The 71,486-nt window shown below is 48.7% G+C and overlaps 1 protein-coding gene across 2 annotated transcripts; it reads left to right on the forward strand.

The window, feature by feature from the left end:
* The first annotated feature begins 22,178 nt into the window (after nucleotides 1–22,178).
* Nucleotides 22,179–56,768, forward strand: mpped2a (metallophosphoesterase domain containing 2a). 2 transcript variants are annotated; one of them, XM_029845981.1, is made up of 8 exons: nucleotides 22,179–22,697; nucleotides 23,767–23,901; nucleotides 24,605–24,878; nucleotides 35,308–35,489; nucleotides 39,825–40,050; nucleotides 54,966–55,081; nucleotides 55,183–55,296; nucleotides 55,474–56,768. In XM_029845981.1, the coding sequence occupies exons 3-8, from the start codon at nucleotides 24,766–24,768 to the stop codon at nucleotides 55,590–55,592; spliced, it is 870 nt and encodes a 289-aa protein (XP_029701841.1). In that variant the 5' UTR covers nucleotides 22,179–22,697; nucleotides 23,767–23,901; nucleotides 24,605–24,765; the 3' UTR covers nucleotides 55,593–56,768. The 2 variants fall into 2 exon arrangements, with proteins under 2 accessions (XP_029701841.1, XP_003969817.1); XM_003969768.3 differs by lacking the exon at nucleotides 23,767–23,901.
* The last annotated feature ends 14,718 nt before the right edge of the window (nucleotides 56,769–71,486 follow it).

The following is a 71,486-nucleotide window of genomic DNA, read 5'->3' on the forward strand; positions in this document are numbered from 1 at the left end:
CCGGTTGCAGGAACGTGTGTGTGTGTGTGTGTGTGTGTGTGTGTGTGTGTGTGTGTGTGTGTGTGTGGGGAGCGCCGGCTTCCCTCGCTTCAGATTTGCAAGGGTCTAATTAATATGGATGGGGCATTAAGCCTTTTGGACGCCGGCGCCTCTCATTTCATGACTATTAATGATTTTAATGAACTGGGCTAATAAGGCCGTTTTTCTCCGATGAGCTCTGGAAGGGCCGCCTGATACACGCCCGGGTCAGGAGGATGGGCCCCCCCGCCGGTTTCCACATGGGAAATTAAACCAGCACTCACAAACCCATTAACACGACACCGATCAGAGGCTCAAACAGCCAAAACGCCGCACTGTAAAACGCACCTAAAGAAAAACTCGGACAAACAAAAAGGTTCCGTGAGGACTTAAAAAGCTGTTATTCTGTTCAGCAGCCGCGATGGCGACCAGGCTAAGCTAATGAAGGCAGGTCCGTTTGACCACAGCACTGGATTGATTGAGCCGTCCGATCAGATTGATGGAGGCTCTGGAGGAAATCAATTTACATTGAACAGATGGATTTTTCCACAACGGCACCCAGTAATTGAGGCGTAGGTTTGTTGTTGTGCACCAATTTAGGAATAAACAGGGTTGGGGGGGGGTTTACATTTAGGGCCATATGGGATTAATGATAGCTGCTGAAAATTAGTGGCTCACAGAATTCCCTACACCTGTGTCCAGGTACACGTGATCCAAACCAGTTCTGGACCGTGGGTCGATTCAGACTGGGCCCAACAGAAAGCACATACCTTTTTAAAATGCTACATATTATTTTCTTGTATTTATTTTTGCAGTCCGGCAGGTGTTTTATCTCATTTTTGGGTCTGTAGAGTTATTTTAATTCACGGTTAAATCAAGCTCACAGGCTACAACTTGCATTATTTTAGCTCAAATATATGATTTTGTGAGAACGAAACAAAGTATTTGGCAAAACTTCCTGTTTTTTTCCACTTTTATGTGGAAAAACTGCTAACTTAGGTGCTAACATGGGTTAGCTAGGTTAGAGGGGGATAAAGCGGCTGTGTTTCTCCTGACCTTTGCCGCCGTTCCACGCTGCACATTATCCCTGACCGCCGCCCCAGCGCCACTTTCCTCCCAGCCCGTCTGAGCTCCGATGGGCAGCCATTGATTATCGCTTTGCTGCAGCAACAAATGACGCTGCGGAGAGACGCCGCGCGCCTCCTCCATCTCCTCTGCTCCCATCCCGGGTCAGGTCGTGGCGGACTCGCCGGCCTTGCGCGGGAGAATTTACAGCCTGATGCAACCATCCGTTATGTCGCGCAGGCGTGACGTTGGAGCTCCTTCACCTTCTGGAACGAACCGCTTCGCGTTATAAATGTGCTATTAGCATTCATGAAGGTATTTACATGCATTCACAAACCACGCTGACGGTACTTCTATCACAGGCTGTACACAGCAGCAGTAAAGCCGCAGCTTTAGGTTAGAGAGCTAACGCAGGAAATAACCTTAAAGTGTTAAAGTTTCAAATTAATTAGATTTGTTCACGTTAGTAACAGATATTCCAAGGTCTTCCAGGCATGCCAGGGAGGGATGGCAGACGTGCACAGAACAACCTCCCTGGGGAGGCGTTTAGTATTCTTCTTCTGCGTGTTTACCCTCCTCATCTCCAGGCTGCACACTGTTGGATAGGGAAAATGAAGCAAACATCCCGATTTGGTTCTTTGTTTGTTAAAAAGACAACAACGGGCCGGAGTGGTTGATTTTACTCGTGGCATTAGCTGCGGGCCACCTGATTCTCATTTTCCACTTTAGAAGCGGAGGCTCCAGAGGACCCGGGGTCAAACGCTGCACCGCCCCCTAAGAAAACGCTCGGCACTTAACAATATTAGCGGCCGACACTGTTTAACCCTCAGCTGTGTACACCGCTGCATAATAACAGCCGAGAAAGATGTCGGCTGTGTCGTCCCGGCGCCTCCGCGGCGGCGGCTGATATCCCGATGCTAATACAGCTTTTACGGCCACATCTATTCCAGTCAGTAACTATCTCATTTGTCCTTCTGACCAAACAACAATGGCAGCCACGGTCGGGCTGGTCGATAGATGGAGAGCCGGTGAACTATCAGCGTACAGTAAGTATTTCACCGCGTCGTTAGCGAGTCCCTCATCGACGCAGTCATTATTTTTTGTCACCATTAAAGGCTTATTGCCTCTTTTTTTTTAATTAAGCAAGTTTCTTAATTAGATGTGCAGAGTTCCGGCGTGTCGAGGTAATGAAGTAAAGTTTATTGAGAGAGCGGATGAACAATGTGTTGGCGTGCACGTTCCGGCGTGGGCGCGCACGCGCGCGTGTGTAGGTGGGTGACGGGTCTCCGTTGTAAAGACTGATGGTGTTATTGTGCTCTGCGTGATGAATGCCTTTTTCAAAAAGAGAGGAAAAGAAAAAAGGAGGAGCTCCGCCACGAGGCGAACGGTTTCTTCATATTAGTCACCATTGACATCCTATTTTCGGGCAGCTTGATCTCGTTAGCGCTGCGGCGCTGAGACGTTTGGCTGCCAAGCATTAGCCTCATCTCTGCGAGACATCACACGCCGCCCATGGACGAGGACGTGCCCTGAACAGCAACCAGAAACGTTCTGTTTCAGCGAGGCGCTTCTGTGCGCCTGCATCCTCCAGCAGGCTAATTCGCCCCGCGCGCGCATCAATGCATCATAGGCCCGCCTAATTCCAGTTTAAAACCCAAAGAGAAGGGCAAACAAGACGGACACAGAAATCAATCTCGCTCCCGATAACGTGCCGCCGCTGCCAGGATTGACGGGGACTCGGCAGAATCTGTCTATCTGCTTGTGATGTCCTCTGAGAACAATCGTCCGTGACGCTCGGTACACGAGGCATGAGGTGGGCTCAGATAAGGCTATTTAGCCCTCGCCTAGATTGAAGAGCGCCGTACTTGGAGAGAGTGAATGAAGGCAGGACGATCGCTGCAGACGTCTGGGAATGTGGCGCGGAAACGCAGAACGTGAAAAGTGCTGCGGACGGCACTTTTATTTTAATCTCTTAAAGCCGTTAGAACTCATGTTTAGCGGAGGAGCTCCGGGGGAACCGGCCAGCTCCGCTCCGCCTCCGTCTGTTGTCGAGAGAGCAGAGTGGCAATCTGTCTGTCGCTGCTGTGCAGACTCCAGATCAGCTCTGCCTCCGAGCGAATATCGATCTGAGGCACATTAGTTCTGCACGGTGGGACTAAACAAGGTGCACCGGCCTCCACCACAATCACACACGGGGCTAAAGACGCCACGCTGGCCTCCGTCCTGAGAGAAATTTGCCTCCGACCAGATTCATTTCATCTTTTATGGACATGCTTGCCAGTCTGAGCCTCCATGATGAACTGGGGAGGGGGAAATGTCAAGGGAAATGTCCCGATCACCAGCACCCCGATGGACAACACCGCCGCAGCCTCATATGGCGTTTTGAGGAATCAGTTACACCGTAAACGAGGCGAGGAAAGGTTTTCCTGGCCGTGCCTGGTGTTACTGCAGCTGTCCGTAGGCTCACAGTGAGGCCGGAGGCCTGGAGCAGGAGCCATGCAGGGAAAATCAGAGGGATGATGGCGCGCTCCCCGAGGTGTCTTGGGACAAACCCCCCCATCCTTCCCGGCCACTGACAGTCCGCCAAATGTAGACATCCATGGAGCCTCTCCAGAGATTGGCTCGCAAATGTTGCCATTCCCAGCCCGTGTGCCTCCATCTGATGTGAATTAGGCAGGAGAGGGTTCCAGATGAGAGAGGATGGGGGGGGGGGGGGGGGGGGGGTGTCGGTGAGACAATGATGCGCTGGAGGAGAGGCAGGCAATCTCTGCCTGTTCTTTGAAGCTTGTCTTATGGCTTTTCTCTGTCAGGTTTCTCTCCAGGGACGCTCGGAGAAGGCATCGGCGCTCTCCCGAACCCGTGACATTCAGGCTTCCAGAGGCACTGACATGACAGGACACGGAAGCATCCGTGTACACGCGGAAAAACAGAAATTCTTTTTTTTCAGGAGCGCTGGTAAGATCTATGTCTACAACCCGCCGCAGCATTAATAACCCCCATCCCGAGGCCACCGCTCCAGAATCTTCTTCATGGGATTGAACTGTGCACTCCTGCATTAAGGGAAAAAAAGATACGATAAAAAAGTGTTTGTTGTGGTTTCTTTAAAGAAATGTTGGGAGTTTTTACTTCCGATACAAGCCTGATGGTTTTCTTTACACCAAAACCCAGGGATGGATGCAAATTCCCCGAAGTCTCTGCCCAGAGAGATACTTTCCACTTCCTTTCATCCACAACTCCCGCCCTCACTTTTCTACATTTCGTGTTTGTCACATCAAGTCATCAGCGCAGTTGCAGAAAAGGGCTCTTACGGCGTGTTTTCCTCCCTCGGCCTCATTCCCGCTCCCCGCAATCATCGTTTGCCGCCTTTCTGGGGATGATCAGAGGAGCGGAGAGGATCTGGTGAGGGGAGAAGAGGCCGATGCCAAAACGCTGTATTTGATGTCCCTGGCAGCCGCTCTGTGCCCCCCACACGTTCCTCTCTGAGGATGAGCCCAGCCAGAAAGGAGACCCTGGCCGGGGTTTGCTCCACGCTCTCCCACTCAAAGGGAAATTTTCATGAGGGCTTCCTCTGAAGTGGGGGAGGCAGACTGTGAAGAGAAGGATAGGAAATGGAGTTCGTGTTCATTTGCCCGCGCAACCCCCCCCCCCCTCCCCAAACGTGATGAGACGACGTCAGGGCCAATAAAAAAAACCAAATTGAGGAGGAGCGGCACCTTCAGGGAGCTGCCGAAGGGTGGACGTCCCACTCCTGGAGCCTGAAAATCAAGTTCTAATCAAGAAACGCGCCAATGTCACCGCCAGATTCCACCGAATTCCACGTTCTTTCACCGCTTTGGCTGCTTTTCACAAGCTAATTGCGACAAATGCCTGAACTGATGGGATTTCTGCGTCTTTAAAACCCTAAACAGCAGCGGCTGGACAAATAAACACATTAATCGATCCCGACGAACAGATCCGAGAGTCCAAGGACGCTCTGTCACGTCGGCCTCCTTCCTTTGTTGCAGAGAACCACCTTGGAAAGAAAGAAAGAGTTGACGACGTGATTGATCTCTGCGCCGCTGACAGCGTCGTGGGCGGATTGTCACAGTCGCCAGCTTCGGGGGCGTGGTGGGGGTCAAAGGGGGGGGGGGGGGGGGGGGACGTCAAAACGTCACAATATCGCAAAAAGTTGTGATGAAAAAGACAAGCGGGCGACTTCTGGGATCGTCCGTCCTACCCTCCCCCATCCAGCACCACCTCCATCGATACGTTTACAGCGACGGCCGTCAGCCTCAGCGCCCCGAGCTCCTCCGCAATCTCCCCCCCGCATCCTCCTAAATCCCATCCGCATCATCCTTCAATCTTCATCCCCCTACTCCTTCGACTTATTGATTTTCTATTTTCCCCTCCCTCCCCCTCTCCTCCTCCTCCGTCCTCCATCTTCTCAAGCGCGTTTCCAGCCGCTCAGCACGTCTCTCTGAGGTCTCCCTCTCTCCCTCGGCCCGGTCAGAGTTTCTCCTCTTTGACAAGGTCGGAGCCGCGGCCGCGCTTGGAGCCGCTTAAGCTTCGTAAATGGAGGCGTAATGTAATAGAAGCGGCCCGGTAATAGAATCCACGGGTCAGCTGGGCCTGATCTCGTTAGGAGGCCGGTCTGGAGAAGCTCCAAACGTGTTCTGGGACGCCAGAAAAGCGAAGTGCTCGTCACCATCTTCCTGCCTTTATTTCCTGATCCGTGCTACACTTTCAGAGCTTTAGCAAGAGTTCGAGGGGTGAGAGAGGGGATTAATTCCAATAGGTTTTCTAACCTTTGCGTGCAGGCCTCATCGGGCTGTCGGGACGCTAAAGGCTGGTCCGGTGCGGCAGAAAAACTTCTCAAGGCTGTTTCAACGCCACCGTCCGTCTCCTCTCATTGTTCTTTTCTCTCGTTAAAACTGCACGCGTCCCCGGCAACGATGGATCGCCGCTCCTTCCAGCGTCCCATCAGTGGTGACCTTCAGCAGGACTCTGATGCAGTGGGGCATCACCCGGCACCAGACAGGAAACCTCTACGGCAAGGACGCCGCCGCCGCCGCCGCTGCGGATTCATCAAGCAAACAAACGGCTGCTTCCTGGTGCGACGGCGTGAGAATACATCAAATCTGGACACAACAGCAGGTCACAACCGCGGGTGTCCTGAATCCATCCGCAGATAATCGGACATTTTAAGTAAAACCCAAGATAAACCTGTAAAAACGCTCCCACTGTTATACTGTTTGTTTTAATTTGATAGATGAAGATTTTGGGGGGGGTAACCAGGAAAGAACATTCCAAAATGACGCTTTATGGCTTCTTTTATGCGTGTTTATTGGCCACATCTGCTGCAGCCGGTGTGGTTTTTTTGGCCGACCTGGATGGATCCACCGGGCCGCGTCGCTCGTCTCGCCGCCTTTATCATCCGCTTCTTATTTGACAAGTCTAAACTCTCGGGCAGCGTTTGATAAACTTCCCCCGACACTGCCGGTGATTAATGGTGGTTAACGTGAATTGAATTAGGGGTTAGGAGAGACTGGCGTTGGCAGGAGGGGGCGGTTGGAGGGGAGGGAGGGGGCAGCGCTGGCTTGAAGGTAGCAAGTGTGGTAAATAACTTCTTTAGAGGAAATATACAGCGGCCCCTCCCTTGCGCCCTCGCTGCCATGCCAAGTAATTACTTGCCCCGGTCTCCTGTAATAATTCCTATTACAAGCAGAACGGAAGAGTCGGTAACTCAGCACGCAGGACAAGGTGAAGGCAAGGCCACGGAGCGCCGGATCAATATTTCATTTACTCACCCCGCTTCACCATCCCGGGCCCCGATCAAATTCACCAACTGTGGAAAAGAGGGGGGGCGAAGGGAGGAGAGAAAGGTGGAATAAGTAAAGAAAAGGAACAAGGTCCATTGAAAAGAACGACACACGGACTCTAATTTCCTCTGGGTTTTGGGTGGGTGGGGGGGGGTGCTCTGGAGTTGGTGCTGGTGGAGGTCAGGTGGTTTTGTGTGCGTGTCAGTGTGCAGAGATGCTCCGGCAAGGTCGTCAATCAGGCGCGATCGTTGCAGAAAAGACAGAAGGAAGCGGTGTTGTTGACAGAGGAAGCACACTTTGTTCCTCGTCCTTGAATTTCCTTTTATTTACTTCTGCTTTTAATGACAAAAGACTGGAAAATTTTAAAGTATTTCAAATCTTGCAGCACTTTTTCTTTTCTGTTTTTCTTTTTTTTCTCCATCTTTGGAAACAGTAAAGAGGGAGGTTGAACAAAAACATTGTTGGAGCTATAGATTTCTTTCTTCCTTGCCTGAGTCGACTTCAGCCTGTCCCATTCATGGCTGCATTGATTATTCCTGCGCGAGGGTTCACTGAACGCATCAGCAGATTATTCTGTCAGATTAACCTGCGATTTAAGGCCAGATCCACTTCTGACAGGCTGGACGGTCCTCAAAAACCACCTCAGCGGCTTTAGAATGCAGCCAGAACAGAGTATATTTCATTATCATTGTTGAGAAAGTGTCCCTTTTTAAAATGATCTCTAATATTTAATCTTTAATGGCAAAAAATGTGCCCATATGGAGTTATGTCTTTAAAGGAGGAAATGCTGAAAGTGTAGGTGCAGTAAATGTAGCTTTGATGTGGGGTTGAAGTCATGCCTGACCTTCGTGCCCTGCAGCTTGACCCCACAGCATGACCCCCCCCCCCCCAGCGTGACTGCAGACTGATCCACTTCCCCACCAAAAACCAAAGCAGTCCGGACCGATCGATGGAGAACGCTCCTGGCTTCATCCCGCCGGCCTCTGGCAATCGTTTGGGTCCTGTCCAGACCACAAAGGTCAGACCACCTGAAGAGAGGCGGCAGCAACGCTCATGCATTAAAGCCGGAGGAGAGTTGGAGTCCGGGAGAGGCGATGAAAGTGTAGGAGTGAATTTAATAAATACCAAATTCCCCTCAGCTCCCCACAGCCATGCTCTGTGTTTAATTGTGCTCTATTGATTTCCCCCCCACCCCGTTCTTTTCTTCTTGGGGTCGGGCAGCGCTCTCATTTTGGAACAATCAGGTTGGCCAAGGTGGAACTCATGGTCAAATGTCATTTATCCCCCCCCCCAACCACCACCACCTTAACCCTTTCCCTTCCTCCGCCTGAACTGTTTGTGTTCCATCCTTTCTGCGGCTCCTCGAGCATCAAGGTTGGTGTCACGGGGACTTTGAACACTTTCCAACCCTTTGGCTCTTTAATGGACGCAGCTTTTCCCCCACAGGTACGCGTGTCCTCGTACCTGTGGAAATGGACAGGGGGGAAGAAACAAGGCGTTTGCAGCAGGATCTTGGGGCAGGAAAGCGTTTGCACAAACCTAATTTAATGGTAGATTCCATGAAATTGTGATAGAGGTTGGATTTTATTGTATTTGGTTAACGCTTGAGCAGCTGCTGACTCATGTCATTTGTCATTTTGTTGGTAAGTTAGCCAACAAAGTTTATATGTAAATAGATTATATTTAAATATCCTAATATGTGCAGTGGAGACTAAAAAAGAGACTTAACGTTATTAATTACATATCTAACGATAATTGAGCTCCAACACTCCGCGTGTTGATTAGCATAATGTCTTTGTCCTTTCCTGTCTTCGCCGTCTTTGCTGGTGTTAATCAAAGTGTCGGGAAGTTTGGGAGATGCTTCAAAGGTGACATGTAAAATCCATCATGAAAAATAATAAAAGTGGGCTGATCTAAGTCGGCGTGTCAGCAGTCGCCACCTTTTTTTCAAATGAGAGCGTGCAAGAAATTCTATGTTCAGAGCTGGCGGGGGCGCGAGTTAAATGCCAGGAACAAAAGTACAGTGTCGCAATCTCTGGTGTGATGAATCAGGTGGAAAATCACGCGTGTCAACAGTGCCGCCGCGTCGCCTCGCCTGTGGACGGAGGTGTGTTTTTTCATCTAAAAGGAAAGCAATTTGCGGGGATCCTCCCAGTTAAAAGCTGTCTTGACATTTCCTGCCATTATGAGCACAATGTGCTCGATTATAGAATGAACAGCAATGGAGTGCGTGTGAAAATGTCAACTGATTTGCGGCTCGCTGAGGTGAACATGTCGATATGTGGCTACAACCCGACGGAGCCACGTCTCCTGATGAGAGGACATATTCATGCCATGAGAGAGAAAGTTTTGTTAAAACTTTTTACCTGCCAGGTCGCTTTGTTTAGCCTAGCAGCACAACTGCACCAGGCGCGTGATGATGGGTCCCTTATTGCCATGAGAGGAGCTTTATTGACTCATCTTACTCCACCAAGGAATGATGGCACACCTGTGCCTCCACCAGAGCAACTGGTTGAAGTGGTTGGACCATTTGGTCAGGATGCTTCCTGAGTGGCTCTTTGAGATCTTTTCTACAGAACTGTCCTGGAGGTCACTTGGTTTTGTGCAAGCTTGCATCATATAGGCTTGCCATTCTCCACCAGAGGGCGCTAAGCCAGTGATTTGATCATTATATGGTGGTCTAAATCAAATAACTTTGCAAAAATAAATAAATCTAAAAACAGTTTAATTCATCCACATAAGATAAAATGTCATTACATGTGTGATATTTATCAAAATAATGTTGAAATACATGTAGATCAATGTTATTTAACTAGTTACAATAAGCCAGTCACACACGCACACATTCACACAGGCTCTCGCTCTCGTGCACATCAGCATTCTTAAAAACAGCTGATGCCTTCATCTCTGCTCTCTTCCCTCATACTAATTCACTAATCATCATTGACAGGTTTCCAATGTGATCTACCTCAGGTCATGCCTCTTTAATTATCCAAACAGGTCAAAGGTCACAGACACTTATCATGTGACGAGGGTTCAGAGGTCAGCCTCGCAGGTCGCAGAGGTCCAGCAGGAGATGCCACTGACGAAACCAGACGTGATTAGTGCCGGCCATCGGGGAGCTGATGGCTGGCTGTGGCCAGAGCTGCAAGGCATGATGGGTAAATCTTTCATAGAAAATGAAACAGATGGTTGGAAGGAAATCCTTTTAATAACAACCATGCAACACAATGTTTAAACATTCACCTTACATATTCAGCAAAAGTCTGAATTTAGATCATCAAGTCAAATCTGCATATGAATAAATGCAGATTCATGAACATTTTTTACTCTGGAGGAACGGAACAGGTTTATATAATTAGATGAGCTGTGACCATTTAGCTGCATCGGGTTCCTCAAGCTGTAGCACCAAAGCAGGAGTGAGATAAGCGGCAGGAGGACAGGTGAAAGCACGGCGGCCAGTCACAGCCCGGCGTCCGTGGGTGACCTTGCTGAGCAGCAGCCGATTGGTCGTGTCAGAGCTGTCAGTCATAACAGAGAGAGAGAGGGAGAGAGAGAGGGAGAGAGAGAGGGAGGGAGAGAGGAAGAGAGAGAGGGAGAGAGAAGAAGAGAGAGAGGAAGAGGGAGAGAGAGAGGAAGAGAGAGAGGAGAGAGAGGAGAGAGAGAGAGGAGAGAGAGGGAGAGAGAGAGAGAGGAGAGAGAGAGGGAGAGAGAGGAAGAGAGAGAGGAGAGAGAGGGAGAGAGAGAGAGAGGGAGAGAGAGGAGGGAGGAGGGGAGAGAGGAAGGAGAGAGAGAGGAGAGGAGAGAGGAGAGGGAGAGAGAGAGGAGAGAGAGAGGAAGAGAGAGGAGAAGAGAGAGGAAGAGAGAGAGGAAGAGAGAGAGGAAGAGAGATCCAAACAATTGGAAATGTAAGCAGAGGATTATTAGTGTGTGTTTCTTTACTCTGAAAGCGATCAGTGAGATTAATCAGCATAATGAGCTGCAAACTGAAGATGGAATCCATCCTCCCCAGAGAGGTGACGCTGCTGTACGAAGGTCAAAACCTACACAGAACTGCAATATCAAACATGCCTGCAGGTCAAATACCATCAACTCTGAGTGTGTGTGTGTGTGTGTGTGTGCGTGCGTGCGTGCGTGTGTGTGTGTGTGTTGTGTGTGTGTGTGTGTGTGTGCGTTGTGTGTGTGTGTGTGCGTGTGTGTGTGTGTGTGTGTGAGTGAGAGAGAGTTATGTTTTCAGCTGGGCTGAAATAGCAAAACTCAGAGAATAGTGGAAGAAGAAAAGCAGGCGACAGTGTCACCGGCACAAAACGGGAGAACCGGAGCGAATGAAGCGCTGGGCGATCTTCATGTTCGCCGAGATCACGTTGAAGCTTCCAGACTTCGTTCGATTAAACTCGGTCACCTGATTGAAACAAATGAGGGTCCAGCTTCTATTGACGCGCTGATATTTGTCTTTCACTTCGGACACGTCATAGGAAGAAAAATCACAGGTGTGAATAATCAATGCCCATAAGGGATGAATTCCCTTTAGTGGTTCCGGGGCCGGAGTCGTCTTTCCTCTTGATGCAGAAGCACACAGCATCCAACATGAAGCATCCAACCACCAGAAGCATCCAACATGAAGCATCCAACCACCAGAAGCATCCAACATGGACCCAAAGTGGATTCAAAGCTTAAAAAGAACTCCAACCGCAGGAGGAGATGCTGAAACTCTGCAACCGTTAGCGTGGACAAAAATCACGAGTTTGAAACTTTTCCCAAATATAAAATTTGTTGTCACGCACGGCGAGCCGGGAGGCCGTTCTTCCGAGGTTCAGCGGCTCCGGCAGCGGCTCTGTCTCTGCCCCGCAGTGCGCTGACATTTCATTAACTGCAACTCAAGACTTGGGCAACTTTTCCTCCGGCCGATAGTGTGACGACCTGGTGACATTTTCTGCATCGTCGTCCTGGAGATGCCAGCTCGGCTGAGTCTCGTGGGCGAAGCCAGACATGAGCGCACATAAAAAATGTGTCAGTGTTTTATTTTGGAGAGTCTTTCTTCTTTTTGGAGACTCTTTTGATGACAAAAGTGGCATAAACATCACAATTAAAACCTCTCGGAAGCTGCGTTATCAGCTAGGTAAGATGGCTTCACCTAATTAATTCCAGGTGTGTTTTTCTGTCACCCACACGCACATTATTACCTGTTTCCTCTGAGGTCAGAGGTCAGAGGTCAGAGGAGCCCGAGTGACTATACGATAACCCACTGCAGCGCTGCTGATGTCATCTGACCTTCTGACCTGGCCGCTGTTTTAAAACTCTAATTAGCAGTTGACCTCTTTTCCTCCCATGTCGACCTTTACACCCAGCGTGACCCCCTCCCTCCGCCTTCAGCGCGGTCACATGACCGTTGACATCGGCACTTGTCTGTCTGCCTCTGTTTTCCCACAGAACCAAACGTGAATGAAAAGAAGCAAATAAATGAGAGGAAAACAAGCGTTATGGTTGAAGTTGCACTATTATTACGTTTTTAATCTCATTTCAAGAATTGGTTATTTGATGTCTCTAACTAATAAATTAAATATGATAAACGCAGGGTATAGTAGGAAGATAAATGAATGTACAGCTGAACGCATCACACACACATACACACACACACACACACACACACACACACACACAAAACCAAACAAGGAATAACAAAAGCCAGTCTGTCTCTTTATCCTCCATGAGTCGTGTTCACATGTAAGACGATCGTTTGGTATTTACAGGGCAGAGATGGACGGATAGGGCGTCCGTCTGCACCCTGGTGGGGATAAGATCAGACTGGGGGGGTCTGTGGATCAGAACAACTCATGGAGGGAGTCTTTAGGAGCTGCGAGGAAGATGAGACACTTTTGCTTTGCTTTTACAGGTGCAACGTCCTCATCATTTTTATGTTTCCCTCTTTGTTTCGAGCACATCAATGTGATCTTCTCCTTCAGGGAGTCGGACAGGAAGTAAAAAGTCAGATGCTGCTTCTGGCTCAGTGTTACTGTGGCGCTCTGGAGCCACATCGAAAACCTGACATCTCAGAAAGGGTCTGAACACTCTGCTGTTTAACTCTTTATTCTTCTCTTAATTGACAAGAGAAAATGAAAATGAATGAGTAACGGCAAATTGGACAGTCAATCTGACATGAATCCACACAAACACACATACTCAAACACACACACACACACACACACACACACACGTGCAAGGACGCAGCTCGCATCCTTGGATGTACATAGTGACCTGAAGTCTGAATAGTGCAGGAGCTTCAAAGCTTGTGTGTGCATGTGTGCATGTGTGCGTGTGTGTGTGTGTGTGTGTGTGTGTGTGCGCGTGTGTGTGTGTGTGTGTGTGTGTGTGTGTGTGTGTGTGTGTGTGTGTGTGTGTGTGTGTGTGTGTGTGTGTGTGTGTGTGCACGTGCAGAAGACCAATGGGTGCTGAGGCACAGTGTCAGGGTCACCTCTGCCGCCCCTCACCAAGCACCCCTGAAAATACGCCACCTTGAGGTGACAATGACTCAATTGTTAGTACAGACAATGGGGAGGGAAGCCAGGGCTTAAAGGGGTGGGAAGGTTGGGGGGGGCACTGACAGGGGGCAGCCTCATCACCTGGTAATGGCGTATGGTGGGGGGTGCGGGGTGGGGGGCAGTGGTCACAGTCCACCAGTCGGTAATGGCAGTGAACAAGCAGGACCACTGATCTGAGGCAGACTCAGGTCCTGAGGGGGCTCTCTGTGGGGGCGGAGTCAAGAACCCAGTGGGCGGCTTTAGAGGAAGACGGATCAACTCATGCTTGAGCGTGTTCACACCAGTCCCACCAGTATGACGATCAGAAACCTGGGACTGGTCACATGCAGAGTTCACTATTTTATTTTGAAAATCCTCCCAACAGTCTGTTATTTCCTGTCACCTGGGCGACTCTTTGACGGGCTAATGTGATGCGCGGCGGGGCTTTGTTAAAAATTTGGCCTTGTGCAGATATTTTGAAAGCAGAGTAAGTGAAAAGGCAGAATCGATGCACATTAGCTTGGACGAACGTCAATTAGCCCGAACTTTAATATTCTTTATACGGTCGTTCACGTTTGTGTCCTCCATCACCTTTTTCATTTTACGAGCCGACGTCATTCACTATTGTGGGATCAGGAATGTGAAACAGGTTTAAGATCTCACATTCTGGCATCGGAAAGGCTCTGGTCTGATCCTGGAATCTGCTGGGAGCCATAATCGGACCGGCACCACACACTTGACGGGGTGGGGGGGGTATTTGAGCCTGACATCTGTTTTCACAACATCTGATTTCACACAGTTGTCAGCTCTGTTTGTTTCTGCGGACCTTTGATACTTGCATCTCTGGCCATGAAAAACACACTTGAGCTGAAAGTGAAGCGAGAGGGTTCAGGTGAGACGTTCCCCACTCGCTCCAGAGACACTGGGGGGGGGGGGGGGGGGGGGGGGGGGAGCTTTGACACCCTGCAAACCACAAAGGTCTAAACATGGAAATGTGTCAAGAATAAAATTCACCAACACACTGCAACACACTCAGGGCCACAAAACAAATATATCCCATTACCACACTGAAATAATGGCTCCATTTTCCTCCCATGCTGCGGCATTTATGAATAGTGTATAAACCCGAACACACGTTGGATCCTCAGGGCTGTGGAAGGAGGGTGGGGTGACACTGCTCGGGGGGGACAGGAAGAGCCCAAACACATTTCAGCCTTTTATCCTCGGTGATAAAGAACTCCCACTTATACAGACGTATGGCAAACACACACGGAGTGTTTCCTTCGTTTTAAAGTAAACACGAGACGTCAGCGCCTTTAATGGCTCTCCCTCGACATGGACCCAAGGCCAACAGTGAGTGCTGGGGTCCTGAATGGAGCCGCCACGGCGGAATTAGCCGCCGCCATTGTTCTGTGCGTCACGGAGTCTCTCGGAAATGTCTCTAATGGCTCTTATCAAGAAAAGATGCCGAACTCTCAGCATGCTTTAATGCTCCTCTCCTGATGATGGCACCGTACACGAGATGTGCGGTGGATGACTGCAGGTGTCGGTGTCTCTCGCCCCCCCCCCCCTCCTCCGGGTCTTGTCCGCAGTGTTGTAAAAAAAGCCCTTTGTTGTGCTCTGCGGTATAAATCATTTACAGGCTTTGCATATATTTGTGTAATCTCCTTGGTGGGGGCTGGGCGCCAGGATCGCTGTGAGCTGGCGTGGAAGAGTTCTTGTTTAACACGTGTGATGCGTAGAATAATAGAAACCCATGCACAACATCAACACGTGTGAGGAAATGTCGGATCGCCGTTAGCGACATTAGCGACAGCAGAAGCACAGCAGACGGATTTCCACAAACTCCTTCCTCTTTCTTCCATCCCAGCGACTCTCATGTAAATGGAGGGTTGATCCCACTAAAACCATCATGGCTGCTGTCACAGTGACCTTGAGTTTGCTGGAGGAACTTTAGGATCTGTCGGCCAATGGCATTGCCGCCGCTCTCTGTCCTTCCATTAAGGGAAGGATTGGTCCAAAGTTATTAATCATCTAAACAAATTAGCTGCACTGCATAAATGCAAGACTGCAAAGAGAGGAGAACTCATCTGTTCTGAAGTTTTTTCAAAGGCAGGAATTCCTATTCCGCATCAGGTGTATTAGTCAGACGGGCAAAGTCACGATGTACAAGTCCAGGTCGTCGTTGTTAGCAATTAAATTAACATCATCTGTCCATAAACAGATATTCTACACATCATATATTCCCATATATCTCCACCACCATCAATTTCCCCAGGCGGCACAGCGACGAGGCTGCCGGATGACGGTAAATCACCAGGAGGCGGAGCGCGAGGCTGAAAGCTCCATGACAGAAGATAAAACATCCAGCGGCGCAGCGACTTTGCGCACTGAGCTCCCCGCACGCCTCTGAACGCTCTCTCTTTACCAGGACACGCCGTCCACCCCTTGGAGAGCACTCTCCAGTCATTAATCTTCTCTAACCAACCCTTTTGACGCAGATTTGTGAGCATGCAATAGTGCAGATTTAGAGACAAACAGGATATGGAAGCATTTCCTTTGCTAGCACACGCTAACACGGCCCCCTAAAACAAGGATCAGTCTAAACAGGAGAACATACACAGTGATCCTCAACTTCCTACTGGAACGTGTTGATCTGTCATCCCAGTAACACCCCTAACATCGGATTTCTTAATGGCCTCCTTACTGGTCAGTGTGGTCAAAGTATTTGCATCCCAGTAGCAACAGTCGCCTTCATCTTTCCCGTTGTTCTCTTCCTGTGAATCTCCACGGCAACGACCATTATCAAACCCTTCGAACGGCAATAAACCGCAATAAAGCGGTTCGGAGCCGTTTTTGTTACCTGTGTGCTAAAACAAACACCTAATGCTGCCACCTTACGATTGTGGGGACCTGCAGACATTGAAATGAGGCAGGCAGCAACAATCAAGCAGTTGTGGGCTAAAATGAACGCCACAGCGTGAAACGCCATCATCCGGGTTTTCAATCAGACCTATCGCAACTGTTCAAGCGTGACTGTAACACACACGGACACACAATTTGAGATTCCACTGCAAAGCACTGCTCTCTCACACACACAAACACACGCACACACACACACACACACACACACACGCACACATAAATGACTTTCCAGGATCATTTCACACGTCTTCGGTGGGAAACCCCATCAGCTTTCACAGCAGGGAACAAAGCAATATAACACATCCCAGACTGTCACACCTGGCACAAACACACACACACACACACACACACACGCACACACACACACACACACACACACACACACACACACACACAGAGGATACATTTACTCAGAGATAGGAGATTAGAGGAAGACGGCCACTCTGATGCTACAGACTCTGTTCTTCTGAAATCAGCTTGGAAAACATCAGTGAGGTGAAATTAATGCAGATAACAGATAATGAATTGGAAAATCTTGAAAAAAAAAACCTAACCCTAACCCTAATTCCCTGTTTGTAGAGGATAATACCATATTTTAGCACATACCAGAAGGTCCTCAATGTAAAATTCAGCCCAAGAGGACATATTGCTTGATATGAGCTTTCCATCGCTGTGGTTTTGTCCTTTTATCACAGCCGCGTTCCAGTACAGACCCACAAACTGACCAGCCCAAACCAGTTTCTCCGCTTCTCCCATTTTCTGAACATTTACTTTCTACACACATTTGGAAATCAAATTTGAAACCAGTCCGCGTTGACAGCAGATTTGGGGGCATTTCGAATATTCAACCGTCTGAAACAAAAGGACAAAAAAAGGATCTACTGAAATATTCTAAAACATAAAAATGTTGGGAAAAGTTCTCTTTCAGCCACAGAGAAGCTCTGGCCCAATCTGTCCTGCAGAAACTGTGAGTTGACGGTAAGCTGTGACGGTGCTTTTAGAAAAACATCCTCCAAGATGAATGAATGAACGTGACCTCGGAGGGACGCTGAGCTCCCAGGGACCGTCTGCAAAGTGCAAAGCCTGAAAGAGATCCAGCAGAAACGTCTGAAACTTCACTCTAAGAGGGGATGTGGGTGCACTTGTGTGCTGCACTTTGCAGACGGTCCCTGGTTTCATCGCCATCACTGCAGGGCAGCTGCATCGTGTCAAACACAATCACAATTAAATCATTTGTAACTTGTAATAAAATCAAACAAATTCCTTTTTCGCAAAACTCTGTGCTCATTTATACTCTATTGTTTACGGGTAACAAGCTGAAATCCATTTTCTGCCCCACATTTGACTCCTCGCTGTCGCGCTTCCTGAGGTCCGCTTCCATGATGATGATGACGAGGATGATGATTCAGAGCATTTTAGTTTATCCTGCAGAAAATATTGAACCTGTAACCATGGCAGTGAGCTCTTAAAAGAAATCCAGGACAAACGTATGACCTCAAGGCTGCGAGTCTGGCCGGAGCGTTTGAGATCGTGATGTCAGTCTTTAGCCTTGCTAGTTCTGGAGCCAGAGTGTTGATGGAAACGAGATTCGTCTCAGAGACAATACGGTTTAATCTCCACAGCCGAAACATTGTCTTCACCTCGTGAGTCAGAGAGAACATCTCAGCGCTCTGGTATTTTTATGATATTAAATATAGCATAAAACTGTGCTGAGCATTTGTTCTGCAGCCTCTCGCCACTCATGGCGTGACCTCGGTGCTGTGTTTACCACTGCAGACATCCTACTGAAAGACTTGGCAGAAGCACTTGATGAAGTTGACCAGCGGTTGATAAAGGAAGGGGGGGGGGGCTTCACACAGGTTCAATTTAAAAAGAAGCATCTTCATTCGGCCACTTTGAGTCCTCAATCAATATAAATCACTATTTTGTTATAGTTTAGGAAGAAAAACAAGTTCTGATTTCTGAGACTGCTTAACTTAAATAATTCTTCAACTGTTGCCTGTGATGCAAAGCTTTTCTTGGCTTTTAATATCAAGAGCACATCAATATCAAGAACTTTATGTGGCCTTTGTTCTCTGGCAGCGGTTATTTTCCTCGGCTGGCGGTGGGATTGGGACTCAGAGCGGACACATCTGTGGCGGACGGCAGGCAGGCAGCTGCTGCAGTGATAAAAACGTCAATAGTAAATTAATTGTGAGTGTAGGTCGTCACCTGCGACGAGCAGGAGTCACTCTCAGCCGAGGACTGAGCGCCGGCCGGGTTGTCCTCTCCTGAACTCGGAATAATCAATTAACGTGATTTAATACAGTTCCAACGCACAGAAAGCTCAGTGTTCTGCTAATTTATACGGTATCGACTGCTTCGCACGCAGTCAGAGAACCGGGCGGGGAGCAGATGGATGGCTGTGGACCTGGGGGGGGGAATCAAAAGATTGTTTTATATGTACAGTTGCTGAAAGGCTGGATGGAAGGCGGCAGCGAGGCTGCCCTCCTGCGCGCCTCCATCTCGCCGTTGGCGCAGAAAGTGAGCCTGCATATTAGCCAGTCTATCAGCACACAGGAGGAGGGAGAAGTCTCCGCGCTTTCCTGTTGCGGCCTGCTCCTCCTCTCCTCCTCCTCCCTCTTCAGGCTCCACTGGACAAAAGCACTTTGCGGCCTAACTAAATTAACTTGTGTGCGGCTTTGATATATATTTGCTGATAACAATCAGGCTACGCAACAAATAAAAGGAAGGTCCTGAAATTCAATTTTCTCTTCATTTCCAAACGCGCGCGCGGCTGTTTTTTTCTCTCTCTCTCCCTTCTTGGTCGGCGTGCCGCTCAGCCTTGGGGGCAAACGTTTTTGCCTGTGCGCATTTCAATGACATAAACAGTATCTGGTCCTCTACAGCCTGAGCAGCCGTCGCTCCCTGCCTCCCATAAATCTGAATGACATTAACATTTGAAGCCAACCCCCCTCTGCCTGCCTGCCTGCCTGCCTGTCTGTCAGTCTGTCCACAAATAGGCCTCTCCGACAGACACGCTGTTGATTTCCTGGTGACAGACATAAATCTGTGCAGGTTTGCGGCGTCCTCGGCCTGTCTGCAGGTTAACGGAACCTCCCTTCCTGAAGCAGCGCACTGTTTTTCCCTCCTACTGGTAACTACGTGTTTCAATTCAGTCCTATTTGGATGGGAAGCCCACCCTCTTTTATAGAAGGTCATAAAATATATAGTGTTTCTTTTAAAAACGCTCTGCATAACATTTACATTTCCCATCGTATAAATGTGACGGTGGCAACACGGGGCTGAATAAAACATTCATGGCTAAAGCCATTTCTTCTGTGACATTTGGTCCTCTATCTATCATCAGTCCTCTATATGCAGGCGGGAGAACAAACGCTGGTCAAATGTTTAAATGTGGCCCCGTCACATAAAATTCAAACCCTGCTTTCACATTAACACCCGCTGGCTAGTAGATGGAAATGCTTTTTTTGTGCAGATAAGAGAAAAGTCAAATGGAAATGACTCGCAGGGCTGTTGTGGCAGCGCGCTGATGGACCTGGGAAATTGAAGCGTGTCAGTAAAATTAGAAAACGCCAGCCCCTGCCTCAGACCGCCAGACATGTAAATGTAGACCAGCCCCTCAGATGAGTCCATTATGGACCGTCCTGTGCAGCCTTTTCTCATCAAAAAATCCCATCAGTGCATTAAGAGGTATAGCCTTGGTACTGACAAATTAATTCTTTCTTCGCTTTTCTTCCTCTCTGATTGGAATCTTTACTGAAGTTGGTGACAAGCGGCGATTCAATATCTCCGTTTATCTTCCCTCAGTGGAAAAATATTCTCCAGAAAGATGAAAATTGTGTATTCTAACCCAATCATGCTTTCTAAATCAGTGCTATCGACCCATATATTTATGTAATGAAAGCCGACGAAGGAAAATATTGCATGTTTTACACAATTTCATTGTTTAGTATCTATAAAATGTTTATTTCAAACGTGTCCTATTTGCTGTCCGATCTGACTGTTCCATCTGAATCTATGAATAATATTTAGCTTGAGCACACAGATCTGCTGTGGAGGCAGCGCGAAGATTATCTATCTATCTTCTTCAATCTATCTATCTATCTTATTTCTTTTATTTATCTTTGGAACATATGCTTCGAGTTGGGACAGTAATGGTTTGAAATCCAATTTGATCCGGGTCTTTTTTATGTTGAATGTCGCAGCGTCACACCAGGACAAATTCCTAGCTTGTGTAATACTGTGTATTACATGAACAATGGCAATAAACCTGATTCTAATTCTAATTCTAATTCTAATCTGATTTACCCCTCAATAAAGTCACTTTATTTAAAAAAAATCAACCCTGGACACATTTGAGGAAGAACTCATTTTATAGTTTCCTGCCTATCAGCTGGGGGACAGAAGTACAGAAAATAAAAAAAACCCCATTTATGAACCCCATGAACTACCATTTTCTACATAACAAATAACATTTAAAAACAGCAGTGCTGTAACATTTCTAGGTCGCTGTCTTCTACCCAGGCCTCCATCCTGGGCTTTAACATAGTTTTTTAAACATCTGCCCCATTTCAGGGTGTGCAAAACACTCCCACAGGTACTCGTTAGCAATGTTTACCGGTGGTTGTCTTGTAATCATTGATGTTGTAACACTGACTGCAGTCTGGGCCCTGGTCCTCACAGCTGTGATGTGAAGAGGAAGCGGTCCAGGTCAGCATTTGCTCTGCTTTGATTACTTTCAACTGACTCTTTAAAAAGTGGGTAACCCAGAAGGTTGGTGGTGCTGGTTTACAAATGAGGCAGCTCAACGTGGAGCAGCGTTGTTGAACACTGCACAAGAACGTATGGGATAATCTTAAAAAAACTCATTATTTCATGTTGGAGGGTGAAGTGAACCCCTTCACCCTCGAGAGCCCAACAGGAGGCCCCACAAGACTGAAGCAAACAGAAGAGGACTGGAGTTTGAAATGGCTGTTTTAATCTGGAAATGCAAAATGTAAAATTTTTTGCAATGCTAGTAAGGAATATTGATGATCGCTGCCGATAAATCTTTGAGTTCAAGCTACATAACAAATTGTGTGTGAGTTATAGATCAGTGGAAAGACATTTATGACTGGCTCCCTAGTGAAAAATCCCCTTGGCTATTGTTACTCATTCTGCAACAAATGAGTTATTTACAATTGTAAAGCCTTAATGTGTAATGAAGGAATTGGCATTCTTCTGAAATCAGTTGTAATTGTTGCAAAGTTCAGTACGTGGGACGAGGGGCCAATGATTGGAAAGCATTGAAACTATCTCTCAGATAGTTGGTTGCTCATGTTTTAATGTATGTGTGTATGTGGGTTCATTCATTCATATGGGCAGTACCTCATTCAGAACCTCCAAACTCACCTAAAATAAACATCAAACATTTGCTCAAATATGCAGTTAAATGAAAGATTCTGGGGGCCAAGCTGAATAGGCCTATTTATGAAGGAGAACTCTGGTTTGTGACTCTGGTGTACACCGTATTTTATTCATTCTTGACAGGTGTAGTATTAAAAATATTTCATAAAACCTCAGGTTTTTAAATAAAATTTAAAATTGAACTGTGAAGTTAAACAGAGTAGGACTTTACTACTCATTGGGCAATCGGCCTTCTTTTCCTACGCACTTGCTCTTTTTGGCTTTTTCATGACCGGGAGCACCATGATCAGCGCCGCCGACCCCCCCAGCACCCAACCTTCGCCCTCCCGGAGTGCGTTTTCATTCTGCGCGTGATCCTGCCGCGTTTTAAAAGCGGCGCTCGTGTGCGGGACAGGCAAGACGTCGGCATTTTCGACGGACAGTGAACGCATCAACGAGGTAGAGCGGGGCTGCGCGAGCGCTCCCCCGCTCCCTCCTCCCTCCCGCGCATCACCGCGCGTGTGCCCGCCGTTGTTGGCGCGCGCACGCGAGGTGGCGGGGGGTTGTGCTCGCTCCTGCTCTCCCTGCTCTCTGACCCCAGTGGCAGCTCCGACTCACTGCACTCCGGCTCCGTCACGCCGAGGCTTCTCTCCCCCTCTCTGCCCGTTGTCTGTCAGTGTCTCTCGCTCTCCTCTCCGGCTCTCTACCCCCTCGCTCTGTTGTCTGGTTTATTTCCACAGAAGCCAGCCAAGGTCCCCCCGGGTCGAAGGTTCTGCCCTACCCGCGCAGACTGCCGCAACCTCCGGACGGCCGCGTACCAACCTGCCCGCTCCCCTGCTCCTGCCGCATGGACCCGCGTTCCTCCTCCTCCTCCTCCTCCGCCGCCGCTGCCGCCGCCACCGCCGCCGCTTAGAGGGCGACCCCGACCTGACGGTCTTTCTCCGTCCAGATTGGAAAGGCACTCCAAAAGCCCCACACGCCGAAGGTAGAGCAACATTTCCGCTTTGCTTTGAGAACCGGGGAGGGTGGGAGGGGAGAGACGGAGAAGGGGAGAGAAAAAAAAAGACATTCTTGATACAAAGCCGTCGGTTAAAAGGTGGCTTGTCAGTTACGTGGACGCAGGAGAGGTTGGCGCGGCGGTGCCGTGACACCGAGCACCTTTTCGGCTGTTTTTATCCTTCCTGGAGCAGAGTTCAGGCTCACACGGAACCTCTCCTTTTGTGTGCGTCTCGGCGAGCGGCGCAGAGCTCGTATCGCGCATTTGAATAGCACCAGAAAGGGTCAATTTATTCGCCTTCACCCGCTCTGCTGTAACCGGAGTGGTTTCCACCGGTGAAGTTAGATTTATGGTGTGTATCGGGGCTCCGTGTGGAACCACCAGCCGGACTGACAATGCGTGCGTGTGCGTGCGTGTGTATGTGTGTGTTTGCGCGCCTCCGTTTGAGAGAAGCGGTTCATTGTGAAGCTCCAGCCTGCATAATAAAAAATCCAGTGCCAGGGCAGGTTTTAGCAAGCTAAGCTACACAGCTAGTTGGCTTCTACTGTAGCCATAAGATAGGGACAGACAGGCAGGAGCACACTGCACACACAAGCTTAGTTTTTGGGCCTACATTTGCCAAAAAACAGCCCAAAAACCAACAAATAAATGAGTGTAGTCATGTAAAAAGCCAGGCGTGGTAGTGAGAGTTATTGCTACATGCAAAAACATGTGGCAAAGAATTGAAGTTGAATTCTCCCCCCCAACAAAAATCTGTAAAGTTGTGTGGCAGCATAAACTCTAATGTTAAGATCTTCTTCCATTCAGCTGCTGGAGTCCAATATAAATTTGGACGTGCGTGATCAGCCGCTGCACCAGACTATTCAGAGCAGTGTTTTGTGATGGGGTAAAAAAATAAAAAGGAAATTTAAAATATTCAACCACCGGAGGTCACTGATTTCTTTACAATCACCACTGCCTCCATCAGCTGAACTCCAGTGCTGCTCATTACCCTCTGGGAAGAAAAAAAAAAAACTGAGGGCTTATTTTTTCTTCTTTCCCCTCCCGGCTGCATCAGGAATTCAGGTATAAAAAGCTTGTCAAGCCCACCGTGGCTACTTTGCTGTCAGTCAGAGAGGTCAGACGGGAGGGAAGCTCAGCCGACGCACGGCTCTGACGCTCCGTTTTAGCTGCTTTTCCAGTCTGATGGCAGGTGAGTCGCTCCTGGAACAATAAAAGCAGAACTTTCTTTAATTTGCGTGTGCCTGGGGTAGCTGCTGGCATCGACAGACCTGTATTGTCTGTCTAAATTCTGAGGAATTTCTTTTATTAGAGGATTTACAATGTGATCACCACAGCAGCTTTTCTTCTGCCTCTTCGATATGCAACAAGCTAATTCCTCTCTGGCACGACAGCGGCATTTTAAAAAAAGCATTTAAACAATTTATTATATTGGTTTTAATTTAAGCTGGATGATGAGAAACAATTAAATGTGAACCTTCCAGGCTGCACATCGTCACAGTCCTGACATTCTGAATTTTCCTCACGGAAATATAAGCTTGGGTGAATAGGTGAAATGTATTCATTTTATTTAATTTGTCAGTTTTAAATTAGAATGTTGTGCTTTAATGAGTTCCCTAAATTATGTTTTTCTCCTAAAAATTGAGTTACTGCTGCAGGGGGGGGATGTGATCGTACAACCGTGCAGGAAAACGTGCCCATCTTGTGCACACGTTGGAATTAATTATCAGTAATTAAAATAGTAATGTCTCTTTAATTGATGTTTTTCTTTGTGCCCTGTTCTTTAAAAATGCCACTTTATTTCTGAATGTGTGTAAAAAAAAAAACTTGTTCAAAAACTTAAAACTGTGTGTGTGTGTGTGTGTGTGTGTGTGTGTGTCCCCCTGTCGGTACAGACTGCAGCGTGTCGTAGTCGAGTCGGTCAACTGGGTCGTTGCAGCTCCCGCTGACGGGAAAATTCCCACACTTCCGAGAGCGGCTCTGAAGGATGACTGCCGCAAGGCTCGCTGCTGAATCCCGGTGAACCGACGGCGTCTCATGTCCAAACGGCGGAAGGATGGCTCATGGCAAAGTGACCATCACGGTGGACGAGTACAGCTCCAACCCCACACAGGCCTTCACACACTACAACATCAACCAGAGCCGCTTCCAACCTCCACACGTGCACATGTAAGTCCGACACCTGCGGCCAAAGTGCAAGCAACGTCTCGGTACAATGTAAACATTTTACTTCAAGCTGGTTTTATCTCGCGTTTATCTCACAGTTTCGTGAGTTTTAATTAGAGAATCCGAGGCCCGGCTGGGGAAAAGGTGGGAACGTTTTCAGTGTCGGTGGGAAACCAGTCCAGGTCCAGTTTGATGAGGAGTATTTGTCCTCTGACTTCATGCCAGAAGCTGCTCGGCCTTTTTAACCTCAGAGGAGACGGAACCCGGTTTCCTCAGGAGTTTGTCTGTGCGTTCAGGTCGACCGGCTTCCTTATCAGCCCTTGTTATCGCGTCCTGGTGCATTACCGCTCTGTCTGCATTAGGCCGCTCTCTTTATTTATTTATCCGCCGGTTACTTAAGGTCTTTGGCGCTCTTGTGCGTCTCTCATTAGTGGGTCGGAGCGCGGTGACCTGCTAACCCTCGCCACGCTCCCACGCTCGCTGCGTGGTCCTCTCCGCCATGGCCGAAAGGTGTTTGGAGCTTTTTTTCCGGTTAGGTCGGGTTTGCATGTGCGAAATGACGAAGAACGACCCTTTCCTCTCACATTTCGTAAGGGTTGCGCCGACCCGGCAGGAGGATCTCAAGTTGATATGTCGGGTTAATTACGAGGATCTCTGATGTAACTGGAAAGTCGGCAGAGGCCGAAGTGAGTGAAGTTTTCCTCCTTTTAACTTTGGATAAGAGACTGAGGGTTTCCCAGGATTGATGTGAAAGTAAATTGTCGGAGGTGAAGAGGAGCCGCACGGCTACTGGATCAGGGAAAGTTGTAAGAAGAGTGTTTTAGATGGTGTGAGGGCGTAAAGGGAAGTAAAAATCAGTGCATGCGGAAAATCAACACCTGGATAACGAAACGCTTTCAATTTTATTTGAGGTTCCACTTGGGTGCAACGGGATTATTTTCCTGAGATGCTTGGATTACGGACCCTCGTACCTTCCTCCACGTTGCTGCCTGTTCTGTTGCGCCTCCTCGGCTGTCGGCAGGCGGAGATGAGGTCAACCAGCAGTTTGTGTTACGTCGGGTCTATTTTAACGGCGGCAATAAATCGGAACGAACGCTTCATTTTGAACCAAGGTTAAAATGTGAGAGCGGGGCTCGCTGGTTCCACCAGAACGATTTAATTTGTTTTATATTTGAAATGGATCTCTACTATCAAATATGTTTCCGCTGCTTGGTTCCTTATTTTTCATTTTCGTAAGTATTTTTTGCCTTTACGTCTTTACGACATACCTGCAGCGCCGCACCAGAAAGGAAACCGTTCAATCAAACATCTGCCTGAGAAAATGGAAAACTAAAAGGTTGTGAATGAGTTGAAACGGAGCAGCATTAAATGAGCAGCGTGTAAATAATCCAGGCGGTTCTCCTGAAGCTTGTGGCTCGGAGCTGCTGGTGTTTTTGTGGGGGTTTTCGGAGGCAAAGCCCACTCTTGGAGAGTGGATGTGTTGGAGCTGTGGGGCCTCTCAGAAGATATGTGTTTGGATAAATACATTAGGCCGTTTCCTGGCTGCTACAGAGCCTGCAGTGTTTTACTCGGCCATTCTTAAACTCAGATTGGGATCCTCGGGATCTCTCACACTCACACACGCTTGCTCCCATAAGCCCCCCCCTCCCGTTTAAGTGCTTATAGAATACGCGCTCTGTTCTGGGAAAGTAAAGGCTTGTTTAGATACGAGAGATAATGATCCGACTTGCTCCGGGCTTCCCACTCTCCGTGTCCACAAGTTTTTGGACATAAAGTTGCTGCTTCCCTGAAAGCAAAGAAAGGGGAAAAACTGCTAGTGGTGGAGGTGGGGGGGTGCCTGCCTTTTGAAATACAATCTCAGCTCTAATGTGCCCCCCTCCCTCTGCCCCCAGACAGAATATTTAGATTTCTGTGATGGAGTACAGCAGCGTTTTTGTCTGGCGTGGAAGGTATCACACTCTGAAGCTCTGCATGAGAACACACGCGCACACACACACACACACACACACACACACACACACACACTGGAGCAGACGCAGAGTTACGCCTTCGGGTACGTGACCCCCCAAAGTCAATGTGGGCTTTGACTGGACGTCTCGCTCTGTTGGTTACTGAGCGACGGAACTCGGTCCAGTCCCGTTTGCGTCTGGTTTATTTTTTCTCCCGCGCCGCCTTCCCCCCCCCCCACCCTCCCTCCTCGTCGTGCCCTCGAAGCGAAGCGCTCAGCAACTTGGAACATATGCTTCGAGTTGGGACAGTAATGGTTTGAAATCCAATTTGATCCGGGCCTGACTGCAGGAATGCCCGACACACAAACAGACAAATGAAGGAGATCCATCGGTGAGGCTTCAATCACTCCACAAAACAGACTTTAAACATTTCTAAAACATTCTGAAAATGTCTCATTTCTTCTAATATCAGCTTCAAATTTAAATCTAATAGATTCAAACATTTAATTTCTTGGGCAAATATTTGAAAAAAGAAAGAAGTCCAGATAGTTATGATGCTGTCTTAAATGATTTAAGATAATAAAAATGAAGAAGAAAGTGTGAACTGTGTCCAAACTGAGACCCGGAAAAGAAAGTGCATTTGTCCGGATCCTTGTGTGGATTCCAAGACAGATGTGGCATTTGCTGATTTGAGTGGATTCATTTAATTTCCTTTCTTTAAAATGTTCTTGTTTACTTGTTGGCTAAAAACCTCAGTTCTGATGTTGGGTAATGGAGGCTCTTCAAGCCTTCCCTCCATCAGAAATACTCCACATTTAACAGACTCCCTCTCCTCCACATGCCTTGTTAATTATTCCCGCCTTCTGAATAATTGAGGAGCTCGTAAGTATGAATCATTTACCGCCACCGCCTGCATCCGCTCACATGGATATTCTGACACGAGCTGAACGCGGCTGTCACACATTCCTTTTTTTTTGAGGTTTTATTAATGGGCCATGACAAATTTACCTCCACTTCCTTTACATGGTGTGGTGGAAAAGAGGCTGCCAATGTGGAAATTCTGAGTTTAAGCGTTACGTTTTTATTTTAGCGGGAGAAATGTGGCCCCAGTGTCGCGGCGCCTGCTGATTTATGTGCACGCACAGTTGAATCTGCGGTGGTGTACATTAATGAGTTTGTCCGTTAGAAGAAGGGGGGCCGAATCAGGTGCTGAAAAGGTCAGTAAGTCGGATGCTACCCTCTCTGGGTGTCTAGACTGCTCATGTGTGACTTGATGCAAGTCACCAGTTCACCATTTGAAATGTCCACTTTCATCGGGATATTAACGTCCGTGCCTCAATCTGCAGCTTCTTACGTCACAGGCAACCCAGGAACGTTTGTAACATCATGCAATTAAACATCTCGTTACATTGAGCAGTAGTGTTATTGGTAAAAACAGACGCACGTACAGGTTTAAGTCATCTTACTGAATCTGACCAGTGGTTAGAAGAGAGTGATGACGAGTTGGCACTTGCAGATTTGTCCGCCAGTCGGTGGACTACAGTGGGTTTAGCTCCACCCACATCCTACTGTATGACGGCGGAAGAGTTTATAAAGACGTCTCACTCAGCCAAGAAGTGACTTTAGCGTTTCAGCTCAAGTGGAACCATCGCTGAAGAGGTTTGAAATGCTTTTAGGTGTGATTGACTCGGTACAATCGTCCTGTACTGATGGAACTGGCGTGTTCAGACCCTGTAGGGAGCAAAAGCACAAATGTTAATTAGTCAAAAAGAGATTTTTAATCTTTTTTTTTTGTACTTCATTAAGCAGCCTGTTGCTGAAACATGTTGGTAACCTTGGGATGGCTGTTTTCCTTAACGGCACACAGAGAACACTCTAATCTGGTTCCTGCCCCACCTATCTGTCCTATTTTCCTCCCAGTTTGTGGTGGGACGACATTCAGTCTTCTGCTCTCATTGGAACAAAGAGCTGGTCCCATTTCATGGCCTTTTGCTTCTGTCTGCCGCCGTGGCTTGCCAACGGGAGTGGAGGGTCTTTTGTAACAGGAGAACCCTTGATTAAATTCCCTCTCCACCCCTGACCTGCAGTGAGGGCCTGGCGGGACAGCGGCGGTGGGGCGGTGGGTTAAGTGACAGTTGACATTGGGCAGATCTCCTGTTTTCGAGATGAAGCCCTTTTGATGTCTCCGAGATTTGGGCCTCTGATCCCCGGAGCCTGGCATCAGGGGGCACAATCTCCCGATGATGTCACTTCCCTCTTGAAAGCAGAGGTATCGCTCCACGAGCCTGTGATTCCTCAGCGTGACAAGTCTATTTATGCATGTGCGTCCTTATCCGTCTGCACAATTGTGCTGCTGTTCTTTTAAAGATCCCACATTGCACAATTGAGTGTTTCACCATCAAAACCTCCCCCTGAAACAATATGAATCTGAAGATTTTCTTCTGATTTTCACATGCTGATTGAGCATGTTCACAGAATATTATTTTGATGCATTTCTTTCAGCTGGAACTGTTAAAGTTAAATACACTGTGTTGTAAGCTTGGTTGTCTGACTACCCCTCTAAATGTTTTCCTGCCCCAGGGAGGGGCCAAGTCATACCTGACTCCTCTGTGTTTCTCCCATCAGCCCTGCAGCCAAACAGACTGTCAGCAGCACAATTAGGCCTGCGCCATAATGAAAGGGGCATTAGCAGAAGCAATTTATTTCCCAGCTCAGTGCCGGAAGGTTTCTCTGGCGCGGGCTTTGTGTGCCTTACTCTGCCATTATGGGAGGAAAGAGGAGGACGCAGCCCACCCGAACAAATGGAGTGTGAGGAGGGTTGAGGCCAAAGACTGTCATTCTTCATTTTTAAAAAATAATTCTGGCTTTACTTGTGTTTCCTTTTAATTAATTTTTTACCCCCTGTCTTTTTGTGAACTCTGCTGCTAATTTCTGTTTGCTTTGGCCCTTTTGGGATTTCTCTTTGCTTGTTCTTGTCTTCAACCTTTGCCTATCTTTCCACTCCCCTTGGGCCCCCCCCCCTTCCCCGTTGTTCCTGTGTTCGTTTTGTTCCTCTGAAGTTTATTGAATTAGTGCCGACAGCTGAAATGCAGAAGATAAGAGAGACGTTCTCGCTGCTTCTTGGTATTGTGCCGTGAATAAGTAAGCGGAGGGTTTTGTCAGAGTGTGTGTGGTTGTGTGTCCTCACGTTTATAACACATTAAGTAGCAAAATTCACATTTTGGTAGCAAAGTGGGGCTGTTTCACTGTGCCGCACAACTTCAGAGGGCTGTTTGAGGGTTAAGCCATGGCTCTTAAGGTTAGAATTGGGTTTAGGTCAGGGTGCGAGGGTTAGTTGGGATGGTTAGGTATGGTATTATGTCTATAAAAGTCCCAACAAAGAGAGAAATGTGAGGTGTGTGTATGGGGAGGGGGGAGGTTATAGATGGAGGAAATAGGAAGCATTGTGTTTTGATGTTTACTTTGAAGAAGCAATAAAGCGGGAACAACAGTGGCTACATTTTTAGCTCAGTGGAGCCAAACAGTACATTTTCCTTTCTGGTCTGGAGTCTGAAAAGGATACGGAGATGCTCCGAGCTTCAGTTATCATTTGTTTTGATTGGAGTTCAGAGATGTGGGTCGTCTCTGTTCTTTCAGCCTGGCGGAAAAAAGCCTTTGCAGACAAATTTCTCAATTCTAATTATTGACATTCAACATGGTGGGTGAAAAGTTAAACTTCTTTTCTTACCCAAACAAAAGCTGGAAAATAACCAAGGCTTTAAAAAAAAAAAATGCACGCACACCTTCTGGACCTTTGGTTTCAGACGCTCTCCGCCTGTGTTGTGAAAGTGACCGATTGCTTTCGTTTGTGCTCTGCCTGCATTTCCTGCATGCGTGACTTCAGCATTGTCATATATCACAATCGTTTTTCACCGTGTGGCAAAATGCCTCCTTATAAATCACACCACTGTGTTGAAGAGTAAATCTGATTGGTTAAAAGTTACAGTTTGTTCCATGGTTCTCAAATATGGGTTTAAAAGACAACAAGAGAAGAATTGGGGGGCAGAACTGGAGGCCTGAATGGTGCAGCGATGCTCCATCACCGGTATTTCACATCAACTCTCGTTCGTTGGTGGGAAATCTTCAATGGCGTTTCACAAGGAGGAGGAGCTTGATGGTAATTATTCCGAAAGCAGGTGTGAGCAGGTATAAAACGGCCAGAGCGCCAACAGAGCTGTGACTGACAAGTGTTTCTGTCTGAGGCAAGTGGGCCGAGGCAAGGTCGACGACCCCGTTAACCCCGCTGAGACCCGGGCTCGATGTATGGTCCACTGGAGGCTGGGCGGTTTATGGTGACCTCCACGACGCTCTTGTGTACCTCTGGCCCTTCAGTCTTTTTGTGATGATTTTTGTTTTTCAAACTTTGCTGGAACACAACGGAGAGACATTGTCCCTGTTCCTGACCTCATCAACATCCAGCGCCTCCGTGATAAACTGGGAGGCCAGAACTTGAGCCAGGACTCGTCACCTAACATCATTGGCTGACCTCACTCACCCTTTTGTGGGTAAATGGGAGCAAATCCCAGCAGTCGGCAGAAGACTGAGGCCCACATGGCAGAATATCAAAGACCGGGGTTCACTTCAGGATTTATGCCCTTCACTGTTCATTTTGCTTTGACGCAACAATAACAATATTTTGATTTATCTGTTTATTGTTACAAATTTTAAAAAGCACGATGGAAAAAACTCTTTCTTTCTTCAGCAAAGCAGCAAAAAGGCTCGGCCCATTTTGGAGGGCAAGCGCAGGAAGCACTGCAATCAATCACGCCCATTAAGCTTTTTCCTTAAAGAGGCCGAACCGCCATAGGCTGGCGCAGCCGGCGACCTTCTTATCTGCAACAAGTAAAGTGTCGCATTTGAAGTAGCGAGTTCGCCCTGAACTCTGACCCCGCGTATTAGCCAGGAGGCCAGGGAGCCAAGTGTGTGGAGTCAGAGTGAATATCCCCCGACCGACATCAGAGAGCGCTTCTCCTTCCCTCCGTCTGTGTCTCCCACGCTGATTTATACTTCTGTCACTGTGATTTTCTTCACTGGGATCCACAGAACCAATAACTGCCTGGCCCCTTTTCACATTTATTGCTTCTGATCTGCAAGTATTTTTAGAGGGAAGAACATCGTGGTTGTTGCACAAATATAGAAATATTGAAAATGTGCTTTTAAGTGTGTTCATGTTATTTGCAAAAGGCTATAGCAGCATTTAATACTGAAGTGGGTTTTTTTTAAGGTTAATATCCTGTTTTCAAATACGTGGATGCGTTTCAGTCATTGCGTTAACATCTGTTACAATCAGGATTGTCTGGGCGCGCTTCACAGAAACCCAGAGTCTGACCCCTGAGCAAGCATTTTCATGCATCAGTGACAAGGAAAAACTCCCTTTTTAACAGCAGACTCGTATGGGGGACCCCTGCTGATGGGCACCCCTGTTGGGGGGGGGGGGGGGGGGGGGGGACTCATGCATTGCCCAAATTCAATGAGAAGGCAACAGAAATAAGGCAGGTTTTTGAACAGAAGAGATTAAGTTGAGGAATAGCTGTATATATTTGAGTAACATCTGTGTGGCAAACTTTAAGAAAAAGCTGCACTGCTTGATTAGAAGTTATATTACCTTGTAGAAATGCAATAAGGTGGATGAGACTCAGCAAAGCTCCCAAAACTTGTTTTTATGCTGTGGCGTTGCAGCCTCAGGTGGAGAAGAGTTAATGCACTGAAGTTCCTCTAGGATCAGACTTTTTTTTTTTTCATCCAGCAGTTATTCCTCCAGACCTCGATTTTTAGCCTTCCAATGTCACAGCAGATTTAAGAGTGCTCTTACCGGCCTCCAGCACATTAGCATTTCTCCTCTTTCCCTCCACAGTCTCCCTCTGATGTCACCCTGAAGCTCAGACATGTTAACAGGAACCTCCATGCTAACATCCTTTAGCCTGCCAGCAGAGAATATTCTGTTCCCTGTCAGAGAGCAAACTTTTTCATTTCCACCGTCTGGGTTTACAATAGATCAGAGGCTCTGCTGAACTCCCGAACTCTTGTATGCATTACTAATGAATCTCTGGATGGTTGCAGTCGTATGCTAACAGGAAAGATGGGGGTCTTGTATGCAGCATTATTGTGAAGGCTGCTCGGCTCAGGTCTGCTCTAATTGATAGGGGCTCCTGGTATTTACCTACATTCTCAGGGCGGATTAAATCTCAAAGGAAAAAGGGGAGGGCCCGGAGGTTGTTTTCCTTCACAGCTTTGTTCTTAAATGGGTGTGCTTCTTTTGTTTGCACTCATATTTTGTGTTTACCTGTGGTTTTTTAATCCCACACGCTCCCACATCTGTCTGTCTCTGTCCTTCCTTTATGAGGAGATCCGTTGGATTTTGAAGAGCTGCGTGATGCTGCGACTCCACAATGCAGCAACTCTCCAGACACACTGAGATGCAGTTGCTGCTGTGTGTGTGAGACAAGTCGTGTTTGTGCATCTCCACTCTGTAACAGTGAGGAACCCTACCTGGATAAAACACCTACTTATTTATCAAGCAGAATAACAATCAGATTCTTTTTTAGGCTAAATTTGCAGTCCACAGATTGGATCAGGCCTGTAATCAGTCAGTGTTTGTCAGGCTTTTTCTATTAAGGGGAATCAGTCTTCTGTTCTCGGGCTCCAAAGGGTTCTGAAGGGAATCATCTACAACATGCTGATATGTGGTCAAAATCCATTAGTATCTATGCAAATTTAATTGGATTTGTACATCCCATGAGAAGACACAAGACCAGCAGGTGGAGGATAATGGTTCTGTTAACTGATTTCTGAACAGTGAAAACTACTGGATGCCGCTTTGATAAGAATGGATTCCTCATTTAAAAAATAGAATAAATCACTTTAAAATTGCAAATCTCTGTTGGCTCCTGTGCTTCGAGAGGAGCGAGGTGGTCTGGTTGCCCCTGACTTCTCTATTTGGGGGTGTCTTGGTCATGTTCATCTAGAAGGAGGCCCTGAGGCAGACACAGAAAACTCTGGAGGGATTACGTCTCCTGTCCTTCGCTGGAAAGTCTCTGTTCTCCGGGAGGAGCTGGAGCAGGTAGCTCCTGCCTGCTGAAATCGCTGCAACCTCGACCTCCATATGTAGCATGTTTAGCCCGTGTATGTATGACATATTTGCATGGTCGCCTTCTCTAAGCATCTGACCAATTGTAAAACCGAGGCTCTGCAGGTTGCTTAGCACCACCGTGCCGGTAGCCTTACGCCTAAAATGTCCTCGTGGAAAACTGAGGAAAACAAGTGGGGCAGAGTCGAGTAGGTACGACGAAGTGCTAACGCCCATCAGACGCCGGCTGCAGATGGTGGCTGCGCTGCAGACTTCACACCACATATGGTGACCAGCTGCTACACCCTTTTCCTACCAGCAACAGGACCTTGATAATGATTGTTCATCTTAGAACAGAACAGATTTCTAGGCTAATTGTTTTTAATGTCTTGCTCTACGTGCCTTTCAAATGTTTCAAAAGTAGGAAAAACATTCTGCCCAGATCTTTAATGCAGTGTTCTTTAGGTGCCTATTTTCTTCCTGCTTCCAGTACTTCCAGTCTAAAACCTTATGCAGAGGGTATTATGGTATGTTTTATGCTAGTTAATAGCATGTTTTCTGGTCGGGTTGAACGCGGCGGTGTTCATTATGTGTCTGACGACCGATAGAAAGGCATCCCTTCTAATAAAATAATGGTGTAGTGGCAGTGTGCTGCAAGATTGCACATTGTGGACTTCGGTGACAGACAAGATGATTTCCTCCCCTTTTTCCTTTTCTTTCAGAAGAAAGTATGCCTTTTTTGTAACGGACGTACTCCGGGCAAACAAAAAGGGATGAAGAAAAGGCTCCTTTCTCCCAGATTCCTGCTTAAGTGGTTTTTTTGAGTTCAGATAATGGATTGAAAGTACATGGCTGGCTTTAATTCCCTGCTTCTTAAGCCAATCAGATGCCACAAAACATCCACTGCAACCCCCCAACCCCACCCCCTCTCCACGCACAAATCAAGATGGGCTCTGTTTTTTCCAGTCCAAAGGACATGTTCTCCCTGATGCGCCATTCTCTACACCGCAAAATGTATTTTCTTTTTTAGGCTTTGAGTCCTTGTGCCACATTAGCATTCATTTCCCCAAAACTGCACTTTTGAAATGGGCGGCGAGATAACGTAGCACATTTGACAGTAAAACAAGTCTTTTATCTTCTTCGTAGATTACGTATCCTGGAGACGCACAGTCTCACCCACAACCCAGCAGCACCAGCGTGCTGAGATTTGGTTTGCAGTTGCATGTTGTAATCTTCAGCTTTTGGCGTTTTGTAGCGTAGAAATAATAAAATAGGATGTGTTGTGTGACGATAATAAAGCCTTCATTTCCCAGGAGTTGCAGCAGAGATTAATCTGAGCTTCTTTGAACACTCCCTGTCTGTGCTGCTGTCTCTACAGGGTGGACCCCATTCCTTATGACACTCCCAAACCGGCAGGGCACACCAGGTTTGTGTGTGTGTCGGACACACACTCGCGTACAGACGGCATCCAGATGCCCTATGGCGACGTCCTTCTTCATATGGGCGACTTCACCGAGCTGGGCTTGCCTTCCGAGGTTAAGAAGTTCAACGACTGGTTAGGTATGGGGCGGCCACGCTGGCACGTTTTCACACTCTCACAATGAACGAATAAAAAAAGAGGCAAAGAAACATGCTGCAAGTGCAACCAGACAGCAGACCACACAATAACTCCCCCTCTCAACCGGTGACCCCAACAGCCGCTGTGCTAAAGTGTCCAGTTTAACCCCTCTGACCTAACTCCCTGCCTCAGTTAACCTTTGACCCCTCCCTCTGGCCCTGTGCTGTGGGTGGGAGGGCAGGCTGGAGAAAGTGTGTGCCTGGCAGCAGCGTTTTCATTCATGCTCTCCACTCCAGAGCTAAAGTAAAGAATCGTTTGCAGCCTCTTGTGCGTTCATGTTACATATACAATGCTATCTGAGCCTCTCCCCCCGTGGGCATGAATCGATAGGTGCCACCCACAGCAGTGACCTGCACCTCTGAAGACGTCTCAAATCTTTCACGTCTCATCTGCTGATCAAAGTGTCACAGCCTTTTTTCCTGCGCTTTTCAAACAAGTGAAACAAAAATTGTTTTTGGGAAATTTTCACCCCCCCCCCCAAAAAAGCTTATGTGGGTTTATTTTGTTACCTTTCTGTTGCACTCATTTGTAGCGGCCATGCGGTGCTTCAGTTTCGTGGGTTGGAGTGAGACGTGAACTCGCTCGCTCAACCACCCACCGACTCTTTAAACTGCTGCCCTGCGCTGTGCCCCAGTTTTCCCCAAGCAGACACACACACACACGCACGTCCCAGTTCTTTCCTCTTCTGTTCTGTTACCAGTTTAGCACCTGGTAGATGCACTGGTTTTTATCTTTGCCTGTCGACAGAGAGACAAATCGGAAACTTTTGCTTCAGCTCGGCTCTGTATGTTTCAGACTGGGCTAACCTTTGATCTGTCTCATCTGCGAGTGTCGTGAGCCATCAAAGCAACAATAACTGCAGATAAGGATGGGCTACCGTCTGTCCGGGTGGGCTAATATCCTTTTCATGGCTCATAATTCTGGTTAAAATTGAAATCAATGGGTTGTCGGTGTTAATTTTGGGATAAAATAGGAAACGTAAAACTATTTCAACAGAGAATGTGAAGATCATCAGTATTCAATTTGCTGTTAGTGGCTGGAATTACTGTTCTAACACTAGCTTTGGCCAAGTGAAGGATGGAAGGGTAATTATGTGTCCTCTGTCTGCCAAATTCTGGCATCAGTCCCTGAAAGTTTGAGATGCCGACATTGAACTTTTTCCATTGGTGAAAACACGTTTTAGTCACGCTTTTGTTTCTGGCATTTGGAGGCCAGACAGCCCTCAATAGTCTACAAGGCTGACAAAATGTGCAAGTGTCGCATAGAAAATGTCCTTTAACAATAACCAAAACTGTGTGTAAAGGATTTAATAATTCCCTTCCAAGGCTGTTTTTTTACTGTCGGGTCAGGAGCCGGCAGTCTAAAAAGAATTATTGGAAAATGGCATTTTAAAGGCTCATTAGTTCATTAAATTGCTTTTTTTCCTGGTCATGTTTAAATGTCTGAATGCTACTAAAATCCTGGCTATACTGACTACCAATATACGTCTCTCTAATATTAAAATAGTTGCTTACGAAGTGGTCTTAAGAGTAATTATTGTCATAACTCTTATTCTATATTCTATTATAGAGTTAATGAAAGTTAAACTAGCGTCTGGGTCATTGTAATCAATGTAGCTCTGAGCTGCTGCTTTAATCTAATCCCATCGATGTTGGAAATGAGTGTCAGGAGCATGATGATGATGGTGATGATAAAAATAAGGTCCATAGTATAATTTATCAAGCTCAGATGGTTTTCCCCTCATTCAAGTGCAGGTTTCACCTTCTGGAGCAGGACTGCTGTGGAAACTGCTGAAGCAGTCAACTTGTTGTTTTTGTACATTTTCTTCTACTGGGGAGAAAAATTAGCCTCCATTAAATCACCTCTGAAGTTTCTGACAGAGCACTTGGCCTTCTTTACCAATCTCATTTTGATTTTTCTCCCCCCAGCATATCCCTGTTTGTGGAATAGAGCAAAATAAATAAATCTGGGTGCACCAGCCCCCTCTGTTAGATGTATCACAGTGGCAATAAAAGCAGTAGAAATTCCCAGTAGAGTAATGGAGATGGAGTTGTTCGAGGGTAATTATGTTTTTTCCTCCCGCCTTTTTCACATGTGGTGGGGATGGAGAGAATGATTCGCTTTGGGGTGTGTGTGTGAGTGTGTGAATGGATGTGTGATCCAGTTAGAGTGTTCGGGGACTGAGCGGCGGCGCTCTCATATAAGGTTAGACTGGAATTTATGATCTTGAGATGCGACAAGAGCTAATTTAGAGCAGCGGGAATGAAACCTATAGACTGGGGAGCCATGATTCTTTCATTTTCAGCATTAAGGAGCACACACTCGCACACACTCACACTTTTGACGGATAGGAGTGTTGGGGATTTCTTATTTATCTGCAGCAAGCCATCCTGACCAGAATTTATATTCTGTTCTGTTCGGAACTTCGCCGATGCAGTGTTGCTTTCGCTTGCGTCTTTCACTCGCCGACGTCCATTAGAGTCATTAGATTTAAGAAATTTGTATATTTGAAGTTAATGCCTTAAAATAATGAACTGAACTGAAACACTAAAGGCCTAGCACGAAGGAGACTTCTGTTCTTTTGTTTTTCGTTGGAGAACTGGGATCAAAAAAAGAGTTTGAACTTGTGCACCCATTACTCTCACTTTACTTTACTCAATCAGTTACCAGACTTCTTTAAATTCCGCTGCTATAGATGATAAAAATGAGCTAAAGTAGAAGAATCATTTAATCGGGAAGTGCTTAAAGTCAAAGATGACAACCGTTTTTTATGTTTTCAAAGACGATTCACCTCTGGTTCTTAAGGTTTCCTCTAAAGCAGAGGAAACCTTAACAATCAAAGACATTTCTTAAGGTTCCTGCTTTAGAGGAACTGACTCCACAGGTATGCGATTGAATTTTCTAATAATGTTAATGTTTAAAATTACTGCTACTAAAAAGTCCTCTTGTGCTCATCGACACATAAATTTGCCAGTTTAGAATCTTCAGAAGACTGAAAGGAAGGAAGAGTGCAGCAGAATCAACAGGGCAGCTTTAAAACCTAAAAGACTGCAGGAGAGCAAAAAGAAATATAGACAGAGAATAGGGGGCTGACAAAGGCCAGGCCCCTGGCTTGTGTGCTCAATCTGCTGGAATAAAGCAGTAAGTCGGTGTCTGATGGCAGAGGGGAACCGGGACAAATCATCCCGACAGAGGAGAGCAAAAAGGCCACGGCAGAGGTTGAAAGATGAGGAGATGAGAATCGTAATGGATGTTCTTCTCTATTTAGTTCAGGTTCATGCTTCCACCAGCTGCCTGGCGTCCACAGAGATGGACTGCGGTCTGCCGGGGTCAACCAGAGCCGTCAGCTGTGGTTCTAACCTCTCTGGCTGCCTGAATTGAGGGCATATTTTCCCCCTGCACTCGTGTTCAGTCCTGATCTGTGTCCAGGGTCAGCTGCACGGGTAGATAGTCGCCCCGCCGGTCTGCTTCTCTCTTCATCAAATCCCATTCACCCTTGAAGGAGAGCAGAGCTGATTGTTGGGGACGTCCGGAAAATAATTTGTCAACACCAAACGCTTAAATATTTGATACATTTCTCATTTCAGCAGTGCTGCGTCACATGGTTGATGCACTTTTCCTCAGTACAGGAAAGGTGATGCCTTTGGGTGGCATTCTTTAATCCTTTATGAAACCAATGATTATATGAGGTTATCTTCATTTGTGCATCTGTTAAAGCTCCAGTTTTCCTGCTTCATCATGGCAGATTCATATTTGTCCTCTCGGTGGTAGATGTTCTTGTATGTTATATTACTAATTAAAATGACTCTGCTGGCTTCTGATACTTGCTTTATTTGCGTTCCTCCCCTGATGATGGATGAATGAAAACAGGGATAGAGGCTTGGCCTTGTGCAATTCCATGTAGGAAGCGTTGTGTATCTCCTCATAAATTCAGACTAATTAAGCTCCCTGAGGGGACATTAACATTTACATCCCACCCTGTGATGAACTGCAGCCTCTGGTCCGCGCTCATTCTCCTCTCTGCCTTCACTGTTGTGCAGATTTGTAATAGAGGACAGTAGAATCTGCCTGAAACTGTTTAGCTGCCATCCAATTTATTTATCTGCGTCCGCAGGGGCCTAATGTTTGCCTTGTGTATTTACACGATTCAACGCTGCTCAGTTGATAAATTCAGTGAACAAAGGGGCTGTTTTATCTATTTCAGACTGTTTTGTTTTTTTTGACAGATTAGATTGAATATCTTCTAACTTTCACCTGCTTCCTCTCGTCTCTTCTAGGTGGCCTCCCGTACGAGTTTAAGGTGGTGATCGCCGGGAACCACGAGCTGACTTTTGATAAGGACTTTATGGCCGAGCTGGTCAAGCAGGATTACTACCGATTCCCCTCAGTGTCCAAACTCAAACCAGAAGACTTTGACAATGTCCAGTCACTCCTCACAAACTGTGTGTACCTGCAGGATTCGGACGTGACCATTAAAGGATTCCGGATATACGGGACGCCATGGTAAGGCCCGCTGTCTTTACCCAGAGCGCGTTCATTTCAGACAGCAGAGTCTCGTTTGTGTTGGTGGATCCCTGAGGTGACGGCATGCTGCCCTCCTCCCTCTGCGTCTGGCTGTCTTCCAGCCCCCCCCTCCCTGCAGTAACTCCACACTCTTACACGCAGGGTGCTATTCCCAGCTCGCACACTCCTTTATGGGCCCAGGACCTCCGCCTGCCGCCCGGGCTTACGTTACACCCGTGTTTTGACACAGGGTTAAGTGATACGCGTGTTACCGGGACGCCGCGTCAATAGGCTCTCAGGTGTGGACAGAAAGCAGGCGGGGTGGGCGTGTTTGTTTGAGTAGCAGCATAAGCAGTTTGCTGTTAGAAAATAGAAGCAGCTGGGAATTGTGTCTGACAAAGCCTCAGGTGCTGCTTCCACAGCTGCAGTTACACATCTTCATTTGTAGAATAGAAGAAAGATCTTTTCTGTCTGAGAAATTCTTTCCTGATGTGTGTTATTGCGCTACTTTTACAAGTCAAGCAGCTCATCCAGAACCCAGTGGGTCACGTTCCGGACTGGAACTTCCTCTGTCCTTCTGTGACTCCATCCGCTCACTTCTGCTGCAGATTCCAAAATAACTATTTAGGTCAAAGCTTCATCCTTCAGCAGCTATAATTAGCTGGTTTGCAGTCTGGCATCACAAGTGCTGGAGGACAGCGACGGGGAGGGGGGTGGGGGGGCACAGATCTCAGCATTCCTGTTATTACAGCAACAGGAAGAAGAGATTACCTCCTTCTTTCCCCCCTATTCTTCCGCTTCTCCATCCTTCTATTTGAACAGGGAAGGATGTAGCCCCCCCCCCTCTCCCTGGTGGATTTTTAGTGTGAGGGCTGGTAAGTGTCTGTTGTGACAGCTGGAGGTCTCATGGGAATGGACAGCTTGGTGGACCCCCCCACAAATCTGTGCTCCGTTCCCTCACCTCCTTCACACCCATATGCCACTGCGGCCGGAAGTCTTGCTGCTTTGTCCAGCGTGAGGTCTCACTTAGCCTTTGAGTGACCCCTGCGTTCGTAAAAGTCCACCAGCTCGCCACCTGGGTGGTCAACCCCGACGCCCCTCTGACAGTTTGGTCACCGCGATGCGGCGCGTCACCACCACCTGATAAATCCCGCTTTAGCTGCAGCGGCTGCAGAAACGCAGCAGATTCTGTCACGGCCCCCAGCTTTAAATTCAGAACCAAACAGCAGGTTGTGAGTTCAGCAGGTTAACGGCAGAAGTAAACAAAGCAGAGAAAGGGATCATTAAGTGAAATGTGTTTTTGCTCAGATGATTCTCGACTTATCGGTGGCTGCTCCTCACATCAGGCCTGAAAACACACGCCGTCAGAAAGTTCTTTCATATTTAATCGGCCGGTTTTCCGCCGTTTCCGACGCAAATGTTTTTATGTTAATCAAAAGGAGGGAGTGGGAAAGGAAAGACTCTTCTGAGCTCAGCTCAGTGGGGATGGAGGTGGATTTGGACAAAGCCGATCTCTAGATTGCTTTAACATGTCTGAAACTGTCTCAGATCCAGTCGGTCAAGTCAGAGGTTTACTGTGCATGATGTATTTACGTTTTATTTAATATATTATCCCCTTTAATGCTTAACCTCCCAAAATTTAAATTCTGTTAAATCCCAATTTGAGAATTCACTCTTCAAAAGTGAAATAAGAAGAACTGTTTTGTCATATTTATAACTAATATTTGTGGATTTTGGTAACATTTTTGCACCGGAATATTCTTAACGCCTTCGGTTGCTCCTAATTCTTTGTTTTAGGCATGTTTGAGTAAAGTTCTCCTGACTTTGTTTTTACAGAACACAGACAGGCGATCCATGAAAGACGCATAACACATCGTGTTTAATAACACACACACACACACACACACACACACACACACAGAGCATGGATCAGATGAGCAGGCTTCCCCACCTTGTCAGTTAAACTGATCTTTTGAAGGTCTATTAGATGGAAGCTTCATATGATTAATGCCATCACACGGGAAACTGTGTCACAGTTATTGACTAACGTGATAAATACTGGGATTTTTTTACCTGCTGTTTGTAAATCTTTAGAAGTAGTCTTAGTGGATGCACACCTTCATCTGACACATGAATGTGCAACAAACTAGTCAATAATTCATTAATGTCCACATCAGACAGCTATGTGCGTCCCCTCAAACACTGCCTTTGTTAGCTAGGGTTGTGTCTGTTAGTGCATTGATTTGAACGGATCTGTCCAAAGAATCGATTCAATTATCATAAATTTGCAGCATATACACACGCATAAATAAGCACACACACACCAGCAAGGGGTGACTGCACACTGGTCACAGGTATGTGAGGAATCCTGCTGCTTTTGCCGACTGATAAGCTGATTCAGACCAGACTATACACGCTCTCTGTTTGTACACGTGTGTGTGTGTGTCTGTGTGTGTGTGTGAGTGTGAGAGAGACAGAGACTGGAGGGTCTTTCTTTCTCTCTGTAGGGATTAACCTGTTTTGTGATTTTGGACTTGACCACAAATTAACTTTGTGGTCGAAGGTCAAACTGTTGCTACTGCTTCCTCCCTGATCCCCCCCCCCCCCCCACCCCACCCCCTTCCACTGGAGACCCTGTTCGTTCTCCCTCCTCGCCGGCTCCCCTGACATATTCTCCTATTTTCTAATTTCTGGTCCTCTGCCGCCTCATTTTCTTCTCTCGGCCCCTTTTGGTTCCCCTTAACGAAGGAAATGGCATCAGATTTTGCTGGGTTTTCACCAGGAAATGTCCGTTTGTGTGTGTGCGCATGTGTGTGTGTGTTTGTGCGTGCGCGTTACTGCCTCGATCCCAGAGGCAGGAGATTAAATCCAACTGCCCTCATTTGACTCTCTGAAACTCACCTCAAGGGAAACCTAGAGGGCCAAATGCAGATTTGTCATTTGCAGATTTTAGTTTTATTCATGTATTCATTTTTCACTGTAAAGGTCAGGTGTGTGTGTGTGTGTGTGTGTGTGTGTGTGTGTGAGAGAGAGAGAGAGGGAGACAGGGTAATGGGAGCAGTGTGCAGTGTTGATGTTTGAATATCAGCCTGTTTAGCCTCAGTTGCTTTCATTACACAGGGGTCAGAGGTCAGACGGTGAAGTTTGTTTAATGTCTCTGCGTAGAAGGATGAGGATTCCCACAGCGACCAGATTTTAATGCTTTTGATCCAGGGCTTTGTTTCCATTTCAAGACAAGAGCGTTCATGAACACTGTATTTTGTCAGTATTATCCACCAGGTCCACAGTAGCCCCCCCCCCTTATTCTTTTAAGGACCCGATATTTGGTCAGCAGGCGTGCCATCTCTGACAAAGCAACTTCTAAGTGACTTTCAGAACAATTCTAAATTCAAGAAACTAGAGAATAATTAAATCCAAATGTTGTAATGCGATTCGGGCCCTTCGCTTTGACTGGCCTCACTGGTCGGCGCGGCCGAAGCGGCGTTTCGTGCCAGCTGCTTTTAGCTTAATCACCCCGAAGTCACCTCTCGGTCTGCGCCAGCCTCTGTCAGTTTGTATTGGCTGTCTGCCCAACACACACACACACACACACACACACACACACACACAGTCATCTTTGTCAACGCGCGAGCACATGGCAACATTACCTCTGATGAGGTAATGGGCCTTGACAAATGTCCATCATCAAGAAGTCAACGGCTTCACGGTCGCTCCGCTTTCCCTCCAAAAAGTCGTATCACGGGAAAAGCTGTTTCTCTAAATATGAATCTTTACCGAGCTAATCCGGCCAAATCAAAATATCATTAAAGACAAGCGAACCCAGCAGGGGCCTTTTTAATAAGGTTAAGATGTAAAGGCAGTGAGACATTTCTGTCATCTGTCCCAGACAGATGGACAACACTTGACTCACTGTCCCTGGAGTATTTCAATAGCTGATAATATTACTCTCATCAGCACATAAACTTCAGCTGTTTCATGATAGTGCAGTTTAACTCCTGAGGTGTTGTGCTATGATCAATGTTATTTGCAGCCGTAAATTACTGTAAAATTTCCGTGATTTGGATTTCTTTTCTTTTAGTCATTAATGATAAAAACAGCTCAGAATGGTTACGTGACCTCCCTGCAGCATCCGCAAATTAGATTATGCATCGCCGTTAGCGCTGTTGTTGTTGGCGGTGCCGCTCCGAGCACCCGGGGGTGCCAGCGCAGCTGTGGACGGTCGCAGGTTACAGATGCTGGAAGGTTCAGACGGCACGGAGCCTCTAGCAGCTGGTGGCGGCGGCTGGAGCGCCATTGGCAGTCTGCTCGGCGAGCCGGTCCAGGCCTGCAGCTGTCGTGCGTGTCAGAAGCGTCGAAAAACATCCTGCACTGCGAGTTCTTCACCTCCTCCTGCTGCAGCTACACTCCTCAGCCCAAAGGTGAGCCCCCAATATGTCAGAGGAAGAGCGATGGGCCCTGACCCTCGTTTAATAAAGCTCCCCTCTGTGGGCTAACGTGCATCTGTCATTGGCCAGACAGCCAGAGGTCTGCAGCACGAGGCCGCCGTCTCCGTAAAACACCCAGACTGAGAAAAGAGCTGAAACAGCTAAAACCTCTCTCTCCATTTAGGGTTCCTGCTGTAGTGAATACTGAGCTTTTGATCCAGATTTAAGACCCCCGTCGGAGGATCACAGCCAAGTGTGCTTTCTTTTCCTGCTTGGTCGGGTCACCGCTTAAAAAAACCACATTAAACATGAGGTGCATTTGTAAATGTAGGTTTTATTTGACTGGAAAGGTTTTTGACCCCTTCTGTGTGTGTGTGTTCTGGAGTTGGATGATTGGTGTTTAGGTGTGACGGTACACACACACACGGCCTCGGGCTGGAATCTGTAGCTGTTGCCATCATCGTGTGTGTGTGTGTGTGTGTGTGTGTGTGTGTGTTCGGGGGGTCTGAGGGCGAGGATAGGGTGCAGTTGTCAGCTTCGTCCTTTTGATGGGAACTTGCAAAGACAGATATGGAACAGTGTTTATCCATTTTTCTGTGACCAAACGTACTGAAACTGGAGGAAACATGTGCTGCAGAAACACACACCTTGTTTATCTCGGCACTCAGACGCTCGCATGGCTGTTATCGCCTAACGTTGGTCACATCTTCTTGCTGGAAGCCTCCAGATTCTTTCAGGCGTCGCAGGAACACTCAACGCACCAAGACTGCAGCAAGGCTTCTCCAACGTCGGGAGACATTTTTATTATTAGTGTGTTTTTTCCTGTTCTGTTGTGTTCAGCCCATAATGTCCAAAACGGTGAAACATGTTTTTGTGTCTCCTTCACTAAAGGCCATGTGATAAAGAGACTGACTGAAGGACACGATCCAGATCCAGATGAGACAGAAATTCACTTTTAACGACACAGTCAAAGAACGCGGCTGATGTTGGGGCTGCTGTGTGTCGAGTCACCCGAGTCCTTTTACAAAGCCGACCCCTAAACGAGCGTTCCTTTAAATCCGTCTGACTCGACGCTTAACACGGTTCACTCTGGTTCACGGGCACTTGACCCAATCCTTGAAAAGACTTTGTAGTGGAAATCTTTTTCACTTTCCTCGGTGCAGCTCACGTGTCAACACAAACTCCGTATGGAACATTGGGTTTTTTATTTTTTTTAATTTTGTACTTTATTGGATCTCCTGGAAAACACACTAAGGTCCGGGGTCTTTTGGTCTGAAAGGACAGTTCTGCAGAGGTCAACAGCATGCTTTTATTCTATATCATTCTCATGTGAGGCACGCAGGGAGCTTTTCTGCCTACAGTTTTTTTTTTTTGCGTTATTTCAATGTCAGATTTGACCCTGTGATTACAGCCTTGTGCTTGCACCATTGCGTTCCTCTGAAAGACTCTGAAGTGCACGTTTCCTATGGATGTTCTTTAGTCACGGTGTGAAAGTCTTTCCTCTTTCTTCCCTCCCCTTTTTTATCATGTTCTATTTTGTCTCTTCTTTCTTTCTCATGTCATTGAGTGGATAAACGTGTGGAGGCGGGTGTTTTTGTTCCGTGAAGACAAAACTGTGCAGTGAAGAGGAATTAAAGGATGGTGGGAAGAGTAAGGAGATGGAGGAGGGGCGTCGGATTGCCTTTGCTGCCTGTTCACGCTGGTTCGCTACCTGCCTGTCATTGGTGGTGCGGTGACCTTTGACCTGGGGACTGGTGGGCCTCAGCAGCAGTGTCGGCTTTAATTAGAGAGCCACACGACCGGACGCTCCGCAGAGCGTCTGATCATTGGCAACAAAAAACGGTCCAGATCAGGCAGGAGTGGGGTGGAGGGGGACGGGATGGCTGAGTAATTGTGTTGATGCAGCAAAAGAGCGCTGTTGCCTATAGAAACCAGGTCTCACCCACAGAATTCCAAACCTCCTTCTCCTGGTCCAGCAGTGGTGTACAGAGTCTTAAAATTGCACTACATTACCAAGAGGATTAATTAGATTAAACTCGCTGTTTGCTCGCTCCTTTAAGACTTTTTCCCCTCCTGCAGGACGGCACGGCTCTGTTTGTTTGCTGTTTGTTTCTAATGAGAATAATCAGCGGCGTGGTGGAATAATGAAGCGATTGTTAGGCGGGGGGGATGTGGAATCAGGCGACTGTGCTTGACGGCTCCGTCAATCCACGCAGGGTTGATCAGCAGCGTGCGGACACAGTGAATTTTCCATCTGCTTATTTTACTTCATCGGGAGACTTGAATAGTTTCTGATGGGTAAGATCAGTGTTGAAGTAGCTGATAAATGGCCGATATTTAAAATATCTTGTCCATCGTTTTGACCTCCCGCCTGTGCTCACGTTAGCTTGCTCACTTTGGCCATTAACAGGCATTAACCCTGAGCCAGGGTCAGCTATGGCCTCTCTGCAGCTACAGCTCTTTCTTTGGTTCACTTCCACCTTAAAATATTTATCCAGGCATTTTACTGTTCCTCTTTAAGTCTGCGCTTTGGTGGAAACAGTGGTACGGATCTTTTAATTAAAAGAGGAGAATGTTTTCAAGCAAATGGGCCGAGATGTGAAAGCGAGAGAGGGAGCGGAATGAGCGAGGGATGAAAAGAACGGCAGAGTTAGGAATACAGCAGGGGATTAAAGACAGTGAGCGAGTGTAACAGACCCCTGGCCAGTTTTCTGCTGTAATGAACATTAGGGCTGCGGCATAAATTTAATGACCTGTGAAACAAACAGCGTGGCCGAGACCAGCGCCTCTGAATGCTAAGTGGCTCTATTATTAATTCCAGCTCCAAGATGCTGCTGTGTAAACACGCTGCAAGTCTCTTCCGCCTCTGAGGCACATTAAACACCCGCCTGCGTGTTGGCGTTGTCGAGGCTCACCACGGTGCACGGAAACGGGGTCACGTCTTCCTTTGTACCTGCAGAATTAATGGCATGTTGCCTGTTAACAGCATATCCAGGCTAACTAGCAGGATATGAACAGCGCTGCAGCTAATGGTTAGTCGCCCTGATAATGAATGGCTTAGCGATGGGGCATGTGCCAATAAACACGGTCCACTTTCTTGGAAATTAGCAGGCAAACTGATATAAACTAATAGCATCCTGTTCGGACATGTCGTCATGGTTTCGGCTGCAGGTTCGTTTGAATCTCGGGAAAAGGGGATTAAAATGTGTATGATACTCGTTAGGAGTTTATGACGTCTGTATAATGTTAATGATGAGCTGTTTACTCAGAATCTCTCTGCTATATTGTGTAAAATAGTGTTAAATCCTGGTGCCACAAATTATAGGTATTAATTTGCAATATAATTATTTGTTTTTCCATCAAATAATTCACATCGAGAAGCCAGTTACAATGTTGGTTTAGCACTTAATCATCAACAAAATATGAAGTTTTTCCCCTCAGAAGGAACCAACAGCTGCTCGTTTTATGAATAATAAATAACACCCATGTTTGTGCTGCATCGTATCAAAGTGAGACGATCCAGTATTCCAGATTTTGGGATCAGAGGGACCCAAGAGCCAGATTGCGAAGGTTGCAGGCTTGATCAAACGATCCGATGCAGCGGGGGGGCAGAGGAGCCCAGAGCTGAGCAGGCTTCTGCCACATGAGGAGGAGATCCATGACACGATGGTGCTGCCCAGGGCCATAAAATGCAGGCAGCTTCGCTTTGCAGGAGCCTGAGAGATCTCAGGAAGCCGCCAGGGAGGCAGAAGCAGCCTGTCAGCAGATCACCTGCTCTCCTCCTGACCCTGACCTGTGCGTTGAGCAGGAAAGATGTTCCGTGATGCCCTGTCGGGTTTTCAATCATTAGCCTCCCCACTCACCAGAATTGGCCTTTGTTTTTGGAATCTCTTTGGTTTTTCTTTGTGTGTGTGTGTGTGTGTCGGGGTCTCCTGAATCCGACAGGAATTTTTTCCGTCCCACGTTGCGTCTCATGCTATGAATGGATAAATATTTGAAAACCTGAGGAAGGCTTCGTCTGTGATGTGGTGGCCCTGCATTAGCTGTCCCTCTCACCGTAGCAAACCCCCCCCCAAACATAGATTTCAGCTCAGAATGTCCCTCAGTGTCCTCCTGTCCATTATTCTCTGCACAGTCCTGTGTGAAAGGTCACCAAACTAAGTGCTGCCACAGCCGAAGCCCCATTGAATAAGTGATGCCCTCAACAACAGGAAGTCAGCACACGGAGGGAGAGATGGAGAGAAAAGGAGCTTTAAAAAGGAAGAGGACATTAATGATTCAAGATGGAGCGAGATGGGACAGGCGAGGCGGCGGCTCATTCAGACTCTTCGAGGTGTTGCTTCTCTTTTGTTTCTCCTTCTTTTACCTCTAACAGCGGCCCACGCTGGGCCCTCCAATCACGTGATCCAATCGCGCCACAGAAAAGGACCGAAACGTCCCCAGAATCCAGCTCCTCGTCTGCTTCTTTGAACGCCGTCTGCAGCGGCTGCAAGGCAGACGCCCCACCTCCAGCCAATCAATCAGCTCCTCCGTCAGCGCCGCGAAGAGGAGGGCTGACCCCCGCCGCCCGTATCTGCTCGGCGGCGATAGCATTCACGCCGCGGTGCGACACTTCCTTTTCCTTCCTGCTGACCTCTGCGCGGCGTGGCGGCAAGGACAAGACTGCTTATCTCCACTCACTGGATTTAGACACCTCCACACGGGTGGTAGAAACACCCAGGTGTTGACGGGGACGCGGCGTCATAAACAAAAACGCCGGCACTCCCTGACCTCCGTGGATCGATCTGCTCGTGACAAACATCCGACAGCAGCGGCGGAATGTTTCTGAAGGAATGTGGGGGGAGTTTACGGCCGTTGAGCTGCAGCCAACGAATCCCTAATGTAGCCGAAAATTCCCAAACATGCGCGTTTTGTTTGTCAACCCAAGACCGGCAAAGATTAATTCCTTCCAGATTTTTACGTCACGCCGCTGCGTCCGGCTTTGTTTTCCATTCATGTTTGTACTTTGTACACAAACCCGGCGCTAACAATGCCAGCTTGTGAGCTTTCCTGGGCCTATTGTTGCTGCCGTGCCCCCACCAGCATCCACTCGCTGTGAGGTGGAGACAATGAGGGCAAACAAACGGGGTGCCACGTATCTGCCCCGCCTCAACCTCGTGGCCCTTCCTGTTACCATTAACACCCGTGCTCGCCCTCCCTCCTGTGACCTTTGTGACCTCTGCAGCAGAGAGTGGTTGGCCTGTCATGTTTGGAGGTGGGGGGGGTTCTGTTTTCCCGGCGTTCCAGCTGCAGCCTGTGAGAACCTGCTGCTTTGCTGCTTCAGAACACTCAGGAAGAGACTCATTTCAGACTCTGGAGGAGACAAAACGGCAGCTCTTTGGAAGCAGGTGGTTGTTTTAACAGCTTGGGGTTTTTTTTTTTTGTTATTGATGGAATTTGCTCTTCGTGCAGCTGATTGACGACAACAACTACAGAGCGTAAAAAACGCAGCCGCTGACTTTAGTTGAGCCGGTTTTGTTTTGTTGAGGCTGCTGATGGAAGGAATTGGGATCATGGAATCCGCTGGCACGTTCAGCAGCTTCCGAACCTTGAGCTCTGTCTTTTGGAGTTCCTCTCAAGCTAGCTGACGAGTCTTGGTCGCGCTCGACGGGACGTCACGGCTCTGTCGCGTCGCTCCACAAGGTCGACCTCGCTGTCGCGCTGTTTATATCCCAGATGGCCTCTCAAAGGTGAAACAGCTTTGACTCCGCCTCCCTGAGCGGGCGGCAGACCTGAGGCCACGTTAGCATGACACAGGCCTTTTTTGACTGAAGGTTTTTTTGTGTGTCTCTTATTTTCAAAACTTTTTTATATGTTTATATGTTAACAATCATCAAAGCGCCGTGTTTTATTCTGTTGTATTTGACCTTCAACATCTGACTTGAATGAACACAATAGCAAAAGCCAAACAACACAAGCGTGTTTTTCTTCCTTTAAAATCATTTTGTGTGTGTGTGTGTGTGTGTGGTGGGGGGGGTTGGGGGGGGGGGTATTGTGTGTTGTAGATTTCAAGGTTCAGGCATTTCTCTTACTTCCAGACCTGGTGACATGGCGTCTGCGTTGAACAGTCGGGGGTTGAACGCTCCGAAAGACAACCTGAGTAACAACGTGCGCTCATTTTCTCCTGCTTACTTTCTTCCTGATCCTTTGGGGCAAAGCTGGGAATGAAACCTTGCCCTGTCAGTTATTGTCACTTGTTTCCCAGACATATTGTCCTCCCCCCAACTTCCCCTCGCTCTCTTTCTACCCCCTCCCCACATTGTTCTCTTGGATCAAGTTCACAGGGGTCAGGGTGGGAAGAGGATAATGGAACCCCATGTCTCAGGGTAGGTTCAATGAGTCCCAGCCCCCTCACACAGTCTGAATAAGTCCCCTCTTTTATTAGCCTGGTCTCCAGTTTCTCTCAGACTTCACGTACAGACAAAACGCCTCGCCACTCCTCCCTGACCCCGCCCACCACAGGAAAATCTGATTCCCCAGGGTGTCGTCAGGTCACATGTAGTGTTTTTACGGGAGCTGTTAACAGCGTGTTGTCTGTTTCGCTCTGGTTACATGTAAATTTCTCTCTGGTTGTTAACTGTCATCTGCTGGCTGTTGCTAATATGTTAGCATTAGCCACTGCCAACACTGCTAAAACTGGCGGTTGATACACATTAGATCACTGAAGGTCAGGCTGCAGCCGGCTGGCATGAAGACTGCCTTTCAGAAAAGAGTGTATTCATACATGGTTACATGTGTGTGTGTGTGAGTGTGTGTGTGTGTGTGTGTGTGTGAGAGAGAGAGAGAGAGAGAGACGTAGCATAAATGGGCTAAGTCTGGTGGCTATCTCTTAACATCTCCAAGTTTGGCTGCAATATTAATCCAGTCTTCAGCGCATCAAACAGTAGGCACAGGTTATTAATGCTGGGTTAAAGCAAAGCGCTCTCTCTCTGTCTCACACACACACACCACCACTTCACCTCTGTGCCTTCTACCTTGTCCCCAAAGTTTGCGGTGGTGGCCTTGGTGTTGAGAGGCCATTTGTCAAAACCCAGCCCGCGTCTCCACTTGGCTCCTTTTAATAAGGCTACCTGGGCTGTGGGATTACACACAGACACACACTCACGGACACACACACACCCGTGTACTTCCCGCGGGGCTTATAAAAGTCCCATTAACATGCCAGCGCTCATTGGTTCTGACAGGTTGATCAATGAGATGCCCCCCCCCACTCCTCTGACCCCAGGGCTGCTCTGACACAGAGGTCAGACACGATGGATCGCTGGACCAACACAACCCCCCCTCCCCCGCCCCCTCTTATCTCTGGGCTGTTGCAGCTTGTTTATGCCACCGCATGTTCTGTTCCTGTGCTGATATCCCAGGATGCACCTGGTTCCCAGCGCTCACCTCAAGGATCGTATTTTACCTGAGACCCGTTTGGGTCGTGTCGCCGTGTAAACACAACAGCTGCTCCTGTAGCAGGTAAACGAGGGAATCCCTTTAACCTGGCAAAAACAGGCTGCTGCTTCAGACAAATCGTTTTATTCCTTTATTTACTCTATATTTACTCCACGGAACGAGGCCCCGGCTCCGCCCAGTTCTGCTGGACGTGGGATTCGATGCCTAGAAGACTTAAATAATGTGCATTTAGCCGCACAGAGCGGATATTTCTGAGGTCCTGTTGACTCTGATGTGCCTGCTGCTCCTTGACTCCTTTCTTTTTTCCGTCTCCAGAGAAGCTGCTGTTATTCTTCTCAGCTTGCAAACTTCCTTCAGCTTATTCTAATTCAGTGTTTTTTGCTGACTGGAAGCCAGAAAGAACACGGTGTTTTTTAAGGAAATGTTCAGTTCTGTTCTGGGGAATTAGTGAGTGAGTCTGAGGAGGATCGAGGACTAGTGAGTCTGAGGAGGATCGAGTTAAACTAGAGGAGGATCGAGTTAAACTAGAGAAGGATCGAGTTAAACTAGAGAAGGATCGAGTTAAACTAGAGGAGGGTCGAGTTAAACTAGAGGAGGGTCGAGTTAAAGTAGAGGAGGATCGAGTTAAACTAGAGGAGGGTCGAGTTAAAGTAGAGGAGGATCGAGTTAAACTAGAGGAGGATCGAGTTAAAGTAGAGGAGGGTCGAGTTAAAGTAGAGGAGGGTCGAGTTAAACTAGAGGAGGATCGAGTTAAACTAGAGGAGGATCGAGTTAAACTAGAGATGGATCGAGTTAAACTAGAGATGGATCGAGTTAAACTAGAGGAGGATCGAGTTAAAGTAGAGGAGGGTCGAGTTAAACTAGAGGAGGATCGAGTTAAACTAGAGGAGGATCGAGTTAAAGTAGAGGAGGGTCGAGTTAAACTAGAGGAGGATCGAGTTAAACTAGAGGAGGGTCGAGTTAAAGTAGAGGAGGGTCGAGTTAAAGTAGAGGAGGGTCGAGTTAAAGTAGAGGAGGATCGAGTTAAACTAGAGGAGGGTCGAGTTAAACTAGAGGAGGGTCGAGTTAAACTAGAGGAGGATCGAGTTAAACTAGAGGAGGGTCGAGTTAAAGTAGAGGAGGATCGAGTTAAACTAGAGGAGGGTCGAGTTAAACTAGAGGAGGGTCGAGTTAAAGTAGAGGAGGATCGAGTTAAACTAGAGGAGGATCGAGTTAAACTAGAGGAGGATCGAGTTAAACTAGAGGAGGGTCGAGTTAAAGTAGGCAAAAAATAATCAGGTTCACCGAGCCGTGAAACACTGGTTAAAGCGATCCATAAAATGGGCGGAGCCTGATTTAAAAGGTAACGAGAGTTCCCAACTGTTGGGGGGGTTGGGGAGCTGAGGGGTTAAGAGTGGCGCCCAGAGCGCCGCGGCGCCGCCACCCTGATGATGTCCACTGGCCTAATTGAATATTGACTTTTTGCACATGAGGCTAAACGGTTCTGGTCGGCTCCGCCTCCTCCGCCATCTCCACCGGCGCCGCTGCAGTATTCTGTGGGCGGAGCCATCTTTAGCCCTTCAACCCCCGTCTGGTTCCTCTGTGCAGCGAGACGGTCGGGCTAAAAGTCACTAATGCTCGGGAATTTTACCCCGGAATCGTCGCGTCTGATGAAGCTCGCTGTGACAACAAACAAACAAACAAACAAAACACCTTTCTGAGTTTCCAGTTCTGTTCCATTGGTGTTCTCCTTCCCACTGTGTCTGCCTCCAGACACGTTTACTGTGTTGCCACGGCGACGCATTCCAGATGGCGATCGTTGAGGCGAGACTGGGCTCTGAACTGAACACACACACACACACACACACACACACTCTCATGGAGGGTGTGTGTTCACAGACGGGGCGAGAAGGGCGACCACGGTGCCGCCGCCACATCACACCGTGCGTTCTGCTGGCCGTGGACCTCAGTTTGGTTTCTGTGTTCCTCCTCAGCTGCGTTCTAGAGAGTCCACACCTGAACGGCTCTCCTGTGATCCACTGCTCTCCTGTGATCCACTGCTCTCCTGTGATCCACTGCTCTCCTGTGATCCACTGCTCTCCCAGATCCCTCCCAGCAACAGCGGTTATTTCCATCTGAGAAGAGTCCTCCCAGTAATCCATTAGATGTCCATTAGCTCCGATTTGTGTGATTATTTCTAATTAATCAGTTCAGTCTGTGCCCCCCCCCCCCCCCCCCCCCACACACACACACACACACACACACATTTATCCAGCCGGCAGGATCTGAGGGAGCCACTCAGGACCTGATCTCCGTCCGCCGCCGTTGCCACGGCAGCAGCAGCTTGAGGCCTGTTTGCTGGTTAAAACAAAACAAGTTTCAGGTCATCGGTTTAATCATTTGCCCCCTCCTAACTCTACCCCCCCCCCCCGTTTACCCGTATCGATCGCCGCCTGAGCTCCCATCACTCACCCCGACGGCCTCTGTGCGGAGCTGGGACATTATCGGGGTCGTTTCCCGTCCACGGCGCCGCCTCTTGACCACCTGGAGGCGTCTCGGCCTCGGACGCTCCCGTTCTGCCGGAGTTCTGCGGTGACGCTCCGTCTTCCTCTGTTATCGGCGTCCCGCCACTGTGATGAATGAAGGCGGTTTATCTGCCGGCCCGCCGCTCCGGCTCGGTGTTCTCCCCGCCACCCCTGCCCCCCCGCCGCCGCGGTGGGCGTGTACTCCGCGTCTGTTCCCGTCCACCCGTCCGTCATTTAGGCCGGACCACGCGGAGCCTCCATCTGTGTCCGTCCGGGGACGCTGGAAGTCTCCCAGGCCGTCCCTCATCCTCGTCAGAGGTTCGCTCAGTTCAAGTCCCAGACACGTGTCGCCAAGGTCAAAGGTCGTGTGCTGCTCGTGATGGACGCTCCGTCTTGTCTTTGTTTGTGGTCGCGGGGCGACCCGGGCCGCGTTCCCCTTTGGAAGCAGCCGTGATGCTGTTTGAAGTGTGGGGGGTCCCCCCCCCCGTCTGTTTCCATGGCAACGCCCGTGTGGGCGCCGCCGGTCTCACCGCGCTGCTTTGTGCCGCAGGTCCCCCTGGTTTAACGGCTGGGGCTTCAACCTGCCGCGAGGACAGTCCCTGCTGGACAAGTGGAACCTCATCCCCGAGGGCATCGACATCCTGATGACCCACGGACCCCCCCTGGGTGAGTCAGCCACACCGAGCCGACGGCGGGCGGCGTTTTTGTGGGGTGTCGGGGGGGCGGGGCATCAGGTGGCAGGTTGATATCTGTCTCCGCCCCTGCAGGGTTCAGAGACTGGGTCCCCAAGGAGCTGCAGCGGGTCGGCTGCGTGGAGCTGCTCAACACGGTCCAGAAGAGGGTGCGGCCCAAACTTCACGCCTTCGGACACATACACGAAGGTACCCGCCGCCGCTCTGAGACACGCATCACTTCCTGCCACTGTTACAGATGAGCACGCATGAAAGAACATCAAAGGCTTCTTCCAGAACCGACTGGATTTAATTAACCGGGGCTTTAGGTTTGGTTGCTGGGCAACGAGCGGAATGTTACCTGACTGTCACCTGCTCCCCCCCCAGGCTACGGGATCATGACCGACGGCTACACCACCTTCATCAACGCCTCCACCTGCACCATCAGCTACCAGCCCACCAACCCCCCCATCGTCTTCGACCTGCCCAACCCCTCCAGCTCCTGAGGGCCGCAGCCGGGGGAGGGGGTCGCCGGGGGAGGGGGTCGCCGGGCGGGATAAGCTCCTTTTTTATAAATACATGGAGTTAAAAAAAAAAAAAAAAAAAAGAAGATAAAAAAAATCTAAGTGTTTCTTTGTAAACTTTTTGGTCCTCTCCGAGCTGTCGTCGGGGTTGAGGAGATATTGGGGGGGTCAGTGGCTATCGCCCTCAACTCTCCCGCAACAGGAAGTGATTCAAGTTTGAAGGGGGCGTGGCCGTGGGCGGAGTCACGCCGGGATTCTCCTTTCCTTTGGGGGATTTTTGTGGTTAAACAATCTTGCTCTTGATAAATATTGGTCAGATCTGTAAGATAAACGATGCTTTGTGAATTTGTACAATTTCTTAATGTCGGGTTTGCGTCGACGGTGAACGCCATCGGGGTTCGTTTCTTCCGCTGTCCTCATATTATCTGATATTTTCGTGTTTAGGTCTGTTTTGGAATTCTCGCCGGTTCCTCATTTCTCATTGGCTGACAGGGACGCTGCCTTAAACTAGCTTTAATGTTCTCAGCCGGAGCCCCTCCCACTGAGAGGAAAATCCTTATTTATTACCCACCTGACCAACGCAGGGACGGAAAGCTAGCAAATTACCAACAAAACCAACTTTGTAGCCTCCCATCATGAATTTTTGATCTAATCTGGAAAATGTATGTATAAAATATATATATATATTATATATTCATGTTGTAAAACATCTGTTCTAAAAGTTGTGTTTGCCGGAGGAAAAAAAAAAACAAATTTCTTTGCTGTTCCCATCAGACGGACTTTTCTTTGCTTCTTTTCTCCCGACGTTCACGAGAGGGAATCGAGTCACAATCCGACAGGTGCCGTCGTCCCCGGCAACGCACCTGCCTAAACATGGTTGAGCTGTCCTTTAATGTGTAAATCTGATAGTATTTGTGTTGCGTTGCTTTTTTTTTCTCTCTGATTTTGCACTGTGTGTAAATGCAATCTTGCTAGCACAAAAAAAAAATGTTGCCAATAGTTGTCTCAACTGCGCCACTGTAAATGCTCTTCTGTGCTCCGTTCCTCTCGCTCTTTTATCTGATTGTATCCCTCTTCATGGAAATGTTAGTTCTTTCAGTTCATTGTGATATATTTAGCTGCCTTTATATGCAAATAAAATTGCAAGATTTTTACTTATCGGTCGGGGTTTCGAGTTTTTACGAGCTTCTAACTGGACTCCAAGGTCACGATGAGCCGTCATCCAACACTCGCTTTGAGAGGAACTGACCGTGGCGTTTCCAGACCTTCAACAATCACCTGTTCACCCAGCAGCTCCCACTTCCTGTCCCCTGCTCCCACCACTGGTTTCATCAGGTTTCATTCCACTTTACCTCTTGCTATCACAGACACCTCACGGGCCAAAAAAAAGGGTTGGGGGAGGGGGGAGATGTGGGGGCGCTGTCTCCAGCCTTTTCCCAACAACCCCCCCTCTCTCCTCGCAGCTACATCAAAGCGACTCAACCAATTAACTATTCCCCGGAACATCTCCCCGCGCCCACCAGATCCCTGTGCACATTAGCATAATCCGGGCTAATCATATTAACGCGGGCCACATATGAGTGGGATGAGACGCCACTGGCTCAGTGTGCAACATACGCAGCCGTGTACATCCATGTGTTTGTAAAACAGGTCATGATGCCATCTGATGTTCTTGAAAATACTAAACATTACATAATTATTTTTAACTTCTAACCCATGCTAATAGAAGGCTGCCCTGCTAGTATGCACGGTAGTATATGTAGAAAGAAGCTAATCAATGAAGCAAAACAGCTAAATGTTGGATGTCACACTGTTCAGTTTAGTACTAGTGCTAGCATGCTAACAAAAATGCCCTTGTTTGTACCCTATCATGCATACATTTTATGCATTGGACAGAATCAGAACTTTAGCATGCTCAACATGCAAATAAAAGCTAATGGCTGCAAGGTTCAAACCCATTTTTGTGTAGAAAGGTTTCATATCTGCATGTTTTATTTTAATATGCCAAACCTGCAGAAATATCTTGGATATATCACCTGTTAGCCAGAACCTGCTGTGGTGCATTTAGGTCAGAGGAATCAGTCATTGTTAGTGGATTACTGGTGTTTATCTTGGTTCTGTTCGTGATCCCTCACATGTAGCACGTTTATATCTGAGTGTCATAAAGTTTCTCGCACGCAGCAGCAGCTGCTGGTGCTAGCCAAGTTAGCCTTTATCGGCCGCGCGTGTGGCGGGGGGGCTTCCTGTGGTGCCATGCGTGTTTATATGGATTTAATTGCCTGCCAGGGGTATTATTGTAATCTGGAACTCATTTAGCTGGAGTGGAGTCGCTACGAGGCGCTTCTCTGAGTCGTGTTCATCTCTCCCAGGTGGCTTCCGTCTGCTGGCCTGTTGGACTAAATATTTTATTGCTGCAGTTTTCAGGTTGAGGAAGTTTATATATTGAGAAAAAAATCTGTGAATTGTTATTAAAATCTCCAGCCAGTGCTGTGAAGCTAATCAAAGGTAAAGTTCAGCTCTAATGTGTTCGGTTCCAAATGTAAAACGTGATTCTGTTAAATTAAAAGCCCCCCCCTCTAATTACTCTTCAGCTGTAATTATTCTGCCTACATGTTGGATTGATGGTGTCATTTTTAAAGGAATCTCAGAGCTGATTAAAGCTGAAGTCGATTGACCCCGTAACCCGGGTAACAATGTGTGATTATCACAAGTGGATCAGCTGAATGACGGCACGTGATCACAGCCTCTTTACCTCTGAAACTATATAATTCACCTCCGTTGTGTCTTTTCTTTCAGTCAGTCTCAAATTGGATCATTAATTAGTTTTTAATTAAGGTTGCTCGCTCTTGGTCATCAGGCAGAACAAATACAAGAGGGTCCCTCTAACGTTTCCTGTTATTCACGGAGGAAAATCCCATCATAAAATGCTAATTTTCTTCTTTTTTAGCAAAACTTCGGGCTAGCATACAGATTAAACCAGATCTCGAGAAAGGAGGGAACACTTCAGAAAATGGGCGGGGTTGGGACGGACGGACAATCTGTAATGTGCATGTTTGAAGTATCCGATTCGTTTTGTGTAGAATTTCTGTGAAACCCTTCACTGGCGCCAGTGTTTCTTCCATTATACCAATGATGTAAACGCCTGGTGCACACTCACACACCCACACACACACACACACACACACACACAGGAGGCCCAGACACACTACAGCTGTTGTCGTTGGCACACACTGTCGGCTGTATTTGGCCGAGTTAACAGCCAGCCGTCAGCAGGGGGCGTGGCCTCGCCCTCGGCCTGACAAAAGCCGTTTCTATGTCGACAACGGCGCGTTAATCAAGCGGGGTCACATTTGTTTATCCTTGCTTTCCTCTCCTTTCTTTTCCTCTCCTCTGCTCCAGCGGCCTTCGCTGACAGGATCCGTCGCTGCCGACCAAATGTTCTAACGTGGGGACGCTGGAGGCAGCAGAGCGGAGAGATTTTAACGAGTCGAACATAATTACGTCTAATTGAAAGCTTTTACTGTGGAAGCTGGGAGGAAGTGAACTGAAACCACACAGGCGGGGTTGAATCCTGTACTGGAATCCACCACCAGGGGGCATCGAAGACGTCTACTCATTTAAACTCTTGCTGTTTATCAGTGTTTATGTGTTTACGCCGCACTTCCTGCCTTTTTCAGCGTTTCCTGTAAGAAAACATGGTTTTCATCAGAAAAGAGAGAGAGAGAGAGGACGTCCATTGGCGGTGGACAGAGCGAACTGGTCTTCGTCAGTCCTGACGAGCCCAATGGTGACAGGACGGAGGCAGGACGAAACAAAGGACCCGAGAAAGAGGAGAAAAGCAGCTCCCTCCTGTCTGCCGCCACAGACAGTCGTGGGATTGGTCCTCGGAGGTCTCTCTGGCAGACGGACGCAGAGCTCCACGTCTGTGTTTACCTCACCTAGCAACCTGAGCACGCCGCCGGGAGGAGAAACAGCAGGACTGCGCTCGCCTTCTGCTGCGTCAGCACAAACGCTGGACGGGTTTCACCTGGACGCCGCCCGTCTGGGCAGCGTCAGACCGGCCGTGTTTGGAGATTACTCAACAAGGGGGGGAGGAGGAGGAGGTCACGGTGTGGGAAAACAGAGGTCACGGGGCTCAGAAGGTCAGGAAGTGTCAGCGGGGGGGTGCGTCCACCAGGGGGCGCAGCGGCGCACGTCACATGGTTGATCCTGCCGGATCGTGTGAGGAAAGAGAAGCAGCTTTTTTACGCCTTCGCATGTGAAAAATGAGACAAAGTTGCGTTAACAGTCGTTAAAATGCTCATTTTCAAAGACTGGGAAACTGTTGGTAGTGATGAAGGTTAAAGGTCAAGCAAGCACAAGGATTTCCCTGTTCTCTGAAGACCGACAACCTCCCGGAGACTCTGTGTTTGGGAAGGACGAGAGCTACTTTTCACGTTACTATTAGCTGCTTATTGTCCAATAAGAAGGCCGTTCCTCAGATCCCTGCGCCGACCTTGACGGTAATCCCTCAAACTTGTCTTCAACCTCATCGATCTTCCTCATTTAGTCTCCAGGTTTTACAAGATATTTGATCGAAACTTGTTCAACCTCGGAGAATTTAAGGAAGACTGATTTGATTTGCATGAGGCGGCTAGGTAGCTTAGCACAAATAAGGGCTAGCAGCTACGGCCCTTTTAGTTTTGTGAATTTTCCTGTGAGTCTGCAGCTCTTCCGATATTTCCAGTAGATTTTTGACATTTTTCTTCCGTTCTTGGATGACTTTCTCCCAGCTCCGGTTCTTTTTGTGCCTCGTGTGTCTCACCTGTGCGCTCCTCTAACAAGCATCGCCACCCACCCACCTTGGGCGGTAATATTCTGCCCTTTATCTACTGTTTCTCGCCTTTAGCATCTGCCAGCAGCTAATAGCTACACGGATGATACGAGATCGTTTGAGTTCACGCCGGGATCAAAAATCCATTCCCGGCTTCTTCTTTTTCCACCTTCTGCCATTAAGGAATGAAGTCCACGTCCCCGCGGCCTCGCAGGCCGCGCCCTGATTGGCGGCCAGTCTTTGTTAGCCGCCGCGGCTCAAAGGTCACGTTTGAAAGCTCTCGTTGGAGGAAAAAAGAGGGGCGGATGAAAGAAGGGCAGCAGGGAGAAGCCAGATTGATGCCGGCAGATGTGGGGGGCGAAATCTGCTCCTCGCCGCTTCTTTCCCCTGGTTAGCATCTCCCGGTGGCTCCTTCCTGTTCGCATTGATTTGCGGCGACGCACGTGCACGCGTGCACACGCGCGGCCGCTCTTCCCCCCCGAACCTGACGCGTGTTTTTATTAAAGAAAGCAGCTGCTCGATGGCGCTGAGGAGGAACGGGGATCGACTTTGGCATAATTACACAAACCCCTGCATGAGTTTGGGCCTAATGGAGGCTGAACACTTAACCCAGACTAAATGCACGGGGGCAGATCAATTCCGAGGGGCTTTTTTTCCCCACTTGAGCCGCGGCCAGCTCTCCCCCACGACGGGGCATTTACATATGCGATGCATCTCCGTTATGGTAATCACAGCCATCCAGGAGCCCCCGCCGCCCCGGGACTGGTATCGTTCCACCGCTGTAGAAATGAAGAAGCATGTTTCAAAGACCCTCACATTAAGGAATCCCAACCGGGGGGAAGGGGGGGGGGCAGCTGATTTCAGGCTGCCTCCCCCCTGTTACTGTCCAGCTACAGATATCGATTAAAGCCTTAAAAGCTCATTTTTTGGGGGGGGGGGGTTCACGCTGGAAAGTCTTTGTGACCTTAAGATGATCTGAAGAAGCGGATCGCGATCTGCTCTCTGCTGGTGAAAAACACATCCTAAGAAAGTTCGAACACTTCCTGGCATCTTTACCACGACCCGGTTTCCCATGATGCAGCGCGAGTTCTCCCTCTGTCTTCTGCCCCCTGGTGGCCAGCCCTGGCCTTGTTTGAGGTGTGAGCGAGGCTTCATTTTACCTGTCGTGTTAAGACCCTTTCAGTCTCCTTTTACTTAAATATTTGTCGATCACCGACAGACCAGTCACGCAAGTTCCCCTCGCAGTGATCGGGCCGCTTAAACTGGCAACGCTGGAGGCTGCGGGTCAAACGCGGCGGCACTGGCGGCCCAACTGCTCCTATACAGTACAGAATTGATTTTTGTGATGGAGAAATCCAGCACAAAGAGCCTCTTTGTCAGCGCGGAAGCCACAAATTCAGTCGTGCAGCCAGTGCGTTAAGGACACGGAAGAGGACGCGCTGCCTCTCCTTTGTCTGGCCCATTGACATGTAAATGTTCTGCTGCTATAAGGCATCAGCAGAGAGCAGCCAGAGGGGGAAACTGAATTGAAATGTCAATAGTAATTTTTGGCATGTGGGGGACATCTGAGAGTCAAGGGCTGCCTCCCGGGAGAGACGTGAAAAGGAAGGGAGCCACGGAGAATGTGGAGGGAGGAGGGCGTGTGTGTGTGTGTGTGTGTGTGTGTGAGAGAGAGAGATGTGATAGAAGTGGTAGATAGAGTGGAAGATGGCGTGATGGAAGAGAGGAAGATGAGGGAGTAATAGCAGTCAGGAGGTGAGCTATCAGAGGAGAAGCAGGGCAGAGACATCCGAGGAAGGGGGGGGGGGGGGTGGAAGGAGGGGGGTGAGAGTGACCCCCCCCCCCCTTCCCCCGCTTCCACCCTCCGCTGGGAGTCTCGCCCCCGTCCTCCCCCACTGATGGACAGGCAGAAATACCACAGGAGCCACCTCCCTTAATGACTTGATGAATGAGCTTCTCCCACCCCCACCCCCCCGCAGCATCACGCGCCAGGAAACCTGCGTTGTCTCCGTTTACACTAAAACATTTACATGCGGCGCCCAGCAGGAAGCCGTCACCATGCAATTCCGCACCGAGGCAGCAAATGCATCACGGTGCCTTCACTGCGCCTGCGATAAAGAAGGAGAACCCAGTTGTTTTGCTTGGATCTCGCCGCAGTAACAGTGTTCACCCACCGAGCTGACTCATTAATACTGGAGCTTCAGATCGATGCCGCTGGCTCTGTCTTGTTTGCCCAATCAATTTTCGGCTCTGGAGCTGTTTTAATTTCATCTGACACGTCCCCGTGTGCCCCCCCCCCTCCCTCCACAAAACTGTACTTCCCCACCCCAGAAAATGTCAAAACCAGACTACTTTCATCGTGGAAAACAAACCCTAAAAACAAACGCGAAAACAGCAACAAGTGGCCGAACTCAGGCGTTAGCGCTAATCTTAGGCTAACAGTTAGCATCATATATGATTTTCACCATACAGTCGTCTCTCATCTAGAGAGCATCTTTTTTTTAATTTTGGGATGTGATTGTGGTTCTGGTTACCATGGAAATCCTCCTTCTCTGTGACAGGAAGTCGCACCTTCACGGTGCTGTGAGCTTTTTTTTTTTTTTTTAGGGCCTCAGATCAAACTGATTTGCGGACAATCAGCTTTTTAATCCCTTCTGAACGTAAAGCGGCAGGAGGACGATGGTGGTTCCTCACACAAATCGCGCCTGCCTGGTTGTTTGTGCAGACGTGGAGGACCGCTGCCCCCCATCAGGAACCCGGGGGGGGGGGGCAGCCCCAGCTCACCTCCGTAGTCCAACAGATGCCTGATTAGCTGCTCTGAGGGGAAGTTCATCACAGTTCATCGTCAGTAGTTGTTTATCCTGACGAGGCAAACGTACGCACACGACCCCCATCAGTCTAATCCCAGAGCCCCCCCCCTCCCCCGGTTCCCTCCAGAGATGGGGATGTCGTCACTGGTCGCAGGACCAGCTACCGCTCCCGGAGGCCAGAGATGGGGAGGCAGAAGAAAGACATGAGGGTGGGGGGATAGATAAAGCGCAGGAGGGTGAGGTGCCCCCGAGGTCCTGAGTGGGGGGGGGGGTCTTGTTGTTCAGAGCGACGACACTGCAGCAGTTCCAGGCTGCAGATTTGTCATTTTACAGCGCAGGTCAAACACCCCCCCCCCCCCCTTGTTGATTGGCTTGTCCTCTTCTATTACGCCCCCGTTATAAATTGCACCCTTTATCAGTCCTGCGACAGCCACAAACGCATTAAACCTGAGGTTCGATCTGCAGTAACGGGGGGGGGGGGCATGGGGGGGGCATGGGGGGGCATAGGAGGGCGTGCCTCCGCTGGGTGGAGATGAGCCACATCAAGGACGCAGCTGAGCAACGGTCTTCCCGGAGTTACGGCCTACAGACGCGGGATGAGGATCTACGGCTCCCCCCGGCTCCCCACGGTCTCACCCCCTCACCCGGTGGTGGTGGTGGTGGTGGGAGGAGGGGGGGGGGGGGGGGTCGGTGCACCCTTCCCTCATGAGACAACTGCTGGTCTGACATCTACAAACACAGGAAGAGCAACTCCAGTTCACTCCAATGTCGTCTGCAGACCTAAGAATGGTGTCACTTCACCCACTTTTAAACCCTGTACATTAATTCCCCCCCCCCCCCCACACACACACACACACACCACCACCACCACCCCCCACCGCCCAAATAAAGAACACTTGATCAGCCAAGTAACCTTTTGCATGAGCGCACTCAGTCTGCCACTCACCAGACGGGGGGCAGACAGGGGGCATTAGGTGGGATTATCGCCACGCTGCCCTTTGAGTCAGCATATTTATCCACTGCCATCTCACAATCACCCCCCCCCCCCCCCCCCCCCCCCCCCCCCCCCCACACACACACACACACACACACACACACATTCCTGACTGACCCGGCAGACTGGGACCTCTCAGACGCCCGTCCAGCTTTCTCATTCAAGGAAGATCAAGATGAGGTGACGTCCTTCTGGGATTAAAGCATCAGAAACAGGATCTACTGGATCTCACGCCTCCGGTGTGGATTATAAAGCTGTAAAAATCTACGTCCGTGCTGCCCCTGAAGGCATCGCAGAAGGTTCCTCAGTTCCACTGAAGTCGATTTCAGGAGCTTCAGGTGACCACAGTTTAACAATCGTTCTAACTGGGGTCTGCAGACTCACTTAAACCCTCGGGGGCTCTACATCCCCCCCCCCATCCCAAAAGAAGTTCTAGCCCAGATCCTGGAGGAACATTCGGTTTGGCCAGAGACGCTCATGGAATCAGAAGCAGAGCAACGCCGTCGGTTTCAGATGGGTTTAACAGATGATGCAGAGCAGCATAATGAAGCCGGCTCACCAAAATTAAAGTAGTTCCAGTCTGACAACATTTCCCAATTTTCCTGTCCAAACCTCCTGGATCAGGTCTTCTCACCGGAGCTGCACCAGTGAAGACGGTACCAGTAGAACAGTCCTCAGGGATAAAGAGTCCACAGGGATGAAGAGTCCTCAGGGATAAAGAGTCCGCAGGGATGAAGAGTCCACAAGGATGAAGAGTCCACAGGGATGAAGAGTCCACAGGGATGAAGAGTCCACAAGGATGAAGAGTCCACAGGGATGAAGAGTCCACAGGGATGAAGAGTCCACAGGGATGAAGAGTCCACGGGATGAAGAGTCCACGGGAATGAAGAGTCCACGGGGATGAAGAGTCCACAAGGATGAAGAGTCCACAGGGATGAAGAGTCCACAGGGATGAAGAGTCCACAAGGATGAAGAGTCCACAGGGATGAAGAGTCCACGGGAATGAAGAGTCCACGGGGATGAAGACTCCACAAGGATGAAGAGTCCACAAGGATGAAGAGTCCACAGGGATGAAGAGTCCACAGGGATGAAGAGTCCACAAGGATGAAGAGTCCACAAGGATGAAGAGTCCACAGGGATGAAGAGTCCACAGGGATGAAGAGTCCACAGGGATAAAGAGTCCACAGGGATGAAGAGTCCTCAGGGATAAAGAGTCCGCAGGGATAAAGAGTCCTCAGGGATGAAGAGTCCTCAGGGATGAAGAGTCCTCAGGGATAAAGAGTCCACAAGGATGAAGAGTCCACAGGGATGAAGAGTCCACAGGGATGAAGAGTCCACAGGGATGAAGAGTCCACAAGGATGAAGAGTCCACAGGGATGAAGAGTCCACAGGGATGAAGAGTCCACAGGGATGAAGAGTCCACGGGAATGAAGAGTCCACGGGGATGAAGACTCCACAAGGATGAAGAGTCCACAAGGATGAAGAGTCCACAGGGATGAAGAGTCCACAGGAATGAAGAGTCCACAGGAATGAAGAGTCCACGGGGATGAAGAGTCCACAAGGATGAAGATTCCACAAGGATGAAGATTCCACAAGGATGAAGAGTCCACAGGGATGAAGAGTCCACAAGGATGAAGATTCCACAAGGATGAAGATTCCACAAGGATGAAGAGTCCACAGGGATGAAGAGTCCACAGGAATGAAGAGTCCACGGGGATGAAGAGTCCACAAGGATGAAGAGTCCACAAGGATGAAGAGTCCACGGGGATGAAGAGTCCACAGGAATGAAGAGTCCACAGGAATGAAGAGTCCACGGGGATGAAGAGTCCACAAGGATGAAGAGTCCGCAAGGATGAAGAGTCCGCAAGGATGAAGAGTCCGCAGGGATGAAGAGTCCGCAGGGATGAAGAGTCCGCAGGGATGAAGAGTCCACGGGAATGAAGAGTCCACAGGAATGAAGAGTCCACGGGGATGAAGAGTCCACAGGGATGAAGAGTCCGCAGGAATGAAGAGTCCGCAGGGATGAAGAGTCCACAGGGATGAAGAGTCCACGGGGATGAAGAGTCCTCAGGGATGAAGAGTCCACGGGAATGAAGAGTCCTCAGGGATGAAGAGTCCACGGGGATGAAGAGTCCACGGGAATGAAGAGTCCACAAGGATGAAGAGTCCACAGGGATGAAGAGTCCACAGGGATGAAGAGTCCACAAGGATGAAGAGTCCACAGGGATGAAGAGTCCACAGGGATGAAGAGTCCACAAGGATGAAGAGTCCACAGGGATGAAGAGTCCACAGGGATGAAGAGTCCACAAGGATGAAGAGTCCACAGGGATGAAGAGTCCACAGGGATGAAGAGTCCACAAGGATGAAGAGTCCACAGGGATGAAGAGTCCACAGGGATGAAGAGTCCACAGGGATAAAGAGTCCACAGGGATGAAGAGTCCTCAGGGATAAAGAGTCCGCAGGGATAAAGAGTCCGCAGGGATGAAGAGTCCTCAGGGATAAAGAGTCCGCAGGGATAAAGAGTCCACAAGGATGAAGAGTCCACAGGGATGAAGAGTCCACAAGGATGAAGAGTCCACAGGGATGAAGAGTCCACAGGGATGAAGAGTCCACAGGGATGAAGAGTCCACAGGGATGAAGAGTCCACAAGGATGAAGAGTCCACAGGGATGAAGAGTCCACAGGGATGAAGAGTCCACAAGGATGAAGAGTCCACAGGGATGAAGAGTCCACAGGGATGAAGAGTCCACAGGAATGAAGAGTCCACAGGAATGAAGAGTCCACGGGGATGAAGAGTCCACAAGGATGAAGATTCCACAAGGATGAAGATTCCACAAGGATGAAGAGTCCACAGGGATGAAGAGTCCACAAGGATGAAGATTCCACAAGGATGAAGATTCCACAAGGATGAAGAGTCCACAGGGATGAAGAGTCCTCAGGGATAAAGAGTCCACAAGGATGAAGAGTCCACAGGGATGAAGAGTCCACAGGGATGAAGAGTCCACAGGGATAAAGAGTCCACAAGGATGAAGAGTCCACAGGGATGAAGAGTCCACAGGGATAAAGAGTCCACAAGGATGAAGAGTCCTCAGGGATGAAGAGTCCTCAGGGATAAAGAGTCCACAAGGATGAAGAGTCCACAGGGATGAAGAGTCCACAGGGATGAAGAGTCCACAGGGATGAAGAGTCCACAAGGATGAAGAGTCCACAGGGATGAAGAGTCCACAGGGATGAAGAGTCCACAGGGATGAAGAGTCCACGGGGATGAAGAGTCCACAAGGATGAAGAGTCCACAAGGATGAAGAGTCCACAGGGATGAAGAGTCCACAGGAATGAAGAGTCCACAGGAATGAAGAGTCCACGGGGATGAAGAGTCCACAAGGATGAAGATTCCACAAGGATGAAGATTCCACAAGGATGAAGAGTCCACAGGGATGAAGAGTCCACAAGGATGAAGATTCCACAAGGATGAAGATTCCACAAGGATGAAGAGTCCACAGGGATGAAGAGTCCACAGGAATGAAGAGTCCACGGGGATGAAGAGTCCACAAGGATGAAGAGTCCACAAGGATGAAGAGTCCACGGGGATGAAGAGTCCACAGGAATGAAGAGTCCACAGGAATGAAGAGTCCACGGGGATGAAGAGTCCACAAGGATGAAGAGTCCGCAAGGATGAAGAGTCCGCAAGGATGAAGAGTCCGCAGGGATGAAGAGTCCGCAGGGATGAAGAGTCCACGGGAATGAAGAGTCCACAGGAATGAAGAGTCCACGGGGATGAAGAGTCCACAGGGATGAAGAGTCCGCAGGAATGAAGAGTCCGCAGGGATGAAGAGTCCACAGGGATGAAGAGTCCACGGGGATGAAGAGTCCTCAGGGATGAAGAGTCCACGGGAATGAAGAGTCCTCAGGGATGAAGAGTCCACGGGGATGAAGAGTCCACGGGGATGAAGAGTCCACAAGGATGAAGAGTCCACAAGGATGAAGAGTCCACAGGGATGAAGAGTCCACAGGAATGAAGAGTCCTCAGGGATGAAGAGTCCACAAGGATGAAGAGTCCACAGGGATGAAGAGTCCACAGGGATGAAGAGTCCACAGGAATGAAGAGTCCCCAGGGATGAAGAGTCCACAAGGATGAAGAGTCCACAGGGATGAAGAGTCCACAGGGATGAAGAGTCCACGGGAATGAAGAGTCCACGGGAATGAATAGTCCACAGGAATGAAGAGTCCACGGGGATGAAGAGTCCACAGGGATGAAGAGTCCACAGGAATGAAGAGTCCGCAGGGATGAAGAGTCCACAGGGATGAAGAGTCCGCAGGGATGAAGAGTCCACAGGGATGAAGAGTCCACGGGGATGAAGAGTCCTCAGGGATGAAGAGTCCACGGGAATGAAGAGTCCACGGGGATGAAGAGTCCACAGGAATGAAGAGTCCACAAGGATGAAGAGTCCACAGGGATGAAGGGTCTACAGGGATGAAGAGTCCACAGGGATGAAGAGTCCACAGGAATGAAGAGTCCACGGGAATGAAGAGTCCACAGGAATGAAGAGTCCACGGGGATGAAGAGTCCACAAGGATGAAGTGTCCACAGGGATGAAGAGTCTACAGGGATGAAGAGTCCACAGGGATGAAGAGTCCACAAGGATGAAGAGTCCACAGGGATGAAGAGTCCACAGGGATGAACAGTCTACAGGGATGAAGAGTCCACGGGAATGAAGAGTCCTCAGGGATGAAGAGTCCACGGGGATGAAGGGTCCACGGGAATGAAGAGTCCACAAGGATGAAGAGTCCACAGGGATGAAGAGTCCACAAGGATGAAGAGTCCACAGGGATGAAGAGTCCACAGGGATGAAGAGTCCACGGGAATGAAGAGTCCACGGGAATGAAGAGTCCACGGGAATGAAGAGTCCTCGGGGATGAAGAGTCCACGGGGATGAAGAGTCCACAGGGATGAAGAGTCCACGGGAATGAAGAGTCCACGGGAATGAATAGTCCACAGGAATGAAGAGTCCACGGGGATGAAGAGTCCACAGGGATGAAGAGTCCACAGGAATGAAGAGTCCGCAGGGATGAAGAGTCCACAGGGATGAAGAGTCCGCAGGGATGAAGAGTCCACAGGGATGAAGAGTCCACGGGGATGAAGAGTCCTCGGGGATGAAGAGTCCACGGGAATGAAGAGTCCACGGGGATGAAGAGTCCACAGGAATGAAGAGTCCACAAGGATGAAGAGTCCACAGGGATGAAGGGTCTACAGGGATGAAGAGTCCACGGGAATGAAGAGTCCACAGGAATGAAGAGTCCACGGGAATGAAGAGTCCACAGGAATGAAGAGTCCACGGGGATGAAGAGTCCACGGGAATGAAGAGTCCACAAGGATGAAGTGTCCACAGGGATGAAGAGTCTACAGGGATGAAGAGTCCACAGGGATGAAGAGTCCACAAGGATGAAGAGTCCACAGGGATGAAGAGTCCACAGGGATGAAGAGTCCACAGGGATGAACAGTCTACAGGGATGAAGAGTCCACGGGAATGAAGAGTCCTCAGGGATGAAGAGTCCACGGGGATGAAGGGTCCACGGGAATGAAGAGTCCACAAGGATGAAGAGTCCACAGGGATGAAGAGTCCACAAGGATGAAGAGTCCACAGGGATGAAGAGTCCACAGGGATGAAGAGTCCACGGGAATGAAGAGTCCACGGGAATGAAGAGTCCACGGGAATGAAGAGTCCTCGGGGATGAAGAGTCCACGGGGATGAAGAGTCCACAGGGATGAAGAGTCCACGGGAATGAAGAGTCCACAGGGATGAAGAGTCCACAGGGATGAAGAGTCCACGGGGATGAAGAGTCCACGGGAATGAAGAGTCCACGGGAATGAAGAGTCCACAAGGATGAAGAGTCCACAGGGATGAAGAGTCCACAGGGATGAAGAGTCCACAAGGATGAAGAGTCCACAGGGATGAAGAGTCCACAGGGATGAAGAGTCCACGGGAATGAAGAGTCCACAGGGATGAAGAGTCCACGGGAATGAAGAGTCCTCAGGGATGAAGAGTCCACGGGGATGAAGAGTCCACGGGAATGAAGAGTCCACAAGGATGAAGAGTCCACAGGGATGAAGAGTCTACAGGGATGAAGAGTCCACAGGGATGAAGGGTCCGCAGGGATGAAGAGTCCACAGGGATGAAGAGTCCGCAGGGATGAAGAGTCTACAGGGATGAAGAGTCCACAAGGATGAAGAGTCCACAGGGATGAAGAGTCCTCAGGGATGAAGAGTCCACAAGGATGAAGAGTCCACAGGGATGAAGAGTCCTCAGGGATAAAGAGTCCACAAGGATGAAGAGTCCACAGGATGAAGAGTCCACAGGGATGAAGAGTCCACAGGGATAAAGAGTCCACAAGGATGAAGAGTCCACAGGGATGAAGAGTCCACAGGGATAAAGAGTCCACAAGGATGAAGAGTCCTCAGGGATGAAGAGTCCTCAGGGATAAAGAGTCCACAAGGATGAAGAGTCCACAGGGATGAAGAGTCCACAGGGATGAAGAGTCCACAAGGATGAAGAGTCCACAGGGATGAAGAGTCCACAGGGATGAAGAGTCCACAGGGATGAAGAGTCCACGGGAATGAAGAGTCCACGGGGATGAAGAGTCCACAAGGATGAAGAGTCCACAAGGATGAAGAGTCCACAGGGATGAAGAGTCCACAGGAATGAAGAGTCCACAGGAATGAAGAGTCCACGGGGATGAAGAGTCCACAAGGATGAAGATTCCACAAGGATGAAGATTCCACAAGGATGAAGAGTCCACAGGGATGAAGAGTCCACAAGGATGAAGATTCCACAAGGATGAAGATTCCACAAGGATGAAGAGTCCACAGGGATGAAGAGTCCACAGGAATGAAGAGTCCACGGGGATGAAGAGTCCACAAGGATGAAGAGTCCACAAGGATGAAGAGTCCACGGGGATGAAGAGTCCACAGGAATGAAGAGTCCACAGGAATGAAGAGTCCACGGGGATGAAGAGTCCACAAGGATGAAGAGTCCGCAAGGATGAAGAGTCCGCAAGGATGAAGAGTCCGCAGGGATGAAGAGTCCGCAGGGATGAAGAGTCCGCAGGGATGAAGAGTCCACGGGAATGAAGAGTCCACAGGAATGAAGAGTCCACGGGGATGAAGAGTCCTCAGGGATGAAGAGTCCACGGGGATGAAGGGTCCACGGGAATGAAGAGTCCACAAGGATGAAGAGTCCACAGGGATGAAGAGTCCACAAGGAT

Source organism: Takifugu rubripes, chromosome 13 (genome assembly GCF_901000725.2).
Source record: "Takifugu rubripes chromosome 13, fTakRub1.2, whole genome shotgun sequence".
Lineage (NCBI taxonomy): Eukaryota > Metazoa > Chordata > Actinopteri > Tetraodontiformes > Tetraodontidae > Takifugu > Takifugu rubripes.

Excerpts from the sequence above, each read along its gene's own strand:
- mpped2a (XM_029845981.1), top strand. The coding sequence starts at position 24,766 with ATGGCTCATGGCAAAGTGACCATCACGGTGGACGAGTACAGCTCCAAC. Across the intron at positions 40,051-54,965 it reads CGGATATACGGGACGCCATG|GTCCCCCTGGTTTAACGGCT; the intron begins GTAAGGCCCGCT and ends TTTGTGCCGCAG. Across the intron at positions 55,082-55,182 it reads GACCCACGGACCCCCCCTGG|GGTTCAGAGACTGGGTCCCC; the intron begins GTGAGTCAGCCA and ends CCGCCCCTGCAG.